General features: G+C 39.2%; 5 protein-coding genes across 7 annotated transcripts; 4 read left to right on the forward strand and 1 right to left on the reverse strand.

Annotated features, from left to right (window-relative positions):
- The first annotated feature begins 6523 nt into the window (after positions 1 to 6523).
- On the forward strand, positions 6524 to 17699 carry lclat1 (lysocardiolipin acyltransferase 1). The gene is made up of 6 exons (XM_051387410.1): positions 6524 to 6870; positions 11569 to 11736; positions 12159 to 12357; positions 12777 to 12923; positions 14162 to 14278; positions 15269 to 17699. The coding sequence occupies exons 2-6, from the start codon at positions 11569 to 11571 to the stop codon at positions 15793 to 15795; spliced, it is 1158 nt and encodes a 385-aa protein (XP_051243370.1). The 5' UTR covers positions 6524 to 6870; the 3' UTR covers positions 15796 to 17699.
- Positions 17700 to 19362: 1663 nt separating this feature from the next.
- On the forward strand, positions 19363 to 40934 carry plb1 (phospholipase B1). The gene is made up of 44 exons (XM_051387204.1): positions 19363 to 19412; positions 27176 to 27357; positions 28124 to 28167; positions 28279 to 28342; positions 28494 to 28557; positions 28685 to 28719; positions 29368 to 29434; positions 29551 to 29599; positions 30119 to 30184; positions 30287 to 30352; positions 30437 to 30492; positions 30589 to 30661; positions 30759 to 30866; positions 31007 to 31060; positions 31490 to 31558; positions 31658 to 31732; positions 31807 to 31867; positions 31962 to 32020; positions 32325 to 32398; positions 32521 to 32564; positions 33142 to 33250; positions 33374 to 33425; positions 33549 to 33629; positions 34239 to 34304; positions 34376 to 34476; positions 34565 to 34646; positions 34879 to 34983; positions 35077 to 35172; positions 35274 to 35345; positions 35446 to 35523; positions 35644 to 35704; positions 35790 to 35848; positions 36336 to 36403; positions 36493 to 36536; positions 36659 to 36758; positions 36873 to 36924; positions 37072 to 37152; positions 38001 to 38066; positions 38261 to 38355; positions 38617 to 38698; positions 39141 to 39245; positions 39368 to 39463; positions 39603 to 39677; positions 39823 to 40934. The coding sequence occupies exons 1-44, from the start codon at positions 19378 to 19380 to the stop codon at positions 40075 to 40077; spliced, it is 3426 nt and encodes a 1141-aa protein (XP_051243164.1). The 5' UTR covers positions 19363 to 19377; the 3' UTR covers positions 40078 to 40934.
- Positions 20085 to 25094, reverse strand: LOC127356106 (protein yippee-like 5). 2 transcript variants are annotated; one of them, XM_051387583.1, is made up of 3 exons: positions 24926 to 25094; positions 22495 to 22666; positions 20085 to 22379 (listed from the first exon to the last, which is right to left on the reverse strand). In XM_051387583.1, exons 2-3 carry the CDS (start codon positions 22633 to 22635, stop codon positions 22155 to 22157), a joined length of 366 nt encoding a protein of 121 aa, XP_051243543.1. In that variant the 5' UTR covers positions 22636 to 22666; positions 24926 to 25094; the 3' UTR covers positions 20085 to 22154. The 2 variants fall into 2 exon arrangements, with proteins under 2 accessions (XP_051243543.1, XP_051243554.1); XM_051387594.1 differs by lacking the exon at positions 24926 to 25094 and adding an exon at positions 23100 to 23186.
- A 901-nt stretch (positions 40935 to 41835) lies between the features above and the next one.
- On the forward strand, positions 41836 to 54664 carry LOC127356043 (serine/threonine-protein phosphatase PP1-beta catalytic subunit). Of its 2 annotated transcripts, none has more exons than XM_051387456.1 (8): positions 41836 to 41948; positions 45924 to 46055; positions 50818 to 51048; positions 51147 to 51251; positions 51357 to 51428; positions 51686 to 51837; positions 52485 to 52619; positions 52735 to 54664. In XM_051387456.1, the coding sequence occupies exons 1-8, from the start codon at positions 41897 to 41899 to the stop codon at positions 52837 to 52839; spliced, it is 984 nt and encodes a 327-aa protein (XP_051243416.1). In that variant the 5' UTR covers positions 41836 to 41896; the 3' UTR covers positions 52840 to 54664. The 2 variants fall into 2 exon arrangements, with proteins under 2 accessions (XP_051243416.1, XP_051243425.1); XM_051387465.1 differs by lacking the exon at positions 41836 to 41948 and adding an exon at positions 43916 to 43934.
- A 2491-nt stretch (positions 54665 to 57155) lies between these two features.
- On the forward strand, positions 57156 to 60670 carry manea (mannosidase, endo-alpha). The gene is made up of 5 exons (XM_051387386.1): positions 57156 to 57478; positions 58016 to 58605; positions 59142 to 59251; positions 59375 to 59451; positions 59617 to 60670. Exons 2-5 carry the CDS (start codon positions 58113 to 58115, stop codon positions 60248 to 60250), a joined length of 1314 nt encoding a protein of 437 aa, XP_051243346.1. The 5' UTR covers positions 57156 to 57478; positions 58016 to 58112; the 3' UTR covers positions 60251 to 60670.
- Positions 60671 to 60948: the final 278 nt, after the last annotated feature.

The following is a 60948-nucleotide window of genomic DNA, read 5'->3' on the forward strand; positions in this document are numbered from 1 at the left end:
GATGCTGTCCAGCATTCTGGAGAAATTTGGTTGACCTACCAACTATTGTAGGTTTTACAGTTGCAATAATATTGAGGATAGTACAGGGTATAAAAGCCTGTGGAAGCAACTCCTCACGCTCTACCCATAAACACTCACCACAATGATACAAGACTAATAAAATGTGGTTCAGTGGAAAAGTTCTAATGGGGAAGTGGGGGGATTTACAGGAATAAACAGCGCTTTCTGATCACTGTTACAATGGAAACTTCTTAGGTGATTTGCTGCTATGTACTGTATTAGAGAACCACTGGGTCAAGTTTGATCGCCTAGTACCCGGAATAGTCCATCAGAGTTTCTGTGGCAGGGCCTTCTGGGGCCAAGGGCCTGATAGATTGGCCAAGGTGGTACTCTCAGGGCCTTACGGTCACTTCCTGGAAGGGGAACAATGAACTGACATTCTATCCTGCTTCCTTCTTCCTGGAAAAAATGGAGCATAAAGAGTTATTAATACCCCCAGCTGATAATGGTGGTCAGCAGCAGAGTGTGTCATAAAGGAATTTCCTTTATCCCTTTCTTTACTGCTCCTTGATCTCAGTGCAAAATATCATGAGATCATGGAAAGAAGAAATCATAAGAAGTTAGAAAAGGACATTCACAGTCCTTAGAGAGACTGACTGATCTAGCATCTAGCTACGTAATCAAGTGACGTCCACCAGAAACCTCTGAACTTTGCGGCGTCTCTCAAATATTACTGGAGAGAGGAGTAGCAAGAAAGCAATATACTTCAGTTTTAATCAAGAAGGTTTATGTGTTTCTGGGACTTAAGGAGACATGAAAGGAAGCCCCTGAAGCATATTTCCATAGCATTTTGACATTTTGAGCAGCTCTTATCTTCAGCTCTTCTTCTTCAGCCATTTCTCAGCTGATTAACTCACTAAGGAACCTTAGCAATTAAAGACTTTTTAATGCAACCGGTAATTAAAATTTTTGATGCCATCCCATTGCCCTTGACACTTAAGCATCACTCCCACCTGAGATGCAATACACATAGAAAACACACTTTCTCACACAATAATTTGGCAATAACATTGAGAACTAAATGTAACGCCAGCAGGTTATTTTTCAAAAGGTCAAAGCTGAGTGAGGACTTAAAATTAAGAGATGTTTTTTATATATATATATATATATAAATTTTTGAAACAGAAGCTGATAAAGCAATGTACAGACCCAATGATAGATGTGTAAATATTTGTTCCAAAGGAGCCAACCCCTGAGGCCTTGTAGTACATTGATCTTGTTTGTACTTTGGGGTTGTTTTTTAAGAAAGACAGAAACTGAGAATTGCTCGAAGCTGTACACAGTTGAACTGAAAGTTGACTGTTTTTCCTAATCTTCCTGTTTTTACAAAAAAAACCAACATATTTTTGCAAGGTACGGCTGTGCTTTTTCAGACCTGATTGAAGCACTAAAACTGAGACTGTGAGCTGAAAGAACCGGTTAACAGGAGTTATGTTTTTAGTGATGTTTTTTCCATCATGTTCATGGTTCAACTACAGAAATTCTCAGTGGCAGCAAACAGAAAGATCTCACTTTAAAGGCTCTGAAAACTCACTTTCTTAACCAGTTTTTTTTTACTTTGAATGATGGGATCCTATATGAGCACAACATCTACTGTCAGACTAGAAAAGTTATTTCACTTTATTAATATAGTATGATAAATGTATATATGTATTATTACTATAGTCCTTTTTTTTCAGTGTTTTTCTCACTGGTTTTAAGTGGACGAGGCTTACTTTGGAAATAATGTCACATACTTTCATGCACCAATCAGGACCCAGTAATCACTCAGCTTAGTTTTGCATAAAGAGTCACATCAGGGGAAAACAGCTAGCCTGGTTCTGTCCAAAGGTAACCCGCATACTAGCGCATCTAAAGCTGACTAATTAACACGTTATAGTTTGTTTGTTTCATCCATCCAAAAACTGCTATGCTTTGCTAAGATAAATGGCTACTGGCTTCAGTTTTATATTTACTGTATAGACATGAGAGTGGTATCAAATCTTCTTTTAACTCTCTGCAAGAAAGCATATTTCCCAAAATGTCCAACTTTTCTTTAACACTCCTAATAAATGACTCACTGGGGCATTTTTCCCATAACTTTAAATGTTATTGTTGTTTATGTGGTCATGGATATTTTATGTAAATAAATAAAAAATAGGATTTGATATCAAGTTTTCAGGGGCTTTAGTCTTATATTGCCCTTTGAACATGCCCTCATGTTTTAGCTGACTTTTACAGCAGATTTGAACCACTTTATCTCTCGTATCTCTTGTATGAAAGTAATTTCTTTATACAGTTAATCTTTTTCCAAACCACTGGTGCTGGTGCTGGTGGTCAGAGGTGACAGCATTCATTTTACAAATGGTAAGATGAGTAGTCAGTGAGAGTGACTCTGTGACATAGGGGAACGGAGTGTGTCTCGCACACCATTGTTGGCATGAGACACAGTATCCTAAAATGTGTGTGAGAGTGTGTGCCTGGCTGTGTATTAAAACTGTTGTCAGAGCTCTCTGAGTGAAGTCACTGATAGCTCTTCTAGCTCATTCTTGGAATTCTTTCCAATGGAAACAATCCCATCACTGATCCCAGTGTGTCAGCAGAGTCTGACCTGCCAACCCCTGAATTCTCCCCGACTCCCAACTATAGTCCACATTAACGCTGTTTCACTGTCACTCCTCTACACATAAACTCACAACAACCCCTTCGTGTACCCATAACATAACACCCCCGTCTTCAATCTGGTATGTAACTAGGAGCAAAATAATGCTTATCCACTGAACTCTTTTTCCACTCCCTCTCCTCATTTTACTTTTCCAATGTGGTTGTTTTCTTGTTCCTTCTATTTTTCGCACTCCCAGACTTTTATCCCATTCTGTTGTTTCAGCAAGTTTCCCATACTTGCATGACAGTAGAAATGTACTCCGCATTCCCACAGTGCAGGTTATGTAACGTAAGTTAACATTTCATTATAAACAGTGCCCCTGTTCTTATAACCTTGCTATTTTAGTACTGCAACCTTACTGTATAAGCCACCAAGGTTTATTCTGTGTGTGCATGCATAACTGTTTCTGTGTGTTTGTGCAGAGCTTGCAAATGGGCACATGTGCTTGGAGGTTTTATGTATAACCGTGTCTGTTATTATGAGTGCCATGTGCGTAAGGGAAAGATTCTTTTCCCATGGTTCCTCAAGTGTGAGAAGAAAGTAGAGCTCTCAGGACATGAAGCAAAAACTCTGCTAGTTATTTATAACCTGTCTGGAGACGGCCCACCAAGCGTAGACACATATCTGGCACTGTCAACAAGAGAAGAGCTAGAGTATGATACGCTGAGAGGCATACAACAAGGAGGGAGGATTAAAAGGGGAAGGAGTCAGGGAAGGAAAACAAAGGATGTTGAAGAGGTAGAGTATAAAGTACACCTGCACTGTGACATGGATAAATCATAGTTTAGAGACTGGTTGTCTCTCCTGGTGGCCAACTTAGATAAGACTTTATCTGATAAGGCAAAATGCAACCATAGCAAAAATGACACTTGGGAACTTGCTTAGTGTCACTATGCCCTCATAAAATTTAACTAACGCACTTTCCAAATGACACTTCAAACAGCATGGATGGAAACAAATGCGTGAGACCTCCAGAAATCAGTGAGGTAACTCATTTTCTTGTAATCTGTACTTTCCTTGAATATATTTGACATTTGAAAACCCCACAGTGCCATGTGATACACCAGTCGAGAACAGTGGTTCAGGAAGTAGTGATTGCTATTCATAACAAAGCTTCCACAACATCACAATTAATCAGAGTCAAGCACACTCAATACTCTGACAAAATGCTCTCTTTACCTGCACGTCAACAGACCAGCCTTTGAAGACATAATGCAACTGCTGGACTCATAACCACAGCACATACTTGGACAGATGAGTCTAAGCACCATGGGACTCATTCTCTATTTAACAGGGTGATGTAAGGTACATCTCTATCTCATCCTTAAGCTTTTAAAGCTTTGATCAATACAAGTCTGCGAGGATCCGCTTTATATCATAGTTTTGTGTGTTAATGTGCTAAGCCACAGCCTGCTGTTCTTCCATAGGCTGTTGTTGATATAAATAGACTGCTTATGGCCCCGCCACTCTAATCCCTATTGCCTAGAGACCAGGGTGGAAAAAGGGAGGAAAGAGAGAGGGGATAGGACCAGGACATACATGGAGATAAACACAGAGAAATTAAGATGAAAAACTGGAGTAACAACAATGTGCATGTGCTGTTACAGGTGTGAGGCTGAGACAACGTGAAGAGGAAGTGAAGTGAAATGGAAGAAGACTCAAGTTAAATCATCCATGTCCCCTCTTTGAACTATCAAAAAAGCACAAGAGGTCATTAGAGGCAAGAATGTTTAAAAAAACAAACTAGATGAGTTTTCTTTTTTCAATAAAGTCTCGTTAAAGTGCTATCAATAGACTCCATTGAAAATAAACCAAAACACAGTGTACAATGCCCGAAAAAAGTCACTCTGTCTCTCCCACATGGATTTATGTAAGTGGAATGGCATGTCTAACATGAATAAATGTTGTTGGTCTCTACATTTATCTGTCTCTATCATTTGATGCGAACGTTCACTGTAAGAAAAGCTGCATTTAACTTGGCTTACCTCCCATGTCGTTTTTAGCAGCAAACAGAATTAAAGTGTACATGTTTTATGTTTTTCATGGATTAAAATGACTGTGATTCTTACCAGAGGGCTTAGATATTTGAAATTTTCAAAGGGAATATGATTAAGAATATCTGATCAAATTGCTTTTGCCAAATTATCTCGGACAAGCCTCATTAATCATGTGGATGTGCTTCTCTTTTGAAGGTGAGCTGGCACTAAACTGAAAAAATGAGAGCTTGTTTCAAAGCAAAAGTTTTTCCGTTCCCCTCTGAAGTGATGCGTTGACCCTTGAGGAGTTTATACTGACAAAGCTATACAGTTCACTCAGTCTCTCAGATAGAGTGCATGCCATAGGGAGCAGGTCATGGAAAAGTCTTGAGTTTGACTAAGTGCACTCTCTCTTTTACCCTGTCTGTCAGTCCGTGTCTACCTCACTCACCACACACACAGCAGCATACATGCACACAAGAGACTACGTGTGCATGCTCGGATACACTCAGACACATTGACCAATCTGCGCACACACACATCACTGAATGCTGAGGTAATTTGTAACAGTAGAACAGCTCATAACTGTGGGTAAAAGAAACAAATGACACATGCTAGGATTTACACTACTTTAAAAGGCTATGTTGGGGGACTTGGTCAAGAAGTATATCATCGATACCATGCATGAGATTTGAATGAGTTGATATATTATTAACACAGGGATATTGATGGAGAACACCGCAACGTGAGCAAAACCTCTCAAGCTCTGTAAAGAGGATTAGTGAGCACAAAAGTAGTCACAGAATTGGACATATATCCAGCCGTGGTTCGTTTCAGAGATTGCAAACATGATTTAAAGACATTTATGTCACTGCAAAGGTTAAACTTCCAGAAAGGAAGTAGGCTATTAGGTATAGTCTGTTGAAACAATGTGAAGCCTACTGGATATTGACTCTTGAAACACTTCAACCAAGGGGCATGAATGACAAACTTCTCAGTGTAGTGTTGTAGACTCGTCTTGTTCATTGTTAACCCCTATCAATGACTAAAAGGATGATGTTTTGATGACTGGAAAATTTTTTCAAATTCTCACCTGGTTGCAAATGATTACGTCAAGATAGATTTACGGTACTAATTCCCTTTTTTGTCATTACCTACGTGGGGATTGTGGACTTTATCTTGTGTGGTTGCCGTTTTGTTTATCATGCATTTAGTTTGAAAGGCTCAACTGATAAAGGCACAAATTTGAGGTCCTAGTTCTTTACTTTACCATGTTCAACTTAACTACATTTTGAGAGGAAATGTACTTTTTACTGCACAACATTTACTTCACAGCATAGGTTTTTAAAATATAATTTATAGATTAAACTATCCAACAATATAAAGTAGCTAAAAGCAGACACAACATTAAAAAGGCTGCTCAGACTTTAACTATAATAATAATAATAAAACATGATATATAATAATACAACACTCACGAGGGGGGAATTTCTGCACAGTGGATACATTTTGCTGATAATATTTTTACATTGTGGTATTAGTATTTTTACACAGTTCATCTGAATACTTCTTCCACCACTGGTACATGCATTTTCAGTACATGCATGGACTCTTTTTTTCCCCTCTATTGTATTCATCTCTCCCTTTGCACCTCCTACAAAGACTTCACACTACGAGTGTAGGTAATTTGACTACTGCTTAAAATATAACAACTGCAGTCATTATCAGCTTGTGAAATCTACACTGCATTCTGTGTCGCTTTGGCAAAGTTTTGCTGCTGTTGCTGCGGTTTACAGTCGCCTACTCGAGGCGTGCAACCTGCACAAACAGCACCCCCTGTGGACGCATGCGTGTAAGTGCGGGTGAGAGGTGACAAGTTGAGAGGTCGCGTTAGCAGAGCGGTAAGGCGGCTATACTTTTGCTGCAGTCATAGTAAGTAAAGGCACTCAAAGAAAAGCAAAGTGGTCGTCGCCACGGCTGGTATATCAAACGATAACAACTCGGTTGCCAAACAGTTGAGTCAACTTTTGAGGACGCAGCTGCTGATAATCTTTTAGCTAGTTAGCTAACGGTAGCTAGCTGGCTTGCTAAGCTGCTATGTCGCAACCGAGTGTTTGGACTCACTGGAGCTAACGGAGCTAGCTCTCCTAAGACAAACTTTAAAATCTGGAGGAAAAACACACGAGAAAGGTGGGTATGTTATGTCACCCGGCAGGATGCAGTAACTGGTCGACAGTTAGTTGATGCGTTTTGGACAGTCTTGTTTTAAAAAAAAAAAAAAAGAGCAGCTAGCTTGTGTTTTATGTTTGGGGTTGCTACGTTAGCATTCGCGTTGTTGTTCGTGCCGTAACCTGCAACCTGCAACCAAAGAGCACGATGACAACAGGTAGCTGTGAGGTCTCATGTGGACGTTATAGTGTGTATAAAAATAGATGGTAAGTTTTACGTAAGTTGTATTTGATGGTAAGTTCATATTACGGTGACTTCTGCTCTCAGATGTAAGGAATATTTTAACATTAACGTTATTACAGGGTTTTTATTCTGTTTGTTTTTTTTTGTTGTTTTTTTTTTCCATGACCCAGTCCATTTTCCACATCATCTCACTAGCTTGTATCTGTAGGGTTGTCACTTATTTGCATGCAAGAGGAGGGTTAACTAATTATTTACGATGCAACACGCTCACCGAGGGGATGATTATTTACAGACAGGACATGTGAAATCTTGCCCAGGGCTCGGTTGTGTGACCACTTATATCAGTTGGCTTAAAGTTAAACGTTGTGTAACCCGTGTTGTCCTTTGCCCCACCCTGGGGTTGTGGAAAATGTGTGTACGTTAAATAATGGCGCATTTGCTACTCATTGGTCTCGACCAGATCGCATCAACAAGGCGTGGTTTTTAGCCAGGGGTTCCTAATGTGGGTTCATTAAATCTTAGAGAAATGCACAGCGTTATTGCGTTAATATGTGATAGATTGGACAGGTCAACAAATCAGCCACTGACATGCACCTTGCCCCCTAACTCGTTACTCATGCATAGGATTTTTGTGCAGCTGCCATTGTTCATAAACCCCGACCAATTCAGACACACAGTCTCAGACACTATCAAAAAGTGATCAGAATGTCTCCTTGATCTTAATGCACAGTGTTGTTTACACTGGTATTGTTGTTTGTGGCAGAAGCTATAACGTTAGTACATTTATTTATGTGCAGTGAGAATGCATGCACACAACATATATAGCCCACTTTACCTGCCTGTGCCTGCTTGAAAGTTAAAGGACATTATCAGGGATGAAATTATTATTATTATTAAGCTTTTTTAGCTCACAATACTGTTTCCTTTTCCACCCATACAATGAGAGCCTGGTTGCTGTTGGTATTGTTGATGGGGTTACATTGAGTGACACTAAGCCATGTTAGATATTGACCTCTTTTTTTTTTTTTTTTTCATGCATCTAATACTTATTTTTTTTTTGCCATTTAGCTTGTCTAGTAAGAGATTTTAAACTAAACTGTGTGATATTGACCATGTTGTGGGGTTATCATCACAGCATGTTGAAGAGTTGTTCAGTTCTGGAGGAGGTTTGTTCTCTCTAAGTGTCCTTCAGGTTGTAAAACAGGCCCGCACTTAAATCTATTTGCAATTAATTTTACAGCTTTATCTATTTCATTCTTCTCCTCTCTCTCTTTCCCCTCCGTGTCTGTCTCTTACACACATACACACACACCACTTAAGCTCATTGTTTAGCCTAGACATGCTTGACCTCTTCCCTCTGCTTTGCTCTGTTGGGATGTCTGGTCTTGGCTTACTGTAAGGAATGCAAAATGATTGCCAGAGAATTCAGACTTGGACTATGAGGAGTATGTGGTGCATTGCATGTGGTGGTGTGTTTGGGGAAGTGCTTTCACAGTCATTACTATGGTGATTAAATAAATGTTAAACCAACCCAAATGGATGGCACTAAATCAAACTCTCAAAGTGGTACTTGCTTTGGAGTTTGGAAACAAAAGTGTTTCCGTGGATGCCTTATATAAATAGTACAATGTCCCAGGTGTTCATGCCAAGCTGGAAGAAAAACATGTTTATTTAACACTTTAATGTTCATAATTCCATTCACTTCTCACATCTCTGGCTCCAGGTGTGTTGCGCCTTTTTGCTGTATGTATGAGTAGGCTTGTCTGATTGTTCCAGCAGCCACCCAAGGGTGTGTTTTTTGTTTTTGTGGGGACACAGCCTAATTGTGGCAATTGTGCTGAGCAAGCCTGTTTTTCTCACCTCTCTCATGCCTCACATTTTCCGTTGTTAAAACCAGTAACCCTTAAACCCTTACTGCCAGCATAATCATGTACGCAAACACACTTGCATCTCTTAAATGCACCTTCAGCCACTTTGGTCACTGCCTTGAGACTTGCTGCGTCATGGTGCCGCAGAGGGTGTCAACGAGGGCAAGATGATTGGAGTGTTGGGGGCAGGTACTGTGAACCGAATGCTTGTGCAATCATACCTGTAATTGAGGTGGAAAGGTGAGAACCGCAGTTCATACAAGAGAAGAAAACACCTGCTGGATGAAATGGCTCCCAGTACCATCAGCTCAGACAACCTGCGCCAGCAAGTTCAGGGCCTAATCAAAATCAAGTCTCACTGTATTTCCCCTTTTAACCTCTATCTCAGGGGACTTTCTAGTAATTGACTTGCTCTAGTGCGAAGCTAAACATTAGTGAAGCTTATCATTTCTTTAGGTGGTTTTAAAAAAAACTTACTTCTGAACATGCATGCCATTTGTCAGCAGTGTTCTGCTGTTCTGAAAGTGTCTCAGCATATAAAATGGCTGCACATCAAAACATTTGACATTTAAGTGACTTTCTCAAGGCAATTTGACTTGGTTGCTATTGACATAGAGACTTGCCCCAGATTTTAAAGTTTAGGTTTGACTACATGGGAATAAATTGGTCTATATGGGCTTTGCATAGTGGCTATTCTGATCAATTTTAAAGGCTCTGCACACCAACACAGGTACTTTAAATTATTCTGGCGATTTACACATCATCTCAGGTTTGGTGGATCCAAACTAGGACTTAAATGCAATCACACAGTCCTGAGAACAGGTCTATGCAGGAAAAAGTAAGTGGAAAACACCTGTGTGTATGTACCAAAGTGTAACATGAACATTGGACGCTTAAGTGGTCACCACTGATGTCATTGAAATGACAAGGGATCCCCATTGGCAGGTCCACATGAGACCCTTTAAACTTATTAGACATGTCAGGGACAATTGAAGGTCCGGTTACTTGGTTTTGAATTTCAGAAAGATTACAGGCTCAGTTCACTTGCCTCAGGGATCCAGTAACCCTGTGGCATTTCTGCTATGTTGCACCTACTTGTTAATGAACATGCTTAACCAGTATTCAGTCTACTTAAATTGTTTCCATTCATGTTCAACCACAGCACTCGTGTTTTATGAAGTTTGTATGTATGTGGGTTTTTTTTTTTTTTTTTTTCAAATCAGTTATATAATAAAACTTTTTTACGGTTGCCGCTTTGACATGAAATAGTGGTAAACACAGGTGTTACCACTTGTGCTAATGAAGGTTTCGTTCCATTCAGGTCAAACAGAGTCAGGGTGCTGCTGTTGTCTCCGTTGGTTCACTGGAAAGTCTCTGCTGTACTAAATGGAACATAACCTCAATTAGTATCATTGGTAACAACTGAGTTTACCCTACTATAATGCTTACGACACTGTGAATGATAATGAATCACAAGGGCAATTGTCAAATTATCAATCAAAGGTTGTGATAAAATAATTAATGTCTTTATAAAAGCAGGATAAAGTTTAAAGCCCTTGATCACTTCAATTGTACCTTCATCATTCTGTTATGTCAATTTTTAATTTCCTGGGCAGCAGGAAAGCTCACCTGGTAGATAATGGCAGTCACAGATGTGTCGAAGTGTATCTCCTTTTATTTGGAGACATGATTCCTTTGTGACGACTCATGTCTTTATTTAAATGACCACAACTGAGATAGATATAGGAAACTTATCTACGTACTTTCTGGATTGTTTCAGGTTCAGGTAGGATTTAGCAATCTGAATGCAAACCTCTGTCCCTGTATATCTAATTTTATATTCATTTATCTATATGTTTTGTGATATAGTTGATTTTCCAGAAAACCTGAGAAACTATAGAAAGAATATCCTACATTGTCCTACTTTTAAATCTGCAATATTGCCTACAATATTTGCACCCCATATTGAAGGGATAGCTGCCACGCTGCAGTGAAATAGTACAGCACAGTATGGCACAACCTTTGTTTTACATTTATATTGTCTTATGGTATATATCATCATATCACCTGTGCCTAGTTCCATGTAGCTTTATTATAAAAAAAAGGCAATGCATCCGTTGTTGAAATTTCAAATTACACTTCAGTATAGAGCTTCAATATCGTAGAGATATTTTATCACCTGTTATTTATTTTAAGAACATCAGAAAATGTTTATGCTACTGTACAGACTGTACAGTCAATGCATAATTTTTTGGAGCCACACAGCCACAGTTGATTTAGTGACCATGCACCCACAATTTGTTACCCACAGTCAGAAAGGTTCCCCTATTTACATTCCACACTAGGAATGTCTGCCCTGGATTTTCCACTGTTTGTGGGAAAATATGTTGGAGTAACAACAGAACAGCAGTCTCTGCTATTGATGAGACTGTCGATAATCCCATTTGTTCCGTGTTACAGAGTCGCTCCACTTGAGATCCTTTCCATAGTGGAAATCTAAGTCAGGAATAAATTCCATAAATGTCATAATTTTTTATCCCGGTATGTTTTGACTGCCATTTTATTTATTTATCTTATATTCAGCATAATCTCATTCATCTCTCCACAGATGGCGGTGTCGGTGCGGGGCCTGTACTTTGTGGTGACCCTGTTTTTGGGTAGTTTCTTTGGAAGTGTCTTCATGCTGGGTCCTGTTTTGCCCCTCATGCTGCTGTCTCCTGCTTGGTACCGCTGGATCACTGATCGCATCGTCGCTACCTGGCTCACCCTGCCTGTGGTGTGTACACCAGCTTAGCCTTTACTTAGCCTACTTCTGTGCATGCCAGATGGTCTTTAGTTACCTGTGTTTGACACCGTTCATCCTGATAACCTACGTCATCTCAGCCTTACTCTTTAATGTGGTTTTATCTTTGTAAAGTAAATTTATTCAGATTCCCCCCAAATCTTGTTTTCAGTGACTACATGAATTGATGGCATTATTAATTAATTTTCTTCTCACTCTTGTCTCTCTCTCAAATTTATCTTACCACCTTTTCTCTTCCCAGTCCCTCCTCTCTCCCTCTAAATCCTTTTTAAATGGTTATTCTTGTCACCCCTTCTTCATCCTCCTCTCCATTTTTCTCTCTGTCCCCTTTTCCATTCTCCCCTCTCTTGTACTTCTTCATCCTCCCTCCTTCATGGCATCTTTCCCCTCTGTAGTCCTTGCTAGAGCTGGTATTTGGCGTCAAGGTGGTGATAACAGGTGATGGCTTCATTCCAGGGGAGCGAAGTGTGATCATCATGAACCACCGTACCCGTCTGGACTGGATGTTCCTTTGGTGCTGTCTGCTCAGGTACAGCTACCTTCGTCTTGAGAAGATCTGCCTCAAGGCTGCCCTGAAGGCTGTGCCTGGCTTTGGTGGGTATACAGTGGGTGCACTGTCCTTTCCTGTACACACACTGACCTGCACACATCGGCATACCATAGTTTAATATTTAATTAATTAATTTCTTGAAAAACATCTTTACATCATTGCAAAGCAGTTAACCTTTAATGAAAATGAAAGATTATTTGATATATTGCAGAACTATTAGTTTTAGCTAGGTGCACCTAATAAATTGGCAACTGAGAAAGGACCAAAGAAACATTTCTTTCCTGCAGGAAGTCGTGCTTTGACAAACTAAATGAACTAATTTCCAAAGGCAGTATGTTACAAAGGCTCAAAGTCAAGTTTTTTTGCTGGGAAACACAGGTCCTTGCCTGCTTTGAAAAGTCTTGGAATCAGAGCAGAAGAAGTAATCAGTTACACATGTAAAGACCTTGTATGTATTTTCCAGGCTGGGCAATGCAGGTGGCCTGCTTCATCTTTATTCAGCGTCGTTGGGAGGACGACAAGAAGCACATGGAGAACATGCTGGACTACTTCTGTGACATCAGAGAGCCATTGCAGCTGTTACTGTTCCCAGAGGGCACAGACCTCACTGGTGAGAAGTAAACAGTGCAACACTCATCCATTCATAGGACAATTTGCCTACATTTCAGTTCTTCTCAGAATGTATTACCCACCAACCAGTTTCCAGAGCTCAGCGTGGCACCTGTCTTACACCTTTGCACTGACACTGTTATGCAAACACAATTTCAAAGTGATAAGGCACAGCCAAATCCCTTGACGCACACCCCACACGGTCATTTCTGCAAGAGTGTTCTGATCTTTCAGTCCAAACAACAGCGACACCAGTGTCTAAAGCCCTTTCAGATCACAATTAAGCCAATCAAAGTCCCAATTAGCTTTATTGGGGGAAGCTTAACTTCTCTTTACATACCATGATGTCATGAGGGGTCCAGTGAAGTTACATCATAATTGGCCAGCAGATTTAGGGCTTTAAAGATTGTTTCCCTTTTGGTGTTGTGTTTTCGCCTCTGCATGTTCCCAGCACATACGTCTGCATTTAAGCCTCTTAACCCTCAAGGCTTAATTTGACGCAAGAAACAATGGTATGTATACAGTGCGTTCTGATGTCTTAAACGGAAGTTTTCTAGAAACGTACATGTACCGGATCAGGTCCAGGGTGCGGTTAAGCCCCTCTAAAATTTTCCATGACCCCTTTTGAAGCTTGCAGAACCTGTGTGAATTGAATGATTGTACGAGAATGGCAAGTCACAACAGAGACCTGATCAACAAAGGTCTGTCCATAGTCCTTTTATCCTTTAAGTTGGCCTCAACTACTTGTTACATAATATGACTGAGTCATGATATAGTTTAAATGTTCTTGCAACGAGTTCCTGAGGAATGTTTGCTTAATAAACATATTTTCTTTGTTCATGTCCCCCTGTGGTTTTTACAAATGTGTAAGTGTCACTGCTGGATGTATTTCATGAATATGGTCGTTTTTCTATAATAGCATATTTAAATTTTTTGAAATTGTATTATGTGTATATTAGGATAACTTACATGCAATAACTCTTTCACAGTTTATGTACATTTAATGATACTTTCTTTTCCCAATAGACATTAGATTGTAAAGCTATGCTGTAGATCAGCAGCTGTTAAATCCAAAGTCTTAATAATCCAAATAGACAACTAATACTGCTGCCTTTTTATTTTTGGCAGCATAAGCAGTTTTCACATTAAAAGTTAACACTACATCAGATGGTGATTAGTAATTAATAATTTGTAATTAGTAGTTGCCAGAGGTTTATTGTTTGTCTGTGTCTCGTGCAGAAAATACAAGAGCAAAGAGTGATGCGTTTGCCGCCAAGAACAGTCTGCCGAAATTCGAATATGTCCTGCATCCCCGCACCACTGGATTCACCTTCATTGTGGACAGACTACGAAAAGGTCAGGAATGATCCACAGCAACCGATTCTGAAACTATGAAATGTTTACATTAAACATGACAAGGATCCACTCATAATAAGAACATTATTGGTAGTTGGCAGTCAGACACCAGACATGTGCTGTGTGTGTTTATGTGGCCAAAAAGAAAATAAGTAGGACTCAAAGTCTGTCATCATGATGGAAATATTTTATCAGCAAAACCAAAGGAAAATGACTGTCATGGTGCTTGTAGGCAATCCACTGACACTGTTTGTAGAGCGGGAACGTACCTGTAATTTTTCACAATCTCAGACCTATGCTTCATCCTACTGCCAGCCATTACAACACCCCTGAGATTCTCATGTTTCCCTATGAGCTAATTCTGGCAGTCCTCCAGAGTTCTTAAATACCACCTCTGGCCCTGCCGTCACATCCCCCACCTGCCTTGGATGCTGAGCATGGCACTAACTCTTCGAGCAGGTGTTGTGAATCAGTGTGATGTCATCAGACTTAGCTAATTCTCCTCTCCCTCTCTCTGCACCGCTGACTGACATGCTGTGCATGTTGTTCTTTGTCCAAGTCCACTGTGCCCCTCTCAGCTCTATTTTTACCGTGGTAGAGCTGAGCTGTACAGGAGCAGGCGCTGGCAGGTGTCATCCTGTCCACTTGATATTTAATTCAGCTCTATCTGTGTTGTAAGGACACTGCAGATCAGTGATGATGATATAGATCTCATGCTAGTTCTGAAGTCAGAGACAGGATGAAGCTCTAAGCTCCTGGATAATTAGAGGTACATGTGTAATGTAGAGCTGGGATTTTGAAGGGTGCGTAACACAGTTACAATGACTAGTGTGGATGTGGAAAAAGGATAATATTAAATCTCCCTGCAGTGTCATGCCGTCATGTCTGAAACTGCGTAGAGTGTAGTTCAATGTCTTGTTTGGGTTATATTAGAATATTATAAATTTAAGTGCAAGCTTTGATCATTTAAAGCTGTGTCCCTTTTCCTAGGAGACAACCTGGATGCCGTCCATGATATTACAGTGGCATACCCTAAGAACATCCCTCAGACAGAACGCCACCTCATCCTGGGGCTTTTCCCACGCGAGATCCACTTCCACGTCCGCCGCTATCCAGTGGCTTCCCTGCCCACCTCTTCCTCTGACCTGGAGTCTTGGTGTCGAGAGCGCTGGGCTGAGAAGGAGGTCCGTCTGCGGGAATTCTACTCAGGCCAACCCCGGGGCTTTGACAGGGACGGTGTTGCGCGTGTGCCACCTTGCAAGACGGAGCTGCGAGTGGCACTAATCAAAGCTGCCTCACTGCTGTACTGGAGCAGCTTTATTGCTCTGTGCTTTACTGGCCTGTGGCTGTGGGCTCCATTTAGGCTCTACTTCCTGGTCATGGTAGGTGTGTATATGGCCCAGCAGAAGATGATTGGAGGGCTGGAGCTGCTGGAGTTGTCCTGCCATCAATACTGGAAGTCAATGGCTGCCAATGTGGGTGAGAAGAAGAAGGTACTAGATGGGAAGATGCAGTGAGGATGGAAGACGGGGTCGACTGGACAACGACGCGTTTCCACCTATGCTCAGCAAGGACACTGAGGACTCAGTTGTCTTGGCCTGTTCAGTCCAGAGGGCTAGAAGATCCCCTTGAGGGGACCTGATGCTTTATGCCTTAGAAAGGGAGTAATGAATTCACCTCCTGACAGTATGCATGGCTTCAGTGGAGAGAGCTTAACTTTCTGTTGAAGAAGAAAAAGAGGAATGTTATATACGTTAATCTGTGTTGGATTCAAGGAATTCAGCACACATAATGTGTCACTTGCCCTTTTCTACGTCTCTCCTTGTATAATCACTGTTGTTTAGCTTGCTGTCGGTGCATTATTTTTATCAGTTTATGTTGTTGGTGTTTATTAAATTGTTTGTTTAGAATTCCATTGTGGACATGTGTCGTGAAACAATGCTGTTCAGTATTTGTTAATACTGTTGCCATGTCTTTGAAACTGGTTTTATTGTATGTGTTGCCCTTCGTTTTATATTGGTGTCATAAATTATGGAGCAGAGCCATAGTACAGCCCACCTGTACATATGATGACTTGACTCTAACCAATATTCAAATCAGCACTGTAGTTAGCTGGATTAGACTGATGGGACTTAGTCAAATGAGTCAGTTTCCAAAAGTAGTCTCTAGTCTAGCAAGGAAAGAAAAGGACTGATGTAATTCCCAGAGAATTATTATGGAATATACAGGTATATATGTGTACCATTGTTTACCTTTATTGGGTATGATTACCCTTTTATACAAATTGGGGAATTAACCTTTCCCAGTTAGTCCTGTGATGATGTTTATAACTGTATAGGTCTAAAAACATAAATTATGTTATTCCTCAAGTAGCTTTTGCACATAAAAGCCAAAGGTGTGAAAAGCCTATGTGATTTTAAAAAAAGTAACCAAACAGAATGTAGTCAGTCTTGTCAGGAAAGGGTGGCACACCTGCTTTGAGGTAACACTTGTGGTCATCAACTCATCAAGATCAAAGATCTGACTGAGATCTTACTTGTGGATAACTGTAGAAGCAGATGAGCTTTGTGCCCTTTCTGGGAATGAAGGGATGCCTTGTAGAGGCAGGATGTGGGTGGTGCTGGGGTGGAAGAATGTCCTGTTGGGACAACATTACCCCTCGATGTGCAGGGTGGCACAGAGGACCAGACTTGGAGTGGAAAACTGGCCATGAACTCAACCTAATCCAAAAAAGCCCTGTAATGCCCACCTCTGCCTGTGTCCCTCTCTGGAGGACTGGCATTGATGCGCCTGCTAAACTCAATTAGCAAATGACAGCTGAGAAAGCTACTCCAATTGTGCCAAAAAAGGACAGAAATTGAAACAAGATTGGAGTGGCGCTTCAACCACACTTTTAGCCACAGACTCTCCTTGCCACTCAATACCCTTTTTAACCATGTTAATTCTGGGAGTCCGGAAACATTTGTGTTGGACAGTCTATAGCAGTTTCTGTAACACTGTGCAATGTGTGATCTAGTTGACCACTTAAACCCTGTTTTGTGAGATAACTGTCTTTCACAGTCAACCACACAACAGAAAGTTGACTGAAGCTTTTTTGTTTATATCAATCCGAAGCTCCTGTAGTTAAAGTGTAAAGGGGCTGTTTCCAGTCACTGTGATCTAGCTGTGTTAACAATTTTATCATCAGCATGTAGTAGTTTACCAAACATGGTACTATATCTGTTTCCTCAACCCTGAACCAGCTAGAAACCCCACGTATTACTCTTTCACTTGTGCTGTTTTCTGTTGCCCATTTTACAATCACTTTTTGATGCTGGACCTCTTTAAAGTCACTGTCCTCAGGTAAACACAGTGGACACTGTTCGAGTCAGGCTCTTAAAGGAGGAAATATATATCTAAATAAATATACTATATCAACTCATTCATGTTTCCAGTCACTCTCCTTTCATCTTTTACTAAGGAAATACTGATTACTGACTAGTGCTTGTGAACTCATTTGATCTTTTTGTAAATGACATAACAGCTCATGTCATCAGATTGATTGTAACAACAGTTTGAATGTGAGACGTGGCTGAGTGTGCGTAGCGATATTACATTACTTAGAGTTCTTTCACATATTTATCATTCCACTCATGTAGAACAACACTTCCATTAAACCGTTGTCATGTTTTTACTCTGACACTTTAAGTTGCTGCAGAGCAATTGCCTCTGCAGTCCTTTAATCTAGACTTTACTATAAACCATCACTACGCTGCAGTGAATGAGTCAACAGGACCTTGAATGCTCATATTACACAACACCAGGGCCACAGTTTACCTATCTTATACACACACACACACACACACATTCTAGTCTACCATAGACAACCAAAAAGGTCAGGAGCTTTGAAGGTGAAGTGCAGTCGCCATAGTAACTAATGTTGACTCCCCTGTCTCCTAGCAACGGGATGTAGAGTGATGTCAATGGAAAGCATGCTATTTTCTCCTGCTGACAGAATGATGTCACTCCTTTGTGTGTGTGAAGGGATAAGTTTATTTCTATATCCTATATCTGCTCTCCAGAGAGGATTGAGGGGGGATGCTGACATCCTGTGGAATCAAAGACAGACAAAAGGCGAGGATAAACTAAAATAGCTGTCCAGGGACAATGAATCATGGGCCAATTAAGGGTGCAATTATGCTCCTGGTTCCTTTTTTGGTCTGTCCTGCCCCCCTTTTCAAATTTGCTCTGATAGGTTTGACAGTGAGTGGAAAGGAGATGGATGATGCCGAACACATCATCCTATATAAGACACATGAGAGCATCTCTTCACTAGTGCATCTTTCTTACTGTTATTAGATCTGGCCCTGAAAGACTGCCTCACTTCTTAGTAACAGAGCATAGGATCCCTTAAACTCTCATGAGGGCTTGAGGTTAAAGTCTTTAGGGAATCTCAATATCCCAAGTCCTGCCCAAGAGCCCTGCGGAAGTGAGGGGTAATGGAAAATAGCTCTCTCACACGTAAAGACTATGTCAGATCTAGATTTGTGCCATGTCTATCCAATTGCATGTAGACTAATAGGATCAACAAGGCAATGTAATTATCCTTATCTGGCCGCGATGGCTTTTTCAATAAAGACGGCAGATAATCCTGAGGTTACACAGGGACAAAGTCAGACTACTATGAATTATGAAGCAGGCCAGTGAGCTCTGTGGAGATTGAGCCTCCTTTTTGCCTCGAGTCATGTCTGGCATTTAAATGGTTCTAGGTATGGTCATAAAAACATCAATCTTCTAGATCCATTAATGCTCTAGATTCCTCAAAAAAAAAACTACCAAAAAAAAAAAAAAAAAAGCAACTGTGGTCCACAAAAAAATTGCTGTGACCAAGTCAGTTTGTCGTGTTCAACAACCTTTACTTAATATTTGTGTGAGCTCAGTTTAGTGCCTCCAGGAGTGAGTGCAGAAAATCAGATCTGTTGTTGATTCCACCACTGTGACACAGAGACACTAACAAAGAAGCCATCCAACAGGATCAGAGCTATAAATAACTCTACGGCAGCACTGCAATATTAGTGGGTGGATTAGGAGTGAATCGTCACTGTCTATTTATAAATCCAATGCAGTCAAACCTCTTCATTGTCGGTGATTCACAGTGAGTACCGAATAAGTAGGATTAAAATGGAATTTAAAGTTTGGATGCATATTTTTATGTTTCTTTCACCAGTTTGCTAAGAAAAACTTCTATATTTGCCTGTATTAGGCATTAATTCAAGAGACTTAATTCATGTTTCTGCTTCAGAGAGTCACTGACATGTATTTCCAGACTGCAGTGAAGCTCTACACACCATGCCAAGCAAGCTAACGTCAGAGGCAGGCAAGGGACTCAGCATCATGCATCCAAGGGAAAAGATCTTCAGAGATCATCCTGTCTCAGTATCCTGCTGCCACCTAGAGGTCTAAAGATTTAGTTTTTCTCAAAAATGCCCTCCCCTCTCCCAGATCCCTTTAGGGATATGAACATGACATTATCAAAACACTTAAGCTTGTAAATCCACGTGTGTAATAACACATTTTTTCTTGAGCACCAGGTTGAAACCTAAAATACAAACATCTTTAGCAAGAGGGGGAAAGGAGGAGAGAAGAAAAATATAATTTGTCAGTATATAAGCCCAGTATTCAAACACCTTTCCTCTCCTATAGACTACAGTTGTATTTAGTATTTATATTGATCAAACACATGCAATTGATAATTTCTGACTCTGTTGCACTTGCTGATAAAAGAAATGTTCTAAGCTACAAAACATGCACAAATAAGACAAAGACATTTTACCCAGCAAGACTACATGTTTATTTAGAAATCACATCAGAGAAAACCTTGCTATAGCCATACAAGAAAACTTTTTCCAAACCTCCAATCAAAAAAATTATACAATAAGATAAATGTATCAGTCAATAAAATAATAATCATACAGAGTAAATCAAATAAAAACAAAGGCTTATCAATAAAATGGTAAAAGTGAACAACAGAATGATAACAATATTCTGTCACGGCCATTGACTGTACACTGCACTGATTTGGGGATATGTCATTGTCCTGTAGAAGCCATTTATATTGATTTTTGTTGTTGTTGTTGAAATGGCAACTTGCACTTTCTTGCATGACCTTGTAAAGGCAAGCAAAAATATTAACAATGTCACTAGTGAAGGCTGGACCACTCCGGTAACGCCTGCAGGCAGGCACACTCTGAAATGGCACAATGTTACACCAGGGCCATGATGCCGTGCTATAACCCACTCCAAAAATAAACTCAAATGTCATGGAGATTGAGATTTGACATTTTGGTTGAAATCTTCACAGGACATTGACAATATAAAATGGAGGCTCTGGCATAGTCAGAGGACAAAAGCTCAACTTTAAAGACTCATACTCCATTAAAGTTTGTTTGGCTTTGTGTTGTAAGAAACAAGTCATCTTATGACCAAATATGCCCTAAGCCGAGGATTATAAAAAGAGGATGGGTCACTATCCCCAAAGTAGGAGACGGCATCTGCCGTCGACTGTGTTTAAACAAATGGAATACAAACTCGATTTCAACATATTCTTTCAGTGTCTCGTTTCCAACACTGTAATGTATTAGCTGGTAAGAGAATGTTTGCTGTTGGTTATTTTTTTAAGAGGCTGTCTGTACGGTTGTCTCCCATTGTCTCCCAGAGTTGGCTACTTTTGAACGCTTGCATGACCCATCCTCTCATAATCCTGTCCTTAAGCCAGCAAGCAGCCAGAGAATGTCTCCATCACGTCTCAGACACATTCCTCTACCGTCATACTCGAGACACATGGCTGGAAGGTACATGCTCCTCATAAGTCACCAAAGTGACACGTTGCTCTTCACACAGCACATCACACAGGCACAGAATCCATGCTTACAAATAGGGAGTGGTAGAACTGAATTAAATTGCAGGATCAATTGTACGATTTTCTACTGTACAGGAGATCACTTCCACACTATGAACCGCAAGAATGGGACACTGTGTACCTTTCAAGAAAGTCATGCCAATCAAAATAAATGCACATCATGTGTGCCAGATCGAAATAAAACTCATCGTCAAACACAACAACGAATATTTAAATATGACATCAATCTGTGCGGTGTTTACGGTATCATTTGAATGAGAACAAAGATTTTAAACACTATTGCATTTATCACAATACCGCTAACAAAAGGTAACCGATATAGAAATAACTACTAACTATTGAGGTCTTAACTGCATTCAGTGCTCACCAGTGACAAATACACTGAGACAAAGTTGACAACACAGAAGCACAAGCCCCATTAAAGCAATATGTAGAGTGACCACTACATTGGTTCATTTAACATTGCTGTGTAGAGTGGGCTGTTTGCTGAGGATGATGAACATACTCAGATCTACTGCCTCGAGTTATCTACATGAACAAAACAACCGGGTGATATATATATTTTTTTTTCTTTTTTAAATATGACTGACGATGTCTATTATCATGCATGTGTTTAAATACCATAAGGAAAAGTGTGGAGCATGCCTTGTGCATAGATGGTGAAAAATTCTGTGTGACTGTGCACAAATACTTTAACAAGTGAAGTTACAACTCCCTATCTGTGTCCCCAGCTGTTTTGGGGTGGTGCCCTGTTACACATAAATCAGGAAGTATTTGGGGGATGCCTATTCAGCAAGAATAGAGCCAGCAAACCAATCTTCTAATCAGCAGAGGTCTAAGGTCATAGGCCAGAAACCGGGAAGGGGCGTGGGGAGTGAGGCCAAAACTTCACTGACCACTAAGTCTGCAGGTGATGGTGTGCAGCGCTGAGGCAAGGGGATAAAGGAGAGGGAGAGGAGTTAATCCAAGGTTAGGGGCTCATGAGTTGTCTGAGGGGACATGCTCCTCAAAGCCCTCACTCTCTCTGACGAGCGCCCTCTCCAGTATGACACGTCCCTCCTTGTACCGTTGACTGTCCTCAGTAGCAAACTCGTAGATCCAACCCAGCTTGCTGTTGCAGTTCTTGCAGCTGACATCCCTCACCATGTGTCTGCCGGTAAGCATCACTCTGTCCTGCACCTCGCTATACTGGAGGTTCACCACCTGTGGGGTTGAGACACAGGCATTCACACACATTCTTAAGCAGGGAGCAAGATGATGAATATGTGTACCCTGTTTGATTAAATTTCATAGGCGGTTATCACAAATGTCTCTGTACCTTGTTGAAGAGGAAAGCTCTGCCTGTGGCTCCTGTGAAACGTGTCGAGATCAGCTCAGACCTATTGGTCAGGATGGTGTCACAGTTGGCACAGGAGAAGAGGCGCGTTCCGCCAATGTGGTCCAAGAAGATGCGTCCCATCGCCAAATCTCTGGGAGTGACTGAACTACAACTAAAATATGAGAAAAAAAGAAGGGCAAACTATTTATTGTTAGAAAGTTAAATGGAAATAGGACTTAACTATACCCAGAATAAGAGAGTAACACCTTACAATACAATACCCTAGGGATGGCCATAGTGACAATGTATACTGAAGGGCAATATAAGTTTGAGAACGCTAAGAGGTTTTGTCATACTGTTCATTACATGGTAGCTACTCCTTTAACATAACTGGGTGTGTGAGGCTATTATGGGCAATGTTGTAAATCAATAAGCAGACCCGCTCTGTGGTGGTCACATTATGTCTATGAAGATTCTCAGTCATCCGGGCTATGGTATATATCTAGGAGTGCTAAGTCAAAGGCAGCTGGGCTTGCTTTAAGTAACCACATTGAAATAATTAACGAGTGTAGTTATTTTGGTTTCTCTTTTGTGCCTCAACTCACCCTCAAGCTCTCTTTTCTCACACCTCTCTTTTTTCCATTTCACGATTGTTTTCCAACAAGATAGTGATGCTTTTATTTGTGCCTTTGCTAGGATAAATAGAGAAACAGAGTGCCAAAATATGTATAATATGTGTAAATCATGCACAAACGCAAATGCATCTTGTAATGTACCACCATGTATTTTTAACTAGACAGTCTATGGTCTTAACTGCATTTCCTGTGTGTGTACTGATGGGGTGTGAAGAATTCAATTTCATTCAGCAAGTGTGCTACAGATTCTACCAAATCAATGTGTAATGTGCGTTGGCCCTAAATGACCCTACAGAGGTTAAATGCCTGAGAATTAGATTAGATTAGACATTCCTTCATTTTTCCCACAATGGGGAAATTTCAATGTAACAGCAGCAAAGTGAAAAAAAACAAAAAAACAACCAATCAGTCAGAAATGTAGATGCCTTCTAAAAGAGGTGAAATATTTCTAGATTTTGGAATTTTATGCTTATCAGTAACAATGTAAAGAAGTACTGATTTGTCAAGTATTTAATTAACTGGATTAGCCAAAACAGACATTCTGGGCTGGATATTTATTAGGTTTTATTATTTAAATTAAAAAATTTTAGAATTAGTTTCCACGAAAAGTACTATATTGTGACAATTATCTATATCAAAATATAAAATAACATGTACTCTGATACATTCCAACAATATCCCTTAAATACCAAATTAGAGAAGTTAATAATATTTGGGTTAACACGGTTAAAAGGTGGAAATTTAATTCAACAGTCACCTTTGAGATTATTCGTTGTGGTGTTGTTGTTAAGTAAGTATCTTGGCTTTAGGTCATTGCTGGTGCTGGCTTTGGGTCACTGTTCCTCTTTTGCAATTGACTTATCCTCTGTGAAACACATATCCTCAATTTTCTTTTCCCTATAATTATGTTGGTGATAAATGCAGCAAAAATTCAGGCAAAGATCGTCTTTATAATGCAGCTGCATTACACATGTATACTGAATGCCACGCGGCAGGATTTTTCTTTAATAAACAAAAGGCAACATAAGGAAACTTTTGATTAAACAAGGAACATATAATCTGTATACATATCAGAAACTGTATCATCAGAATTTGAATACAATGTGATTTTGTTGGTTTGTTCTGTACACATAACATCTATAGCACGTATGTCCCTCCTGGGAGAGGGATCCATTCATCTTCCTGAGGTTTCTTCCATTTTTTCCCTGCTAAAATGTTTTTTGGTTTGGTTTACATTGAGGGTCTAAGGACAGGGGGTGATGAATGTTGTACAGATTGTAAAGATGTTAACTAAGATTTGTGATTTTGGGCTATATAAATAAAATTTGACTTGTCTTGAGGGAAAATAAAAACAAACATGAGCTAAAACTGTATACTGAGTGTTCTCGTTACCTCCCCTTGCAGTAGTAAGTTAGCTCCCTTAGCATGTTAGTGATTTCAACCTTTAACAAGTTGTTTTGTTCCTCACTGGCTTGTCATGATGTTGACTGCAGATGGCAGCTGAGCTCTAAATGGTGCTGAAAATATAAGATTATGAAGAAGAAGAATAAAAAAAACAACCTCTCTTTAAAAACCAAATAGTTTTGACTAGCTGATAAAAAGGGGAACACATTTGCTGCCTTCCACCGTGGTTTTGGACATTTTGGCTGAGCGCTGTCGTACTCATTAACCGAGTCAAAAGAAGCTAACGTTGCGTTAGCCGTCCAGCTAACAGCGATAACGACAACAAGCTAAGGAACAAGCGGAATAACAACAAACCGTATATTTCTGTTTAGCTCAAAATGACGGCGTCCTACCTTCTCAAATTTGTTTCAGCGGCACGAAAGCTCCCCGGCAGGGATGATGTCACCGATATTGAAGGTGTATGTTAGACGCACATCTGGTGTTTGTGCCGTCGTCGTCGTAGCTTTGTTGTTCTTTTTCAGCTGTTCCTGTCTGCGCTGTGCTCCCAGCTAGTATCAACATCCGGTCATGACGTATTGGCCCGGGGGTGCTCCACTAGGTGTCAGCAGAGGGGGTAAAAACAATATATACCATAAGGGTATGTTTTCACCCTGCACGCAGTGCTGGAGGACGCACTCATATAATAATATCACAGTGTGTAGAAATACTCTGTTACAAGTAAAAGTCATGCATTTGAACTTCACCTAAATAAAAGTAACAACAATTTTAGCATCAAAATATACCAATAGTAAAAGTAACAATTTTGCATACACCACTTCCATATTGTAGTTGGTAAATGTGGGGCAGATTTTTATTTATTTATATATACATATTTCTTTATATACTGCTTGCAATCTTGTGAATTCCCCTTGAGAATCAGAGAAGTCTTAATGATATAATAATAATATATATTACATTTTATAGTATTAATCTGAATCTGGAAAGTAACTAGTAACTGAAGTTATTAAATCAATGTAGTAGAGCAAAAAGTATAATATTTGCCACTGAATTAGTGGAGTTAAAAGTAAAAAGTAGCAGAAAATGGAAAAACCATAGTACCTCAAAATTGTACTTCAGTTATTTTCCACCACTGCCTGTGGGTAGCACCAGTCAGTGTTTTATATCTTTTCCTGTCACATTCAACATTATAGGTAGCCTGTAATATTAAAGATTGTAGACTGTTTGAAAAAGACAAATGAAAATTCCTGCGAGATATCCAGACACACACAGACATTTACAGACTGACCAACCAGCCAGGCATTTACTGTACTGATGGACAAAAACAGAAAAAACAATAGAGGTGGTAAATTTAGCAGGCTGACTGTATGTAAAGTATAAACATACATTTTATATACAGTCTATGATGTAACAGTTCCTAGTGGGATAAAGAATATTCTAAGCTGCATGTTTGAGCACAGGAATATGTAGATGGATGACGAATCCATGACAAACCAACATACATCATGATGCATACTTTTCTTTTGATGCAACATAACGTAACGCTGGAAACCACAAACAACATCAAGATAACTTGCTGTTTTGTCCCCTCTTGACTCCATATATCAGGCTATCTGCAAAGCCAATCTAAGGACAAACTCATTAAGTACTTAGCAATCTAATCATATCTCATCTCATCTCCAAAACTGAACCTAAATTGCTGGTTGTTAACATGTAACTACACAACCCTGATGGAATATATGAAACAGCATTTATTGTTAGAGTTTGCAAATGAATTACTTATGAATGTAAAAGTTAGAGCAACATAAAAAATAATTTTAAATGAAACTGCACACTAACACTTTAATCTTGTGTTCTCTATAGTTCTGTCAATATTAAGAATGCACGTCGACATGGGAAACCCTCTCTATAGACTAGAGAGTAAAAGATTTATTGGGTTTTTTTAGCTTTTACACACAAATGAGTTTATTAATAGGAACCAGAAATGTATTCATTTCCCTGGAAATTCACTATGGTTACTATCACTGTGTCCACAAACTCTGTCCTGTTCCTTGAAATGAGGAGCTCAGTCTTACCTCTTTAGGAGATATTTATGAGGCCAAAATTGTGTAAAATGTGTTTTCCTAATCATAAAATAGACAAACTGAAAACAAAAACGCTAAATAAATAATAAACATTGGTGCTTGATCATCTTTTCATTTGGGATATTAGGATAAATAGTGTTACTGTCTGGCTGTCAACATATGAAAGTGGAGTGGTTTATAAAGGATTGTGTCTTTTTTCATCCATTTAACGTAGAACATAAATATTTATTGATGTTTTATAAAGTGTCCTGACGAGAGTCATAAACGTAACTTAACATCTCACTGACCTTCAATTATGTGGCAGTTTGGTCTGTTGCCAAACATGAGGATATCCTTTAGATTTTACAAGGAAAACTGCAGGTGACACAGATACACATTGACAGACGAATGTGGAGAAGAGGAGGTATGACTTGAAGTTTGGTTGATTGTTATCCAGATAAACTGATTAGAAGAAGATACGGCTGAGAATAAAAGAGTGCGAGTGACAAAAGTCAAAGGGATGATCACTTTCTAAAACGTTGTCCTTCCTGGGAACTCTTTTCCTTCCCCCTCCCTTTACAGGTACAGTGTACTTTTACAGTCAGTGAAAGCTTACAGTCATTCTTTCGCTGAGGCTGAGGGGGAAAAGGAGGAGGGCATTACACAAACCCCTCAGTGTGGAAGGCGCTCAGTATCTCCCATCATGGCTAGATCTGCACTCCTGATTCTGGCAGCCCTTGTTGGATCCTGCACTCAGTTTACAGGTATAGTATGAGACATTTTTTTTCAGTTGTACACTGAATTATTTGTTGCAGTCACCAACCTTTAATGTCACCTAACCTTTAAGGTGATACGGTCATAAGAAGAATAACAATCATTTAAAAATAATTGAATTGAATGAACTGAATAGCCAGTTTTTATCCTGCTTTTTTAGAAGATTAGTTGTGGTCATGCGCACACTGTAGGTTGATGCATTGTGCATGCATTTTCCATAGTGTGGATGAACGTAGGTCTAATCTATAAACTACATTGTGTATTAGATAGTGTGAACTTTCTCTAGATCTATATTACCCAAGTTATATGTTGCTTTGTTCTTTATTTATTGCTTTTGTACGCATGTTAAAGAAAGTTTACAATGTCTCTGTTAGCTATATATGTCCTCTGTGCACAAAGGAGTTTTTCGGATGCAAATACAAAAAAAGCAAACCACACAGAAGGTTTATTACACTGCAGTTCATTACACAGATGACACAAGTAATAAGTAAAAGTAATGCAGTGAATTCTTCAGTACTGGCCTGTAAAGTTAAGTAAATTCTAAGAAACATAAAAACAAAATCATAATGCAAAATGTCCTGATTTAACAAAGCAAATCAGCCTTTTTCTGGGTAATTTACTATGTGCAAATAAGCTGTTGTAATTGAGGTGAAGATTTCTTTTTTAAAAGCAACATTTTTAAACAACAATTTTCCCTCTTTGAGGTAATTTTGAACTCTCAAAAACATTACTTTTTGTTCACTATGTCACATTTAGACGCCGTCAACGTTGACATACAAAAACATGAACAATCAAAGAAGGTACTGTATGTCAGTTATGATCGTTAAAAAATATCATGTATTAATAATATATTCTAATATACTGTTCTGATCCTGTATCAATAACAGTCTGAGTTTTTGTCTGTGCTACAGTCAGAAAGCTACATGCCAATACTCTGCTCACCGATACCTGCCCCCTTGTCTTCATCCTCTTCAGGTATACTGCACTCTGCAATCATCATCAATAATTATATTAATCTGTTTACCAGTTCAAGTGATTACTGTGTGGTTAAAATGTGTTGTGTTATGTGACTATAGTATCATGACATTGCTGACTTCAATATTTCCACCTGTTTGCTCTCCCTCAGTTCATACTCTCAGACCTGATGATATCTCAGCTGTTTATGTCTTGGGAATCCCACCCTCAGACAGGTAGAAAATAAAATGCATATAATAGGCATACTTAAACTGTAAAAAGTGAAAGTGAAGTGCAGTGGCTTACTGAGCTGCTTTAAACAACCCTGACTCACTCTAACTGGGTGTCTTTCTTCATCATTAGGGATGAAGCATCCAGAGTGGTCAATAGAGTAACTGGTAAGTCTATAAACTCTCACCCACACTGAGTTTTTCTACAATCAAGTAGAAAGAGAAAAGTATATAATCCTCTAAAATAACGTAACATAATTCCTACTTTATTTGTAACCTAAATTCATGTTTTCTCACTTTATCAGTATGAACGCTTTTAGTATGCTGAAATGGGATTTTTATTTTAGTTTTCCATGTATGTTCTTAGGCGTAACCCCTATGATGATTTTGTTATAGTCACACAATAATCTTGCTCTGTCAGTTATTAACTATGAATGGATTGAAGTTAAAAACAGCCACATTTCACACTACTGTGGGATTATCTAACCATGTAGTTGAAAATATTACAATCTGCAGAGAGGTCGTAGTCAAGACCATGTCACAGGAACTGCTGGATACAGAGCACAAAAGCTCTTAGAACAATAATCTTACAGTTTAGTCACGTTTATCTCTAAGGATAAGAGAGAGGACCATAAACACAGGTTGTTGACCTTCATTTCACATAACTGGCAACGTGAATGGATGCTTTCACTAGCTTCCTTTTCACAATAGCAGTTGCCACAGAATGTACATAATCCACTGTCTGGCTGTACTGTAAGGAATTATACATACTGTAGATTACACACGTGTCACAACATTTCTGTTTGTGTTTAATAGAGTTCCTGTCCATGTTTAACCCAGAAGTGATCTATCAACATGTGGCTCAGACCTCATTACAGCCAAGGTAACACACATACATAGAGTATATACACGACACATACATATACAGTCATACACATAAATGCTATATAAGGATATTGCATACTGCAGGTGTGTTTTATGTGAGTATTTGTTTTGCAGAAGCTTGCTGGAGCAAGCTGAGGAACTGTCTCTCTCCCTTTTACACCAGGTACACATTAACCCTCTTTTAAAAATTAACAAACAAAGTTTTATGTGCTTTAAACATATCATTATTTTGATGAAGAGAGTTTTTACTGAATATAATAAGAAATAAACAAGAACAAAATATTTACCATGATGATTTGACTGAAAGCAGAATATCAAATAGTTTAAGGATTCACATGCGCAATCCTTTCACTGAGGACATCTCTGTCAATATTTGGGATGACAAGCAACTCTCATCAAAACTAGAAACCAAAGTTAACATTAATACACATTAAGTGTACAACTTGTATTTCCTCCATTTAGGGTAGATGTGACAGAACATGTAGATGAGTGAGTTTTTGGGGTGCTGGGAGGCAGATTTTTGGCTTTGGCTCTGGATTTAATTTGAATGTGAATGGGAGTTTGACTAAACAGCTGGGATAGGATGTAGGCCTCCTGACCCTTAAAAGTACATACTACCTTTTCCAGAGATTTTGCCCTGATGGCACAGTGATGGAGTTTGCTCTTTTTTCTATCTTTGCAGGTGACAGACTGGAAGTTTGTGCTGCTGTTTGTCCCGGCAGACTCCATGTGTGCCTGTTCACCAGATGTAAGATTCCTTACTACAAATGAATCACATTTGATGTAGCATATGTTAGCAAATGGTTAGTAAAGGATGTAAAGAGTGTGTAACCATTTCTTTGTGCTTCAGGTTGCTGCAGATGTTAAAGCTGTTGTGCAGGAAGTGGAAGCAGCTCTGCAGCTGTTGCAGAAAAGGGTATTGTGCTTTTTGTTGAATACAATTTTGCCATGAACAGTTAGAATGGAAAAAAAAACTAATAGGCTTGGTGTATGTTTACAGTTGCATCATACTTTAGTTCATGTGGTGGTCTGGAGCACACATCATCAGCAGGACAAGTGAGTGTTATTGAGATTAAAAAGCTAGTAAATAACTGAATTTACTCTGACATGATAGAGATCTTGCTGGCAGTGAGGTGCTTTTTTATTTTGTAGCAGGTGTGAGTGTATGAGAGATGAAAGCATCAATCACCATCTACAAAAAGCAACTCTTCTGAAAACACTACAGGTAAAATACACGTAAATTAATTATATTTGCGTGCTTATGCTTATTCAAATCAAATGTGGCGACTTACTTGACAAAAATCTATTTGTCTTGTTTTCAGGACTCTCTAAGTCATGTCTTGGAAAATGGAAAGTGGCACAGTAAAAGGGAAGATTTCGCTGCCGTGCTGCAGTCTGTCCCAGTTATTCTTGAAAAAATCTCAGGCTCTGTAAGAAAAGAAGAGCTATTTCCAGTACAATACTGTAACTAACAACTTTAAATTATACAGCCTGTCTTCCCGTAACGATGCATGAAAGACTCTTGAAATGGTTAATGTGTAACTAGCGTATATTGTGTGTTTCTTTGTAGGAAGACATAAGGTCTGACCCAAACCAATTAGCTGTTCAGCTATGGACAAACCTGGTAAGTGCTTATGAATAAAATTCCTAAATAATAATTAAATGCCCTGCGTACTGTATGAATACAGGCTGTCTGAAAACCTTCAACACTATATCGATATGCTGTTCTGACCCCAAAATCGACCTTGTGTCACAGTCGTAAAATGAACCAATACAGAAGAGTCACGATAATCACTCAGATCAAAAGTAAGATGGAACAATGATTACAGTCAATGTTTATTACTCTGACCAGAGATTAGATAAGAGAAGTACTAAAAGATGAACTCGCAATTATCCTACACTATCCCTTTCTCCATCTTTGTTCCTTATAGATCTATATGCCGATAGAGGAATTGTGTAACCAGTACTGTTTGACACTGTGTGGTCACTGACGCCACAGACTGGCCCCACTTGAACCTAAAATCTTAACCAATCATGACTTTTCCTCCTCCAGCTTCAGCCATTGACAGGTCAGGAAGAGGTCATGGACAGCAGCATCATTACTATTCCTTGCCCTACCCAGGTGATGCATGCCGTCAAATAATTCAGTATATACAGAAATCATCCATAAACTTTTGACCTGATATCAAGATTTTAAATCAACTACTATCTCTCATCCCAGGAACGACCTTTCCTACAGACACAGAAAAATTCTCCCACTGAAGGAGAGGTGCAAGTCTCTACACTAACAGATCCTGTAAGTCTTTCAATTCAATTTACAGCATATAATAAACAGCACACACAGTTAAACTTAAAAGAGTGTGTTTACAGGTTATGGGTACTGAGTTACCTTGCACAGACCGCAGTCCATCTCCCACTACACCCACTTCAGGTAAAATATGTTTGTTTTAGTTCTTATTCTGCTGATATATTTTGGGAAATGTAGTTCAATACAACCAAGCTTAACCCCTTTATTCTGTGTGTAGTCCATGAACTCAAACCTGGAGATATCAAGGTGATTGCAGCAGTAGGCGACTCTCTGACAGTGAGTATAACCCTTGTACTTTTTTGCCATATACTTTCATAGTCTAAATTAATATCTAAAAACTTATTTATTCCAATAGGCATAAATATTAGATTAAGATTAAGACAACAGACGTAAAGACACAGAGCTTTTGTGTTTGCACTGTATGGGTGCTGACATGCAAACACGCCACCCCAGAAAATGGTGATCAAAACTTAAGTTTAATACTGAGAAATGACAACTGTACAGTATAAGCTTCTGATTGAATAAATATTTCCTCTGGTTCCACATGGTCTTACTATCTTACATCTGATGTTTTCTGCAGGCAGCCAATGGTGTTGGCGCAGAGGCAGACAACCTTCTGTTAGTGATTAATGAGTACAGAGGACTCTCATGGAGGTAAGATAAGCTGAAGTACACATTTGTTCAAATATTTATATTGTGTGGGGAAATACTTCAACAGTTTGGGTGATTATGTGTGCTGCATTTAAAACTAACAAGCTGTTTCTTTAATTTTTTAGCATTGGTGGTGATGAAAACATTACCACTGTGACCACTCTGCCAAGTATGTTTTTTTTTGTTTGACATAGCATTCCCTAAAATTAAATGACAGAAAAAAGCTTCTTTGAGGTTTATGTCATGAAATATCAGATTCCCATCATTGGCTAATAGTGGCTTTGTGCTCGATAGCATCTTTGATTGTGGTGTCTTATCACCACCATAATAGGTTTCACTGTCCAGTGGTTCGATGTCAGATAGTGAGCTGAAACAACAAAATACTTTAGAATAATTTCATTAATCAATATTAAGGCAACACGTCATCAGGAGATGTTAACTGTTTGATCAGATAACACAGAAATACAATAAGTCATAAAATAAACTAAGAATATTTTAATTATTATTTTTTATTCTGCTGGTTTGACAAAAAGCAAAAACCTAAGTTTAGGTGCACAGTTGTATGTTGTGGTCTGGACATAGGGACATATCTTTTTCCATAGCTTTCAACCAAAAACAAAAAAGTTTTAATATGTTTTGCAGAAAATGTTTTGTTAGAAAAAAAAAAACCAATATGACACAAATACATAATGTACACAATCCTGTGTATGAACTGAATCTCCATCTCCTGTGTGTGCGCTTTATAGACATCCTGAGGGAATTTAACCCGTCCCTGACCGGCTTCTCAGAGGGAATAGGTAACGAGGACAATCCTAAAGCCTTCCTCAATCAGGCTGTGGCAGGAGCAAAGAGTGGGTCAGTCATGTTGTTAACTTTTTGAATTTTAATACATACAACCTTGGCAGCACTTATGGCGCACCAGAACAAAGAATGTGCACTTCTTAAAATTTCACCATCAAATCTTGTTTCTGTTTTCAGTGATATGGTGAGACAGGTGCGCGTCCTGGTGGACAAAATGAAAACTGATCCAGTACGTCAGTGGTGAACTACAATAGGAACACACACACAGATATGCTCTCATGTAACCTTTGTCTCAGTTTTATGTTCACAATTACCAAATTAACAGAACATTTACCTCTTATCTCCTTTACAGCGCATTGATTTCCACAATGACTGGAAAGTGATCACCATGTTTATTGGTGGCAATGACATATGTGACTTCTGCACGGATAGTGTGAGCACTCTGACTTTTTTTTTTAAATAGATTTTGCAATAATTTCATATTTTACTTACTGTACTTGTTTTGCTTATTCGCATATGATTCTTTAACTGTCTTAAATAATCTTGGAGGACAGAATATAGATTTAGGATTTGTTGAAGTTTCAAACAATATTATCATAATAAAATCATGATCATTCAAAACATCATAAGTAATTTGTTTTACAGCTGCAAGCAATAATATTCTACAGGTTATTTTCTTAATCTAGCTAATTTATTGTTTTGTAAAATGACATAAAATAGTAAATAATGCCCAGAATTTCCTTGAGGCAGTGGAAGTGACATATAAATGGTCCATAGCAGACCAAGAATCCCAGCAAATGTTAATATTTGAGATGCTGGAACATCCAATGTTTGGCATTTATGCTTAAAAAAATATTAATAATTAATAATTATTATTATTAGCTAAGTAGTTGCTAAGTAGGCCTACTTCCCTCTCAAACAGCTAATGAATTAACTGAATTATTGTCTGAGCTGTAATTTGTTTACATTTATTTACACACAGGTTCCATTTCATGATTTTGGTCTTGTTTACTAGAGAGAATTTTTTTTTTCTTCCCCACAGATCTTTTTCTCACCCACAAATGTGGTTGGTCGTATCCGCCAAGCTCTGGACATCCTCCATAGTGAAGTAAGTTTTCATAAACATACTCACTGTTTGTTATAGCAAATTCAAAGTCATAATCCAAATTTGTCATCCAGGTGCCTCGTGCCATTGTCAATCTGGTAGAGCTGTTAAACATTGTACCATTGCGTGATCTGCACATTGATAAAACTCTTGGCTGTCCCACCTGGTTTGTCAGGTCAGTGATCTTTGATTGTGTAATACTTTGGGCAAAATGACTGATCATGACATCATTTAACAGTTATTGTATTATGTTTATGTTTCAGTTTAGTTTGCCCATGCATACTGAAGCCTAAAGAGGGGTCCAATGAACTCCAGAGGGTCAATGACTTCAATAGAGCTTGTCAGGTACGAGACAAACGGATGCTCAAAGGGAGTTTTTTGTACATATTCTTAAGGTTAAAACACAAATCCACTTATCTGAAACTATTAATTAAAGTTAATTTAAAACCTAAAATGCTCTGTTTTAAGGGCTAAATCATCATCCTCATCATGACGTTCTCAAAAGAACTGTCACTGAGAAGTCAAACACTTGTTCACACCCCACTTCCTCTCTGCTCTTTGCTGTCTGTCCATCTAGCATGCTATGAGAGAGCTGATTGACTCTGGGCGGTATGACACACACGACAACTTCACTGTGGTACTGCAGCCCTTCTTCAGGGAGATTTACCTTCCATTGTTAGAGGTAAGAGCTGACACACCTGAAACATTACATATTCCTTATACTTACCTATATACTTTTTTTTTTCTTATCCTATTCCTTTTTCTTTTTTCATAGGATGGTCGGCCTGATCGCTCATTCTTTTCACCCGATTGTTTTCATCTCAGCCAGAAAGCTCACACCCTCATGGCTCGTGCTCTTTGGAACAACATGGTAGCAATTGCTTTATTATAATACATTTTGTACTTTTATATTTTGGCACATGTGGTCTGTGTTTCTGTTATAATGATCCAAAAACTTTCATAATGTCTTAGTTAGAGCCAGTGGGGAACAAGACGTTTACACAAGACTTCACAGCTGGCATTGATCTTAAGTGTCCCTCTGAGGTAACTATGTATCCCAGTGTATCAATAACTATATATCATATGTTTTATATGTTTTAGTCATTTTTTTGTATTAATGTGTTCTTGGTTGTTTCTTTATTAGTCCAACCCATTTTTTAGGACCGCTGTCAACAGCAACTACACCTTTCCAGGCCCTCCCCCCACTCTTCCTCCTCCTACAGTAGGTCACAGTTTCTGTCTTTCATGCACAACTTTAGAATGACAAGTTATTATTTATGCATGATTTCAAGTAATAGATTGGAGCTATATATACCTAAAATACATCTCTGTCATTCTTTAGAATTGGGGAAGTGACTTTTCCTGTATTAACACAGCTCCATCTAACTCCGTGCCCACATCAGGTAAGCATTAGTTGTTACTTAGGTACGACGTAAAGGGCAATAAAAAGATTAGCTGTAAAATGTGCTCATGTTGATCTTTTGTTAGCTCACAGGTTACGACCAGCAGACATCAAAGTAGTGGCTGCTCTGGGAGACTCTATAACGGTAGGTTTGGATTTTGTAAAGGTTAATGTAATAAACTGCTGGGTGCATGGTCATAGTGTTAGTGCTGATTCAATGATTTTACCTCATAGCCCACCTGCTACCTTTCCCCCCAGAGCTTTTGATTGTATCTCTTACTCTGATAAACTTATTTTTCCTTGTTTTATTGCTCATGCTTCATAAGTTGTGTGACAAATGATGCAATATAATATTGACAGATGGAATTAATTAATCAACTTTTTTGCATGACTTGAAAAGTCCAGTTTGTCATATTTTTTACCTTTGGGGAGTTCTGTGGGTTTGAATAATGCCAAGTTAAATAATTCAATTATGGAGCCACTGGTGGTTGACCGTGTTACCCTCTACCTTTTCTCTAGATATCTATAAATCATGGTAATGTGCAAGCTGAGAGAGCATTGTCAATTTAATGGGTCAGAGAGAGAGAAACTGGAAATGATTGAATAGTATAATCATATTTTTCTCCATGGAGGCGGGCTTTGGTGCGAAGGCAAAGAACCTGCTGCAGCTAAGAACTGAGTACAGAGGGGTATCATGGAGGTGAGAGACTGCACACTATATACATAACACATGCATGTATATTGCATTGTGATCATTTTATTTATTTTTTGTTTATTTTCATTAACAAGCATCGGAGGAGACAAAACTCTTGAGAGTGTCACAACATTACCCAGTAAGTCCCTTCAGCTTTCTTTACAAGTAATACACACTATCACCACTAGATGGCAGAGTTGGACCATAACAAAACTAGTATTTTGTCTCTTGTGCAGTAATTTCCCTACATTTTTACATCAGATATCCTCAAGAAGTTCAATCCTGAAATCAAAGGAGTGTCAAAGGGACAAGGGAAAAGGCAGACTGGCTTCAATGTGGCTGTATCAGGAGCTAAAATATCGTGAGTTCTGACATTTCTTTGATCTGTTATCAGGTTCATATGGTTCACTTTAATGTATTTTGTGCTGTGTTTAATAATTTTGTTGCACTCATGAATATCTCTAATTTTATACAGAGGAATCCCAGGACAAGTCAGACGCCTGATTGATGCCATGAAAAATGACTCTGTGAGTTTAATACATGATACTACAGTATACTAATAGATGCACTGATGCACAAATTATACTATTTTAATGAGCAAAAATATCATCCTTGTTCCATCACTCGATTTTTTCCCCCTTCTGATTCTTTCTCCATCCTTTTAACTGACATAGACGGTGGATTTTGAGAACGACTGGAAGCTGGTGACCCTCTTCATTGGAGGCAATGACCTGTGTCAGTACTGCAATGACCGCGTGAGTTGCTTTAAGAAGTTGTCACAGGAAATGAAGGATGATCCATTCGGTGAAGGACATTTTCAAAGCCCTCCCCTCGGAAAAGACAGTCCCCTGCCATAGCATAGTGGTTAAATATCCTGTAGTGTTGTGTGATGCCCTGTGTATAGAGCCGTCTCATGATATCACTCTCCAAATGGGACTGCGCACCGGAGCAGAATAATCAAGCTTTGTGAACAGCCCTCCCCTAATTGTTTTATTGTGTCAGAGTAAGATGAGAGCAGACATGGTTTCTTTCCAATGAGCACATTCTGTCACTTCACCCCTCCAACACAAAACAACCCCCCCCTTCCTCTATCTCAGCCTCTGTCTGCATTAAACAAGCACACGAGGCACAGTGACAGGCCTTGTTCTCTAAGAGGCATAAACAACAGAGGTCAACCCAGACTCTCTTCATCCTGTCTCTGTCTCTCTCTCCTTCTCCTTCTTATTTTGCCTCCATTTCCCTCTTTCTCTCTCCATTACTCTCCTCGCGCTCCATTGACAGGGTGGTCTCTCTTTTAATGTTTGTGCTTTGAAGCAGAATATCAAAGCACAGCATCAATTTAAGATGAGCTCTGAGACTGTGGTAGTGACAGCTTAGGGTTAGTTGTTGCTCGTACGCTCATGCATGTTGCATGGCATCAGCTCTTTCAGTTGGTATGTGCTTTTTAGCTACAAACCTGGCCAGTTTCCCTGAAATGTGGTTTAATGATTCTGCTTTTCTCTGGCCATAACAGAGAACAGCTGGTAATAAAAATGTGTTCACTATAAATTAATAATCGTACATCGTGTGTAATCCTGTTATTCTTTTGGTCTCAAAACTACAGGCCACTTTGTCACCTCAGAACTACAGCCATCATATGATGACAAGCTTGGACATGCTTTACAAAGAGGTAAAATTATGTTATCTACTAAAAAGTATAACAATAAATAAATATAATGGACTGAAAAATGCTAAAATGTACAGTTTTCTTCTCTTCTTCCTTTCTTGCTTCCCATAAATCATCATTGGAAACAGATTCAATCTCAATTCTGAATATTACTCTGCAGTGCATAAAGGTCATGCTTTCATGTTTTCTGGCCGTAGGTTCCCAGGGCAATTGTCAACGTCTTGGAGATTCTGGAAATTGAAGGCCTTCGCAGGATCAAAAGGGACAGTCTTGGGTGCAGTGTGTTACAAAAGTACGTTCATCGATCCACTCATGCCAAATTAGTCCAACATGAGTCAAGACCACTGAGTCCGAGGCAGATTGCTCCTGTAATATTGATCTAATAATGCAGCAAAGAAATGTGTAATAGTTTGGAGTTGGAGTTTATTAGAGGATCCCTCATCCTGAGTCAGTGACAAATCCAATTTTGTATGCAAAAGATAGTGTTGTTTATCAGTCAGTAAAGCATTTTATTTCCTAAAATCAGCTGTTTATTTCCCCCTTTGATCTTCAGGTATGTCTGCCCGTGCTTCTTGTTAGCAGGAGAGGATTCCCTAGAGCTGTCTGAAGTCAAACGGATCAATCGGGAACTACAGGTTAGAACATGTGTGACAAACATGCAGCTAAAGAACCCCCTCTGCTCAAAAATGGGTTTTGCATATTATTTGACTTGGATGTTTGACCTTTATGTATGAATGATGTATGTGCAGAGTTTGACACTTTTCACATTCATCTGCTGAATGAGGGGAAAGCTTCTGTGTGCTCACCCTAAATCTCAGTTTAAGACGTGTACATACGAGCAGGATTTTTTTTAACATCACAACTAATGTGGAGCCAGTCAGGGTCCAATATGCACCATATATTAGTTTGATGATGAAACTTAAAAATACTCCAGTGCACACAGATTGAGAATGGACATTTCAGTATCGTGACGCAATGTGTCTAGTTGTTAAAGTTTTGAAGTGAATATGTTGAATGTGAAGATGCATTTTCATAGATTCTGTATTTTTCAATGATAATTTGTGGTCTTTCTTTCAGGTTGAGACAGAAAGATTGGTGTATGGAGGCCGCTATGATGACAGAGAGGACTTTGCTGTGGTTGTGCAGCCCTTTTTTAAGAACACTGTTGTTCCTTTGAATGCTGTAAGCCCTCTGTGTAACCCCCTAACCTCCGCTGTACTAATATTATTTTTAAGACAGTAACAAGCCCTTCCTCTCAGTACATCATTCCAACAAACACTTATGTTGTTTTATCTCTTCTCCAGGACAGCAGACCTGATACCACCTACTTCTCTGAGGACTGTTTCCACTTCAGTGAACGGGGACATGCTGACATGGCGGCAGCTCTTTGGAATAACATGGTGAGCCTGGCAAGGACAGAAGTAAAAGCCTAACTATGTTTGACAGAGGAATGGTTTTGGATAAGTCTTTCTAAATGACCACATTTCACTGCAGTTTAGTCATGGGCTGAGCAAAAGATGTTCTCTGTTTTATCTCTAGTTGGAGCCAGTGGGTAAAAAGCAGACATACAACAATTTCACAAATTCCAGAACTAACATCAAGTGCCCAACTGAGGTAAGAAAGCTGCCACATAAGCACTTCTCACGCTCCACTGCTGACCAAGTTGGGATTTATCTGTACAATTTAGGCATAATGGCATGAATGGTACATAAAAGTGGATGTGACTGAATAAAAAGACCTTCACTCTTGTGTGTTCCAGGAACAACCTTACATTTTCACAAAGGTGAACAGCCTACCCAGTTCGACCACCACCACAGCACCCACAACACACAGCACATCTCTGCCTCTCACCTCTCATCGTGCCGATAATGTTCCAGTATGGCTCGCTGCTGTGCTGGCCGTAACGGGGCTTCTGATTGGCTGGGGTGTCACCTGGCTCCTCCTCTCCTGCAGAGCCAAGAGAAGCAAGAGGCTGATGATGACTACGGTGGAGATGAAGAGCACTGTGTTTTAAAGTGCTTCTTACTGTATTTATACAATGGACTATTCAAGAAAAAATGGAATAACCAAGAACTAGAAAGCAACTTTGTAATATTTAAAGTGATTGTAGAAACAATATTGTTTGTTGTGATAATAAGGACATTTTTCGTATAAGATTTGATAAGATTATTATCCTTGAATCACAGAAAATATTACTGAATGCAGAGGTGGAAAAGGTAGTCAGTCTACACCAGGAAAGCAATAAGTAGACTAAGACAATTATAATAAGTAAGATAACTGAATGACACTCCTTTATAAGTCCTGCATTCAAACCTTACTGAAGTGAAAGCTCTGACAAATTGTAGTAAGGTGTGTTAGAGTATTTATGCAGAATGGGTCCCATCACATGTTTATATCACTGTTGCATTAACCTGTAAGGCATATTTAAATGTTGTAGCTGGTCTATCAACTGATGTAATGAGACAAACCAACCACTACAGTTCAAACACGGTAGATTTCACCTGCAAAAGTAAAGACTGAAATGACTGCACATTAACTTATTACTGCTGTAACAAGTTCAATTAGAATAAATTGATCAAAGTTCAGTAGTTTTCAGATAAGTAGGGTGAAGCAAAATACACAACACTTGCCTCAAAACTCAATTTAAATACTTGAATTAAAGGTACTCTGTCTGGATGTAGCAACAGTACACTCTTGGTAGATGTAAATATGAATCTAACATTGTGGGGCCATTTTGTGCAATGTTAAATGCTTGGAAAGACAAATAAATTAGGAATTATTTCTGTTTCCTTTTGTATCTGTTTAAAAATAATCTTAATGTCTTGTAACAATGTTTTTTGGTCATTCAAAATAAATAATTTGCAACAATTCATATAAACTGTAATCTAATGTTCTCTGGTGACAACGAAAAACACCAACCGGTGAATGTTGTAGCCTTCCTGTTGAGGAAATCATCACCATTACACGTTAATGGCACATCTTAGCTACAAAGGAAATACAAATATCACCATATCATAAATTATGCAAACCAACCAGGCAGAAATAATTTTGCTTGGAGCACAACACACATCAGCCCACATGTATTACCTTAATCATTACCACCACTGAGATAGCTTACTCATAAAACATAAAAGGGGTTATTTTATGACCTCTTTTTAGTGATGAAAGCCACCGACTGCTTCTGTTAATTATGTCACAAGCACACAGTGGTGGAAAGTACATTTACTCAAGTACTGAGGTACAATTTTGAGATATTTCTACTTCATGTGAGTATTTTCATTATCTGCTATTGTATAATTCTACGGCACCACATTTAAGAGGGAAAAATAACTTTTTTCAGCTATATTTATTTGACAATTAAATGTATAAAATAGTTTTAAAGAGTTTAAAAAATATTAAAATGCTTCTTTACAAGTTTATATATTAGTTATAATAATCAAATAACAGCCTATATGAGTTACACTTACACTTTCTGCTGCTTTTACATAACTCATATTTTAAATGCATGACTTTAATTTGTAAGGATATGATCTGAAAGCTTCTCCCAACAATAAAACACAAATTGTGCTTTATATTTGAGATCAATTTCAAAATAATATTGTGTATGTATGCTGGATGGAATAAAAAAAAAAGAAGATATATAACATGTTTGTCAGCCTAAAACCACAAATAAACTCCTTTCCCCTCATTTCTAAACTCCATTAATCAATACAAAGGTGGTTAACTCGTTACTGGTTCATATCACCTACAGCTACTGTTGTCTCGACAACAGCGCCTCCTGGTGTCTGAAGCGGGAATAGAACCGGCCAACACTGTACCACATCAGTTTGAAGATGGCGGAGGGCGAATTGAACGTGGACAGCCTCATCTCTCGGCTTCTGGAAGGTGAACCATTTCAACACAGTCTGTAATGTTACACAGAGTTAGCTGTTTGTCTCCAGTAAGCCTGGCGTGGTGGTTTATTCTGTGTCTACCGCGGTTTGCTCCACGCAACGCCGGGAATGTGTTAGCTAGCGGGGCTAACGTCAGCCACTCGTAACGGTGTATCCCCCCGGCTAGCTCCGGCTAACGTTACTGTTAGCTGGCCGTGTTTATAAACACTGTCAGCGGTGAACGCCTACATTTCTCAGTGTTCGCAGTAATAGCTAGCTATACGTGATCTCTTTGGGCAAAGTATGTTTTATTGTGTCGTGGTCCTTAATTTAGCATGTGATTAAACTTTCTGCCTGATGTTTTTTGTAATTTGTTTTTGTTTTGCTGTATTGTGGCTCATTTATTTTCCAAATGATGTAGGGCTGGTACAGCAGCAGCAGGAGGGGCAGGGGTGTTTGTCCCGGTGCTTTAGTTATAACATTAAAATACAACCCAGGATCATGTGTCAGGGCTCTAACGATTATACTTTAAACGCAGATGAAGTTAATATTTGTTGGGCTGAGATATGCATACAGATTTTCGCCGTTGCCCTTGACACTGTTAAGTTTTGCCCCACATCTGCTGGAAGTTTTCGCTATAATACAGCTCCTGTTTCTACTGGTGATCTGGTTAATGATACATTAATGGAAAGGGCACTCTCTTGCCAAATGGATAAGGATTAAATATAGGAGGAAAACAAGGCTTAAAACAATATGTATGACAATTTTTATCTGATGCTGGAGGGTCTTGGTTTTTGTAAAGTAGTTTTACCTTTTGCAGCTCACTCCTCTCAGGGTTTGTAGGTGTGTTTCAGTGGGCAGGTTGCTGTGATTCAGTGCACTCATGCACACTTAGCCCACAATTTACACACATCCCCTTTAAAAATCCCTGTAGTGTTTGTTCAGGTGACTAACCAAACCCAAACTGAAGACACTGCAAGAGTAGGCTATAAGGAAGCAATGTCGCTGTGTTTCATATCTACAGTTTAAAGTCATCTTGCAGTGTTCACAATCACTTTATTGCTTTCCTTCTTGGTCAATAAAGGGTAACGTTGTTGGTGTGTGAGGACTTGCTTTTGTGTTTGGCAGAGAGAGGGACGTGCAAAAACCCTATTTTTTTTTTTTTTTGTTGGCTGTCCACCTGCTCAAGAGAAGGCGGAGAGATTTCTTTTCCCCTGTGAGATATCCTTTGAGTCAGACCAGACCACTAAGGCAAATTCAGCTGTCCTTGGCATACTTTCCACCAGTATCTGTGACTGTTGGAGGGATGAGACACTATGCCAGCACTGAAATGTGAAGATTTGTTATTTATAGTTAATACTGGAAAATCTTGCTGGAACTGCCTTGGGTTTCTTGCAGTTTAGTTTTTATGTTAACTTTGCTACCAAATGTCGACATTCATTGTAAATAAAGTAAAAGAATGAATATAAAATCTTTCACCAATATTGATCCCTCACATATTAGTAATCTGCTCGGACTGCAGGTACTTGTTGATTGTGTTTTGATATAAAGTTGGACTCTCTCATAGTGGTCAGTTTGCTGTGATGTTGTTGGTGCAAGATGGCGATTGTATTTTTTCTCTTTTTTCATGCTAATAAAACGAGTATACATTGACTCCTTTATTTGGACAAATTCATTTCCTGGGCTTGTTTCATAATTGTTTAGCTGGGTAGTGAGTGGTGTGATTTCAAGGTGTAGAATCAAGCACATACAAATCATTCGTGTAAAAGTGGCATCTTTTTTTGATTGTCTGTAGGTAAGACATTTTGAGAAATGGCACTGCCTGTGGCACACTTTTCTTCTTGGAGCCTATGACAGTGGCTGTGATTTCTGTTGATTACATTAGTCTGGAGTGGAGAGTCCAAGCACAAGACGTGGACTGCAGACCAGGCACAAGAAAAACTAGCCAAGAAAATGAACCCTGCAACTTAACAGAAACCAAAGCCAGGTTCTCACATTGGTTTGTACCTTTCATTAATGTAGTTGTTTGTGTTCCCAGCATCCAGCTCTAGCTTTGTGTGTCTGTTTTGATAAATGCAGAACACGACTGCTTCCAGCATCTGTTTTTTTATGAATCTTTATATAGTTGTTGTAGATGTAACAAAACCAGATGGGTCTTAAACACATGGATAGATTTTAGCTGATATTTGACCATATCTAAAGACTCTCTGCTGTCAAGTTTGTAAACTATATAACTTGAATATATTGTATCCCAACATGACATAATAGCTTACTGTATGTTTTTCTGTCTTGAGGAAAAGCAAAATGTCAGTGAGAGTGCTTATTCATTGGAATCAAACCATATGGAACACTGTGTCACTTCCTCCAGACACGTGTACGGTCACACACACACACACACACACACACACACACACACACACACAAACAGTGATTTGGCCTCTGATGGTTGCAAATCCTTGTCATTGCTTCATTTTAGCCTTTGCCCCTCAATGTTCTTAAGAACATAATCTCTCAAAAGTGCCAGCCTGCAAAAGTATGAACAGTGAAAGGTTCAGTGTTAAAGCCGAGCTGGCTTAACTTGCTCGGCTCTGATGAGGCCTGGCTGTTTGAGTGATTTCATGCAATTTCATGCTTCACACCATGGGCATGAAGCAGTGCAGTTACAGTAGATGGACGATAAAGAAAATTGATGGTGTACAGTAAAGCAACACTTCATTAAGGTTGTTGCAGCCCTAGAATCGTTTCTGGCACTCAGATTAACCATCTGTGAGTATCCACATTCCTCTGGTCCACTCACTTCTCTCAGATTTGGTTGGATTACACGACTAATGAGACAGTGAGGGAGTCTGAGTAAAGTACAGTGTGTAAGTAGCATGTATATATGTACACGTGTGTGTTTATGTATGCATGAAAAAAAGCATCCACTAAGCTTTAGGAATTGCTCACCAATACACCAGTTAATCAATTTTCATCTGCTCCCTCTTTGGCCATTCTGTAATTTGTCATCCTTCAAGGAAACAAAAAAACAAATAGGGAAAAGTGTTTAAGTAAAATTCCTCTCTGACTAAGATTAATTTGTCAGCTATCCTTTATTGGAATCTTTAGTGGGCGTCTAGCTTTAAGGCAGCACCAAAATGGTTAGTTATTACATAATTCCTCCACAGTTACGGATTTGTTCATCGCTTTTGTTTCCATCATCAATGGTTCTTCTTCACGCTGCGCTTTGATTCGCTTTTTGTGACGTCAAACTGAGACGTAAATCAAAATTGCTATAAGGGCTGTCCAATTACAATTTACTATACGTTTATTAATATAGTGATGAAGCACAGTGGGTCACTATTATAGCACCAGTGTATATCTTCAGCCTAATATTTATTTAGTTAGTTTTTTTCCTTTGGTTACCTTAAGCACTTGTCACTTTTTTGCGTAGCTGTACTCATGTCACAGATTGTGTGCTCTCTTTTTTTGAAAGGACGCTAACACAATCGTAAGCCACAAGGTACCGTAGCAGGGAAGCAGTTTTTCTAGTATAATCTCACTTTTCATATCTCTGACTATTTCAACTGCTGACTGAAGCCAACGTTTGCATTTCTCGCTCTTCTTTTCATCGTTGTGAGGTAAGTCTGCAGCCAGAGCTGTGGCAGAACGCCAGAAAGTAGGCTTAAGCTAACAGTGCAACTACACAGCCAATAAACCCACACCAGTGCTGAAGATGCAAGCTTCTCTCATAGACTAAGCAGTGGGTTTTTGTTAAGTATGGCTGGGACTAAGCAACTATAAGCTACAGAACCATTACACCCACACCTCATCAGATTTTAAGATTGCCTTGTGATTCTGCCTTATGTGGTTTTTTTTCCCCTTAGGTGAAAAAATGATTGTCTCATGCTGATGAACTTTATGGTGCTGGTGGGAGGGTTGCTGTGTTACTGCTGACAATGATGATAATAGTTGTTGATAGAACTGACTGTGTCCTTTCTCTCCTCTCCAGTACGGGGATGTCGCCCGGGGAAGATCGTCCAGATGACAGAGGCAGAGGTGCGGGGCCTCTGCATCAAATCCAGGGAGATCTTCCTCAGCCAGCCCATCCTGCTGGAGCTTGAGGCCCCCCTAAAGATCTGTGGTCAGTGTTCTGCTCTTGATTTAGGCCATTTCCTCACCACCTCATGTTTGTTTTTTGCTTTTTAAGTTATACAACATAAACTCAGTGCTGTGGCATTTCCTTTAAAGCACATCTGAACTGAAAGGTTTACTTATGTAACCAGAGTCGATAACAGTGTGCCACCCTGGGTCATATATCGAGCCACTGTTACTCTGTCGACTTGACTGTATGGATGTTATAGGGGAATTGCACACGCATACCCAGATTGTGTATCACTGTCTTACACACATAAAATGGACAGACCGAAGTGGAGCAAAAGAGCGCACGCTCGCAATGAACTCCCTCCCAACAGTTGAAATGCTATCACTATCTCTAGCTGGCTCCTGCACATCACTGCACACTCCCACATGCTTTATCTCTTCTCTCCAGTATAGCACTGCATCTGCAAACAACTCTGAGCTGTCTACACAAGCTCACATATAGGCTCAGGCCTAAACAAAGTTCATTCGTGGATGCCCTCATACCATTTCCCTCCCACACACATTTACTTTGAGCTTGTTGGTATGTAGGCTGGTATCAACCTCAGATGGCAGCATTTGTACTTTAAGTAATAAACAAAATAATGGGAAGCAGTAATTTGATTGAGTTAAATTGATACTGGTTCTCATTAAAGTGGATGTTGTAAAATTATCCACATGTCTGACTGACCTTTTAAATGCCTCATATGCCCATCCATGTCCATGCGTGCGGTTTCTTTGTCCCTCCTCTACTCTCTTTGTTTTGTTGTTGAACTTCTGTCCTCAGACTGATTACTTTAACCCACGGCTGTGATGGCTTTCAGAGCACCAACAATTGAAGATAAAGACCAAACAGTGAATGCCTTTAATTATTTACTAAGGCCACAAGGATCAGGTTCTGCGCTTTCTCTCTCCCTCACATGTTAACCTTAAACGCCACCACCATTATTTTGCCCAAGCCGGCAGCTTTGACACTGTCTGGCTTTATCATTTATTTAAACAGAATTATATAAAATAGGATTTTTTTTTTAAGTACAGTGTTGCGATAATCAAAGCCTCATTGTGAGGATGTGTTAGATAGTAATTCTGTTACTAAAATAATCTAGACGGATGATAATAATTAACAGCACCCCGCAATCACGATGCTCTGCAAAATTACCACGGGGTTGCACGTTAACCATAATAGATCCTTACTGATTCAGAAGAATGTAACGGATTTGTTTAGCCTGTTGAATTAGTCGAAGAAAGACCACAAGCATGCACACTATGTTTATACTTTGCATGTTTGCATTTTGTGGTAGCATTTATCATACATTTTCAAACTGTGGTCACAGTGTCAGAGTTGAATAGAATGCCTTTAATTATTTTCTGGCTACAAGCACCGTCTGAAAAGTGGCACAAACAGTTCAGAGGACGAAATGAAAACAGTTTGGAAGTATCTTATTTTAAAGTAAGATAAATAAATGTTACTACTTTAGACTTAGATTTTGGCAGAATATTGTTGGCAGGCTGTATTAAATTTCTCACCAGTAATTTGCGTTTCAATTGTTTACATTCCACATTGTTATATCAGAGTAGGGTGGACATTTATTTCTGTTTGTCTTGTGAGTTTGACAAGTGTATCGTGAGGTCTTATATGTAACTGTAAGGTGATATTCTCCCATCTTGCTGTTTCACTTCAAATTAAATCCTGCATGTTTTGCATGAACATCTGCTTATTGTCTTTTTCTGCAAAGTGGATCTTTTGTGGGTTTAAATGATTTTGTGTATGTCGTGCCATCTAGAACAGCAAAGAAAGACTTTATAGCAGTCAAGGACAGTCAGCCTGTTTGCTGAGTGTTTATTTGTTGTTCCATTTTGAAATGTGCTCTGAGCAGTATTATTGTGTTTTTATGTGGATGCATTTGAAACGGTTGATTATCTGGCAACACAAGTTCACACAGCAGCAGACTTGATTACAGCTTTATTACTTAAGTACCAGTGCTCTAAGGCTAGACTAATGATATAATAGCCAATACACTGTGCATGCATAGGCATTGTTTTGTTTTATTGTTTTTTTTTTATTATTATTACTGATCTGTTTATTGTTCTGTTCTTCAAGGCATGTAAGCTTGACATTCAACACTGATGTATCACACATGGGTAGCATATTTGGAGGGTCATATGTACTGCTATGTAATTATATTATTGTAAAGCTGTGTTATCACCACTGTCTTGTCTTCTGAAACAAATCTTGCTCATTTATAAAACTGACCTTGGGTTCAGCGCTGCTTTTTTTTTTTTTTTTTTCCCAACTGTCAGCCTTTTGCTCTGCTTTTTAAACCCTAAATCTCTGTGTTGCTGTTCTCGACTGTTTTGACACTGCAGAGGCAGCACTGAGTAAATAATTCACTGTCATCCTACAATTCCTTGTGATAGAGCAGGCAGGGGGGCTGCCCCATAGAAAGCCAGTCTTGGTGAAGCTCACAAATTCACTTTCAGTCATGCAGCAACTTAACCAGGAGTTGATGACGGTTAGTGTAAAACCAACTGGAGATCTCTGATGGCAGACATTTTCAAACATCAAGTCATTACGATTGCTATTATTTTAAACATCAGTTTTGAAAATCTGAAATCATGAAGACGAATCAAGTCAATGTCACAGGTGTGTTAAAGAGAAATAAAAAATAAAACGGTGAAAACAGCGATTATGCTGAGAAATAGTTTGGTAAAGGAGTATTATTTAATAATCCAGTTAATCCAGGTTATAATACAGAGCTACAGCTCAGCTGAAGTTAGCCCTGCTTTTACAAAGTTTACTCACCCACAACTCTCTCTGCAGAGATTACAGTCTATGTTGTCAAGTCTCTTTGTCTACCATTTTTATCTAAATCTGGCTTTGTTCCTGCATTTCATTTCATTTTCTGTGCAAACTGCAGCATAAATGAGCAAAGCAGATTGTTTATGCTTCATGTCCATTTCTATTTTAGTTAAGGCACAAGCAAGAATTATTGTTATCTGTGTGTTGTCCTCTGTATTTACTCTGTCCTCTGTTTTTAGTCTGTAAGTTGTCCAACATGTGTTGCTTTCAGACTAAAAGAAATTGGTTTCCGTCAACATCAGTATTTTCATGTTTTTATGTCTTGTGTGTAGGTTTTAGCAGTCCTCAAGTCTGTTTCCAGCTTTAGTGAAATTAGCAGAATGTAGACTTATTTACACTGCTATGTATGCCCATAAACAAAATAATAAATATATGAATTTTGCTACAATGGCAGACAAACATTGAAATAATAAGGGGAACAAAAAGGTTAATACAATGTGAGATCTTGAAAAAACAGAATGCTTTGTTTTGGTTTGTTTGTAAAATACATGACACATGGATCCCTACTTTACACCTACTATCCTCTTTCAAGTTAAAACTCAAAATGGGTAGTAATAGTTTCAAATATTAAAAGCTTTCCTAATTTTATACTAACAGCTTGTGACCTGGACTACGTTGCTGGAGCACTGCATTAATACTTAAAGACTTGTTTCATTGAAGTTTTACTAATATTGTATTATTAATAAACAGAATTGTGAAGTTGTTACCTTTACTAGTACTTGTATCAAAACTCTGGATAGAAAGCTGCTGTCTGGCTGCGTGTCCAGGGGCAAAGAAAATGATTGATGGTGAAACACACAACTGGCACAGCACAACATGAGCAACATTCAGAAATGTTCCTTTAATCATTCATTTGCACGAAAATAAGTGTGTTTTGCGTGCCATCTGAAGACACAGACAAAAATAAGTTTAGGTTTGCAGCCATATAGGTTTGGTGCCAGTCGTGGTTTGGGTTTTGGTGCCTAGATCACTGACAAGCATGGGTAAATAGGAAAAAAAACATGCCAGCCACTCTCATGATATAAAGTTGCAGTTTTTGTTGGTCATTTTTATCTCAAGGCCAGACATCTGCACGGCTTAACAAGGCCTATTTTTTCATTTTAATTTGTATTTGGTGCCATCTTGTAATGAAGCACTGCTCTAAAAAGAGTGTGGCGCATGAATTTACTTTCCGTTTTGGTCACAATGAAGCCTGTTATTATTGTCCTAGCCTTTCCCGGTGAAGCTCTCTGCAGTCATCTGTGTCTGGAGCACTTAGCCCAAATTAGAGCAGCTCTTAAGTTGGTGCAAGAGGATATAAAAGGAAGCAGGTCTTGGCTAGGTGATGGAGTGAGGCTCCCCTGCTGAGATCCTGCGCTTTGGTGACAGCCAGTCTCCAGCACATCGCTGTCTGACTGATGTGACAGGGAGACGAGGTCGACCCTGAATCCTGGGAGAGCAGTTAAAATTAAAGTTAGTTTATGTGGATACGTGTGTGCGTGTCCTTTATTTTTGTGATTAACCTGGATTGTCAGCATTCTATCCCTCCCTGTAGCTCATTTCCCATGGGCCACGGCATTGATCTGGTGGCAATTGTGGCTCATTAAGTAATGGCTCATTTTGCGTGTGTATCCTTGGGCTTGCCGCTGTAGTCCCAGTAAAGATGAGACTTTATATATCCCCCATTTTGCTGTCCGGCTGTATCCTGAAATTCAAAGTGGGTGGGTGCCGTTTGTAGAAAAGATGTGTCCTGCACTTGCTGTGATGGTATTCAAACACCTTTTAAAAACCCTTTTTTTTAAAAAAAAAAAAAAAAATTTTTCCCTTTTTTTAAAAATTTTTTTTTTTTTTTTTTATAAAAAACTTTTTATTTTTTTTCCCAGTAAATAGTCAAACTAACACCTTATCTTCACCTGCTGTTTTTTAGGTGATATCCATGGGCAGTACACAGATTTACTGAGGCTGTTTGAGTATGGTGGCTTCCCTCCAGAGGCAAACTACCTTTTCCTGGGCGACTACGTGGACAGAGGCAAACAATCCCTGGAAACCATCTGCCTTCTGTTGGCCTACAAGATCAAATACCCAGAGAACTTTTTCCTGCTCAGGGGCAACCATGAATGTGCTTCCATCAACCGCATCTATGGCTTCTACGATGAGTGTGAGTAGGAAATAAAATCACACAGCCCACATGTACGCACAGAGCCCTGAAGCACATGTATAGTTTGGTTGTAATAATGCGTGTTTGTGTTCCACCAGGCAAGCGCAGGTTCAACATAAAGTTGTGGAAGACCTTCACTGACTGCTTTAACTGCCTCCCCATTGCGGCTATCATTGATGAGAAGATCTTCTGCTGCCATGGAGGTAAGAGAGCTGCTGGCATGTATTTCCTAACCATGTCCCAAATGTAAAGGGGATATCTTTGTTTGAAATATATTCGAAAAGTAACCTCTTTATTTTCTATTTCAGGGCTATCGCCTGATTTGCAGTCCATGGAGCAGATTCGCCGGATCATGAGGCCAACAGATGTGCCTGATACAGGTACTGTTTGTTAATACTAAACACGTTCACTTCCTCTGGATTTCTCCTTGGAATTTAAAGCTTCCTTTAAAAGACAACACCCGGCCTCTCTCTCTTCCTGAATGAACGACTATTACATCAGTAGATGTTCTGCGTTACATCAGCAAAGTCAGCTGGATCTTTAGCGCATTCTTTCCGCCCAGTTTCCTGTCCACCTGTTTTTTTGGGGGTTTTTTTGTTCTTTATCTCCATTTCTCCACTCCATGTGTGTCTATCAGGCCTGCTGTGCGACCTGCTGTGGTCAGACCCAGACAAGGACGTACAAGGATGGGGAGAGAACGACCGCGGCGTCTCCTTCACATTCGGCGCTGATGTGGTCAGCAAGTTCCTAAACCGCCATGACCTGGACCTCATCTGCAGAGCCCACCAGGTAATTATGTGTGGAGTGTAAATGCGGGAAGCACAGGCAAGCAAATTGATTTTGTGTTTTTTTTTTTTTTATTAAAAGACCTAAAATTGGTTGGCCATGCATTTTCCTGACAACTGACCTCCATTAGTTTGTGTGTCTTTGGGAGAAGTAATTACTGTGGCGGTTGCAAAGACACAGTCACCCAGGCTAAGCTCCAAATTAATAGCGGTGTATCCCCCAGTTTCCTGCTCCTATTTCACCTCTTTTTTTTCCCCCATGCATAATTTATTATTCATTTAGGACTCAGTTACTATATATCTCATCTTTTTTTTTGCCGAAGTAAAATAGTACTAAACAGACAATTAGAAGCTAGTGTTTGCATTTGAGATCAGATATGGCCAAAAACAACCGACTTTGAATGCGCAACGTTTCTGTTAATTGATTAAGCGACTGGACGACTAGCACAAGAGTTGTTATCGTTAAATTGGCCACAGCTATTTATGCTCTTCGTCGGGCATTGCAAGAGCATTGCAGAGCATTGATTCAGGTGTAGGTGGTTTTGTACGCTCCACCTTAATAGCAGTGTTGGATTCTGGAACTAGCTGAAGCTCTGTTTCTTGGTATTGATCGCTGTAGGCGGTGGAATAATGTCATGTGTCTTCTAACAGGTTGTGGAGGATGGATATGAGTTCTTTGCCAAACGCCAACTGGTCACACTTTTCTCTGCTCCAAACTACTGCGGAGAGTTTGACAATGCAGGCGGCATGATGAGTGTTGATGAATCCCTCATGTGTTCTTTCCAGGTAGTGTAAAAACCAAAGGGACACACTTGCATTGATACTCATGGCCTTTTGGTATTTGACTTGAAATGCTCAAACGTGCATCTTCTTTCTGTGTGTTTGTGTCTCATTATTAAAGATCCTGAAGCCCTCGGAGAAGAAGGCCAAGTATCAGTATGGTGGTGTAAATTCTGGTCGGCCCGTCACCCCACCCCGCACCGCCCAAGCCCCCAAGAAGAGGTGAACGTACAGCCTTGGCTCTTCCCCTTCTTCCTCACCCTGTCCGTCTCTGGTCTGCCACCACGGCAACCCCTGTAACTCCCCTGTATAGCGAAGATACAGGGCTTATCTAATTGCCCAAATCTTACTTCTCTTTCTTCCCCACTCACCCTACTCCTCTCCAACTCCACTGACAGCTCTTTTCTTAATGTGTATGTGTACATAAATTTGCTGTGATCAATCTGTTGGTTTTTTTTTTTTTGGTTTTTGTTTTTTTTGCCTGTTTGTTGGTATTTTTGATATTATTAACAGATAATCTTTTTCGTGGTTTTACTTCCACTGCCATTTGAGGTTTTCTGAGGTTCTGTGTCGTGAAAGGAAATGCCTTCTCTGTGTAGAGAGGCAGAGCGATTGAGTTAGACGAATTCTTTTTCAGTTCAGTAACAAAAAACACAGTAGAGATTGAACATTGTTTTGCCTTGACCTTTCATAAAGCAGAGAGAATCCTTCCAATGTATTTCAGTGAGTCTGAGGTTTCCGTGCAATGCAAAAATCTCTAGACACAAATAACAATTGTCTTATTGCAGCGTAACCGTTGAAACACATTATAGCATGTGTGGTGAACTTGCGGTTGTTGTGCACATTTTATATATTTAACTATTGAACAAGTGCACCTCCCCATGAGTAGCAAAGAATGTGAAGAGACTGGCGTGAATGAAATATAGAGGCTAAATCAGAAGCTGCTGGCAGTGGACACGCTTTACCCCGACACAACGCCCTCTGGGCATCGATTCCTCCGCTCCTTTGTGCCTCCCTGTGCCTCGACTCCACACCCACACAAAAACATGCCGCTTCTCACACAGAGCTGGTATTGACATTTTCCTGGGTCTCTTTAATATTTGTTCTCATCAAGATCATTTACCCCGTATGATCCTCTTGATTTACAGTGATAAAATGCTTAGTGAAATAATATTGTGCCCATGGAAGGTTAAGTCCTTGCACAGGCATTTAACTAATATGAGTCACTTAAGTTCAGTATTTTACCTGCAGACATACTGGATACAGTGTGTATTAAAAGTGCTTATAAGTTCCTAGTATTTGTATGAAGAAGCACATAAGGATATAAAATATCTAACAGCACTGGCTGGTGTCAAACCTATCTAAGTAAACCCGCAGAGTGTTAAAAAGACCAAATAATCAAAAGGAATAAAAAGCAAGCTTCACTAAATGCGCCACAATATTTGCATTGTTTAGTGCTGTGTTTATAGAGCATAACGAACATAATAAAAATATTGCTCTTGGAAGCTGTTATGTAAAATGCCAGCAATCCTCCTTTCACATCACCCAATCTGTTCTGGTACAGAGTAAGAAAACTGGCGGAGTCAGGAGTGGGTGGCAGGACCAGGCCGTTTTGCTATGTGATAGTGATGCCACCTGGTGTATAAATACAGTAGTACAGTACAGAGTAGTACAAATCAGATGTTGTAATGGGCTTTTCATTACATTGCCTGTACAAAATGTTGTGTCATTTCCCCACAAGGAGGTACTTTAGTTCGACTGACCAGCGATTAGCCTGGTTGGCAGTTAACTTAAGTCTACTGCGAGTGAGATGCAGTTGACCCTTTTGTGGTAAACAGTTGCCTATTTTCTTCTTTTTTTTGCTCTTTGTGGTGTTATTCTTTCTGTTGTATTTCTATGTTCTCTCTATTCACATTGTTTACTTTTTATTCACTTAATTTATTTCCTAACAATAATAAGAAAACAATGAGGTGTTACCAAAAGCTGTTTTGCAATTTGTACAAGTTTGTTTGAAAGTCTATAAATTCAATTAAAATGGATGGATACCAAAATGGTTGTCACCGCTGTTTTTAATGATGTCTGTGCATGAATGCAAATGTATGTACTGTCAAGAATTTGTAGACATTGTTAAGTTCTCAACACTTCTTTTTCTCAAGGCCTGAAGGAGAACAGGACCACAAATGAGTAAAATCAGGCAATTTATACACACTCAACAAATCCTGTCTTATTGGTGGAATTTATTGAAAAGCGGAGGAACTCTTCTTTTTCTCTCCTGCATATGTGTCGTTTAATCCTGTGTGACAGTTTATGCGACCGGCCCCCGCAAACGCCTCTTAGCCCACTTCAGAGCTTTGTCCATCGGTCCTGAATACAACCAGATGGTCAGAGGCAGGAGAAAACATGGAGCTCCCATGTGGAGGTGTGACAAGATCCAAGCAAAGATCATCCACAGCACCACTTTTAGAAAGAGCAAAGTGTAGTAGAGGACGATGCTTCGTGTGCCGACTGGGGAGTTGTGCTGAGGAAAGATTTGAATGGATTGATTTTAGTTTGTATTTATGATTCCTGCAATAAAACAGGTTTTGATATCTGTTAATTTTAGATACATGTGAGCCAGTAGCCTGTTTTTTCCAACTTGTACATACCTCCACTGCATCAACCATCATCAAATCATCACTGTCATCAGACCGCAGGAAGTAGGGGGTAACGTTATGATAGAAGGGGGGAGTCCTCTTTTCCTCCTTTCTGCGCCCAGAAAACCTTCGTGGCTGCGGTTCCTCCATTGTCAGTGTGAGTCTGTCAAAGTAAAAGATGTTGGGTTTTGAACACTTCAAACAACTAACTCTAGCTAAGTTATGAGATATTATAAATTGGAAATTCCCAATAGTAATTTACATATCACTGAGCTTAACAAGAAAGCAAAATAAAATAAATAGTTAATGACAACAAATACAACCTGCTTCACTTACCGTGATGCCTGGTAGGGGAGATTAGTTTGTCAGTTTTTAATGTTAGCAACTACAGCAAAATAAACTTTAGAATGTTTTTTTTCAAAATAAAAGTGTTATTAAATAATGTTATAGGAACAGATATACAGTGGTGAGGTAACAAAGTGCATTTACTCAAATAATGCACTTTTTTTTTTTGGTCCTTGAGTATTTTATACATTTAATGCAACATTATACTTCTACTCCACTACATTTATTGGGCAACATTTGTTGCTAGTTACAGTACTTTGTAGATAAGTACAAATCCAAAATATAAATCAACTAATACATTATGATATATTACAGATTAAACTGCCCAACAGTATATAAACAATTTCTACAACTTTACCAGATGCAATATTAAAGTAGTGCTTAAACAATAATATTCTTTATTTTTTTCTGAAATTTGCCATTCTGCATAATGAGTACTTTTACCTTTGGTACTTAAAGTATATTTTGATGCTACTTTTATATTTTACTAATGATTTTTGTACTTGTAACAGAGTATTACTACTTTTACTTAAGTAAAATTCCTGAGTACTTCTTCCACCACTGCATATGAAATACTTAATGGCATTGATTTATTGGTTCTCTGCCGAGATGCACCACAGAACGCAGGGTAGGTCATTCCTGCCTGTGGCCATCAAACTCTACAACTCCTCCCTAAGAGTGTCAAAACTTTGAGTCATTGGTCACTAAACTGCTGTTTGAAATGTTCTCTGGTTAATGTGCAAAAATTAGTTTAAGGTGCAATACTCAGGTCAATGTGCAATACTCTGGCTTATTCTGTCATCCTTTGTAACCTCTGTAATACTGCAATCTTTAAAATCACTACTATTACTCATCTCATTTCTGTCACACACTGTGGAATACATTTACTTCTGTCTATATATTGTCAAATATTGTTTATATTGTATTATTATAAGGTACATACTAGGCTCTTATTATATTTCTATTTTTATTTTTATTTTTATTTTTTTAACTTAATATAAATGTATATTCTTATTTATGCATTTCTATTGTGTGTATATATATTGTGTTATATTGTAATCACCTCATTAACAAGGCCCAGAACCCCCACTGACACTGACTCTTAAACCCTACCCTGTATATATGCATTACATTAATGCACTCCTGTTTTCTGTACAGTTTTTCTTACCTTTATTATCTTAAATCTTTAAAAAGTACTTTATTCTTGTGTGATTTGTATATTTTTGTGTGATTTGTATATTTGATGCACCAATGCACCAAGACAAATTCCTCGTACGTGTAAAAACCTACCTGGCAATAAACCAAATTCTGCTTCTGAATATAATTATTATTTCTATAACATATATTACAAATACATACATATATTCTTTAACATTGTGTGACCACCAATTGTAACAACAACAAACAAATCCCCCCCCCCGGGGATCAATAAAGTATTTTGTTTGGGTAATACACCTTCCCAAACGGATGGGGGCGACATCCATCACTCTGATACAGTTAATATGATTCTTTGACTTTCATTGGCTGGACGGGACCGGAAGTACTGCGTAACACCGGCTTCCTATACAACATGGATGGGTCGCGGTTAGTGCGCGTTGGTGGCCGCAGATGCTTTAGAGATCTGCGCCGTTTTCCAGGACGAGCTACTGAACCAGAAGTGCAGGTTGTGTCCTGTGTTGTGTATCTCAGGCGAGGGGGGGAAAAATAATTTATGAAGAGTCGTGCGAGCTGTCAGACTGGCTATGTTTAATACTAGACGTTGTATTTCAAAAGACCTAGCTTTAAAACGGACCCGTGAAGTGTTTGACTGCCGTCGGACACAGTTGCTGTTGTGTGACCCCTGTTATTGTTGGCAGCTGCTGAGAAGTTTAAAGTTCATCAGTGCAGGTAGAGTTGAACTAGCTATCGTCGCTAGCGTGTTCATTGTGTCTCCATGGCAGTAGCTCGCTATGCTGTGTGTGGTGTGGCATCGTGTAACTGGTTGTAACTGTGTATCTGTATGTAGGACTTCCGCATTGTGTTTTCAAGTTCATTTAAAATGACTTGCCTCTTTTTTTCTGTTTTTTTTTTGCAGCCTTTTAAAATGTGTAAATGTGCAGTTTTTCGTAGCCTAACATTGTAGTAAGTTGAGTTCAAGTAATTTGACAAAACAAAATTAAAAGCAAAAATGTGCCTGTTAAATCTGAGTATTTGCAGCTTTTCCTTGTTCACCCCTAAACTGAACATCCTTTAGTTGAGGCTGTTAGGTCACACTATATGAATTAGAAGACATTACTTTGAGCTATGGGAAATTCAGATGTGCATTTGTCCCACCTTTTTATAGACCAACTGATTTGTTGACTAATCAAGAAAGCACTTGTTTAGTTGCAGCCCTAACACTTAAATCTGTAACCTGTATCCCCTTTTGTTTCCTCAAACCTCCAGGCTGAACAAAACCTCGTCGACCAAGCTTCAATGGCATCCGGTCAAACAGCATTCCCTCCCTGCTGTCTGTGGATAGCCCCCGAGAACTGACTGAAGAATGGCAAGGTTTAGGCGCAAATCTTGCATCACATTCCTCGCCGTTGTATTGCTTGTTCTCATAATTACCGTGGTCTTTAAGGGGCTTACATCAGAGGACTCTCCGTTCAGAAGCCCTTTTGGTCTGGAGCTGCTTCCAGTCATAAAGAATGAGGTCCAGGTAGTAAACAACAATAAACTTGATCAGACAAAAATGAATGACAGAGATGCCGAACTGGAAGCTACACTGAGGAAGTTCCCTCCTCCCAACTACTATCTGCATGCCTTCTACTACGCATGGTATGGGAACCCCAAGTTTGACGGCAAATACATCCACTGGGACCATCCGCAGCTGCCACACTGGGACTTTAAGGTAGCTCAGGGGTATCCACAAGGGAGACACAGCCCACCTGATGACATCGGGTCCAACTTCTACCCCTCTTTAGGGCCGTATAGTTCCAAGGATCCCTCCATTATAGAGGCCCATATGCAGCAGCTGCGTACAGCAGCCATTGGTAAGAAATCAACCTAAATTTAACTGTGATATTATGATATTTCTGGGCAATGTGGTTGAAATCTAGGGATGTCTAAGGCATACTGACCTGATTCATTTGAATTTAATACAATTTCTACATCAATATCGGTATAAAATTAAGTGTTTCTGCACTAATGAAAATGTAATGATATTATATTCCATTTCTGCCAATAGAGCCTAAATGGACCTTAATGTTTTTTTTGTTATTGGTGTTGTTTTTGTACATCACAGTCTATAGTAGTCTCGTATTTAAATACATTTGCCTTTTATCTATGTAACTGATTCATATTTTCTTAACAAAACTGAAAAATTAAAATGCGATTTAACATACATAATCCATATTATGACTGATATAAGGACAATTATTGTTCATTTCTACCCATACTGTATTACTCCTGTGGCACATTTATTATCACTGAAATACATTTACACTATCTGAATAATCAATTATATTTATTAACACGTGTTTTTTCATTCAGGCTCAGGGTGAATGTTTGTATCTTTGTTTATTCTCAGGTGTCATTGCTGTTTCCTGGTATCCTCCAAATATGAAGGACGATAATGGTGATATGATGGATGACTTAGTGCCTTTGCTGCTTGAAGTGGCCCATAAATACCATATTAAGGTCTGTATGAAGAGATGAGTATAGCAGTCGTTTGTCTTGTATTTAGCAACAGACTAAATGATTGATATACAGACTGTTTTGTCTTGACATTTAAAGTGTTTATCTTCATTTATGTGTTTACAGGTAGCGTTTCACATTGAACCATACAAAGGAAGAGATGAAGTCAACATGTTCACTAATGTCAAATACATAATTGAGAAGTGAGTACTTCCGTGGTGTTGTCAGTCTAATAACAGTGCCATGGCCTTAAACTCCCTCTGTTATGATTCATGGCATCAATCAATAAGTATCAGTCTTTCTATTCCTGTGACATTTTCCTTTCTTTGGTTGTTTATCCCGTGTCGTTTACCACCTCCTCCTCTCAGATACGGAGAGCACCCTGCTTTCTTCAAGTACCGGACAAACACTGGCAAGCTTCTACCACTCCTCTATGTGTATGACTCATATCTGATGAACTCTGAGCAGTGGGCCAAACTGCTGAAGCACACCGAGAGTAACAGCATCAGGGATACCCCGTATGACGCCATCTTCATCGCCCTGCTGGTTGAGGAGAAACACAAGAGGGAAATCCTGACTGCTGGTTTTGATGGTGTTTATACCTACTTTGCCACTAATGGGTTTTCTTATGGGTCCACTCAGAGGAACTGGGATTCTATTAAAGCTTTCTGCGAAGATAACAACCTGATATTCATCCCAAGTGTGGGCCCTGGTTATATTGACACAAGCATTCGACCCTGGAACTTCCAGAACACTCGAAACCGCATCAACGGCAAATATTATGAAACCTCACTGAGTGCTGCATTACAGGCCAGGCCTGATTTTATCTCTATAACGTCTTTTAATGAATGGCACGAGGGGACTCAGATTGAAATGGCAATTCCCAAAACGAGCCAGACTGTGTATCTCGACTACCTGCCCAATAAACCAGCAATCTACCTAGAAATAACTCGCAAATGGGCTGCGATATTTGGTGGCGAAAGACGGAAATGGCAGGAATGAGCCGTAGCAGAGGTCTGTTTGTGGTTGTGTAATTTAATTACATGAAAGCTAAATGAAGTTCTAGTTGCAGAATGCACATGAAGAATAACTGTATGAGAACAGCTAAAGGATTTGCAAAGCCACAGACAAGTGAACTGCATTATCTTAATTTTGGCTGCGGTGATGTATTGGATTTTTTACACTTCAATTATTGATAATTTAACTGATGTCTCATTACTTCTAGTTTACACAGCCTTGTACATTTTTTAATTCTGAACACAGTCCGCATGTTTCATCACCATCTACAGCTGAGTCTACAACTGTTCATTGGCATGATTTCCCATCCTGTAATCTGTGAATACATTATACCTCAATAGAAATTAATAAAGTGCACCCTGGAAAGGAAGGAAAGACAAATAAACAAAGCAGTCTGCTGGTAAAGCTGTCGCCTCACTCTGCTTCCAACTCTGCCTCAGCCCAAAAACAATGCCACATACGACAGATAGCTAGATCTGGATATTTGAAAGGCATGTCAAGCTGCAATCTGAGATGAATCGTAGCGAAGACATCAGTAGAGCGATCACAGGACAGAATTTCAAACAGGCGAAGAGCAGAGAGAGAGTGGAGGGCAAAAACAAGATTATTTTTATCTGTGGAATAGTTTGCCTTATTAATGGCCTATCACCATGGTGCATGCCTGGCACATGTTGTGTCTGAAT

The sequence above is a fragment of the Dicentrarchus labrax genome, unplaced genomic scaffold (assembly GCF_905237075.1).
Source record: "Dicentrarchus labrax unplaced genomic scaffold, dlabrax2021, whole genome shotgun sequence".
Lineage (NCBI taxonomy): Eukaryota > Metazoa > Chordata > Actinopteri > Moronidae > Dicentrarchus > Dicentrarchus labrax.

Excerpts from the sequence above, each read along its gene's own strand:
- lclat1 (XM_051387410.1), top strand. The coding sequence starts at position 11,569 with ATGGCGGTGTCGGTGCGGGGCCTGTACTTTGTGGTGACCCTGTTTTTG. Across the intron at positions 12,358-12,776 it reads GAAGGCTGTGCCTGGCTTTG|GCTGGGCAATGCAGGTGGCC; the intron begins GTGGGTATACAG and ends TGTATTTTCCAG. Across the intron at positions 12,924-14,161 it reads AGAGGGCACAGACCTCACTG|AAAATACAAGAGCAAAGAGT; the intron begins GTGAGAAGTAAA and ends TGTCTCGTGCAG.
- plb1 (XM_051387204.1), top strand. The coding sequence starts at position 19,378 with ATGCAGTCAAACCTCTTCATTGTCGGTGATTCACA. Across the intron at positions 19,413-27,175 it reads TTCATTGTCGGTGATTCACA|GTACAGTGTACTTTTACAGT; the intron begins GTGAGTACCGAA and ends CTCCCTTTACAG. Across the intron at positions 28,720-29,367 it reads AGTGGTCAATAGAGTAACTG|AGTTCCTGTCCATGTTTAAC; the intron begins GTAAGTCTATAA and ends TGTGTTTAATAG.
- LOC127356106 (XM_051387583.1), bottom strand. The coding sequence starts at position 22,635 with ATGGGACGCATCTTCTTGGACCACATTGGCGGAACGCGCCTCTTCTCC. Across the intron at positions 22,380-22,494 it reads GAGCTTTCCTCTTCAACAAG|GTGGTGAACCTCCAGTATAG; the intron begins GTACAGAGACAT and ends TCAACCCCACAG.
- LOC127356043 (XM_051387456.1), top strand. The coding sequence starts at position 41,897 with ATGGCGGAGGGCGAATTGAACGTGGACAGCCTCATCTCTCGGCTTCTG. Across the intron at positions 41,949-45,923 it reads CATCTCTCGGCTTCTGGAAG|TACGGGGATGTCGCCCGGGG; the intron begins GTGAACCATTTC and ends TCTCCTCTCCAG. Across the intron at positions 51,252-51,356 it reads GATCTTCTGCTGCCATGGAG|GGCTATCGCCTGATTTGCAG; the intron begins GTAAGAGAGCTG and ends TTTCTATTTCAG.
- manea (XM_051387386.1), top strand. The coding sequence starts at position 58,113 with ATGGCAAGGTTTAGGCGCAAATCTTGCATCACATTCCTCGCCGTTGTA. Across the intron at positions 58,606-59,141 it reads GCTGCGTACAGCAGCCATTG|GTGTCATTGCTGTTTCCTGG; the intron begins GTAAGAAATCAA and ends GTTTATTCTCAG. Across the intron at positions 59,252-59,374 it reads CCCATAAATACCATATTAAG|GTAGCGTTTCACATTGAACC; the intron begins GTCTGTATGAAG and ends ATGTGTTTACAG.